General features: G+C 39.1%; 1 protein-coding gene and 1 pseudogene across 8 annotated transcripts; both read left to right on the top strand.

Annotated features, from left to right (window-relative positions):
* Positions 1-15813: 15813 nt before the first annotated feature.
* PLSCR1 (phospholipid scramblase 1) lies at positions 15814-49142 on the top strand. Of its 8 annotated transcripts, none has more exons than XM_033087907.1 (11): positions 15816-16210; positions 20361-20426; positions 21357-21382; positions 26336-26416; positions 28109-28162; positions 30575-30810; positions 32230-32272; positions 35169-35389; positions 36484-36645; positions 45791-45952; positions 48889-49142. In XM_033087907.1, exons 3-11 carry the CDS (start codon positions 21370-21372, stop codon positions 48943-48945), a joined length of 1029 nt encoding a protein of 342 aa, XP_032943798.1. In that variant the 5' UTR covers positions 15816-16210; positions 20361-20426; positions 21357-21369; the 3' UTR covers positions 48946-49142. The 8 variants fall into 8 exon arrangements, with proteins under 8 accessions (XP_032943807.1, XP_032943817.1, XP_032943798.1 ...); XM_033087936.1 differs by lacking the exon at positions 48889-49142 and adding an exon at positions 47124-47272 and having other exon boundaries at positions 15818-16210; XM_033087916.1 differs by lacking the exon at positions 20361-20426 and having other exon boundaries at positions 15814-16210.
* Positions 49143-62995: 13853 nt separating this feature from the next.
* On the top strand, positions 62996-64064 carry LOC117012042 (ras-related C3 botulinum toxin substrate 1-like; annotated as a pseudogene).
* Positions 64065-64654: the final 590 nt, after the last annotated feature.

The raw sequence follows: 64654 nt of genomic DNA, 5'->3' as shown, positions 1-64654 counted from the left end.
GAGGATCAGAAAGAATGTGGCATTAGTGGTCTTAGTTAGGCAGGGAGTATTTTAGCATGCTGCAGAAAAAATATGGGGAAAAAACTAAGCAAAGCCCATAGAATAATACAACAAAAAATATATATACTAAAAATAGGTTGACAAACCTGTTATTTGGATAAGAGTGGAGTAGTTCTTCCAGAATCGAAAGTATAAACATTTGATTAATCTGAGTTAGAAGATTGAGCCTCAGATATTATTTTATGGAGTTAAAGAAAAAGAGAAAAAAATGAAACATTAGATGTAGAATTATGGCTTCCAACTTCTTAATGAATTGCTCCATACTGTTTACATGTAAATCCAGACATCCTGGCTCTGTATTAGATTTTAAGAAAATATAATTTGTCAGTTAAAATATAATTTGTCAGTAGATCAAATTTGGTTGCTTAGAAACTAATTATACAAATAGTAATTCTGAAGAAACATGTAGCCTGGTGTTTTACATACTGGTTTATATCAAAATTATGCCTCTTGGTCATGCCAAAGGAAGCAATTATTTCTTCTTGTGTGTATACAACTACCGATGACAAAATAGTCACCAATTGCTACAAATTTTACCTTCTTTTTACTTCTTACTTCTCTTTCTTTAGCTCCATTTCTACTGTCACTATTCTATTTCTGAACCTGATCACTTATGTCCCTGGCACCGGCCTTTTCTTCCTACAATCTATTTTTCTATATAATCAGTAGATTGATTTTTTACAACAAGTGTCTCCAAATGTCTTGTCCAGTTAAAAACAACTCAATATAAGAACGTATCGCCCCTGTTTCCTAAGTCTCTAATAAAACTGTGCAAATGAAGATAATGATGAACAAAACAGAACCAGCAAAAGGCATCCCAGTGTATACATGAACAGTCTACAATAGAGAAACGCCCTGATCCCATGGAGGTTCCTGGCTCAAAGTCACCAGTGTCATGCAAGGTGGGAGTAAGAAGAATGTTTAAAAACAGTTAATTGGAAACTCTACACTGATTTCATTTCTAACCCCTTCCTTTTCTCCATGCACAGTGAGGATAGCAGCCCACCATTATAAAATAAAATAAAAGTAAGAATTCTTGAAAAATAACATTTTACTTTATTCCTGGGACCCCTGAGATTTAGTATCATAATTTGAAGAAAATCTGAGTTTTCTATTTGAACTAATAGTTTTAGCTCCCTTTCCAGGAAATACTTATTAGAAGTATTAGTAAGTAGCAGAATTAGCAATTTTTTTGTTTATTGAGGTGACAATTGTTAGAAAGTTACATATGTTTTAAGTGTACAATTCTGTAATACATCATCTACATACCACATTGTGTGTTCACCACCCAGAGTCAGTTCTCCTTCCATCACCATATATTTGATCCCGTTTACCTTCATCTACCACATCCCCTCCCCACTACCCTCTGGTAACCACTAAACTATTGTCTGTGTCTATGAGTTTTTGTTTATTTGTTTGTCTTGTTCCTTTGTTGCTTTCAGTTTTATACACCACATATCAGTGAAAGCATATGGTTCTCTACTTTTTCTGTCTGATTTATTTCAGTTCGTATAATAATCTCAAGATCCATCCATTTTGTCACAAATGACACTATTTCATCTTTTCTTATGGCTGAATAGTATTCCATTGTGTATATATACCACATCTTCTTTATCCAATCATCTACTGAAGGACATTTTGGTTGTTTCTATGTCTTGACTACTGTAAATAAAGCTGCAATGAACATCGGAGTACATATATCTTTACGGATAAATGTTTTCAGACATTTTGAGTAGATACCCAGGAGAGGGAGAATTAGCAAATTGTAAATGTTAAATATTTTCATTTTCAGATGAAGGTAAATAACAGCAATAAAGATATCATTTACCAAAAAGAGAAAAAGTAAGCAAAGGTATGTAGATTATACATAAACAAAGTACGAGTATATATCACTTACTGAATGTCTTATGTGTAGTTAATAAATGTACAACTCATGCACTTAGGCACAAGAATTAGGGGCCACATTTGCATATCAAAAAAGAAAAAGTTTAATTTTTACTGTATTATTTTAGAGCACTATAAAAAAAAAGAAGAAAAGTATAAACATATAATCCACATAAATAATTCACATAAATAATGGATGAATTGCTAGTTCTTAGATTTTAATGTTACTGTTTCTGAAATGCAAAATTCTAACAAATAAGAATATTATCGAAATGTTTCAGCCCCACAGGATATTAATATGTTCTCTTCTTTTTACCTGTAGTTTTTAATAATTATTATGAATGAAGTATGCAACTATTCCATGAATCAAATGTATAAAAACATTATTGTAGTTAACATATGTTTCACATAAATGAATAGCAGGAATAAAGTAAAATTAACAACAAGAAACACCTATTAAAAATTATAAAAACAGATATTGTGATTGACTCTCAAAGTATTATGACTCTTCCCATTGTGGAAAGTAAAACATATTTTTATCCTTGATATGTACATTATAGGTCTACCTGTGTTCCAATAAAATAGGGTCCACTATATGCATTTAAGAATGCAAAAAGCATTTTCATGGGTACATCACTCAATGACTTATGTCTGGTTGTAGCTCCAGAAAATGCCAAAAGATAAATCTCTTTGCAGGATATAATATATCAATTATTCAAACAGCAAATGTGACAGTGGTGAGGGCTGTAAATCACCACACTGGCAAATTTTGATTTCTGCCTTGTATGAATTTGTGGACAATTACAAAAACACAAAAACAAAACCAAACAAATCTGTACATCTATAAGCCTCACAAGGAAGGGAAGCAGTAAAATCTTACTGTTAAAAAGCTAAAACATCATTATGAAACTTTTCAAAATTAATTTTGAAGCAGAAAGAATGAAAATATCTAGATTTTACATAATCATAGGCCAATTTGCTTTATTCAAATTCAGCTATGTTCGAGGTATTTCTGTTTCCCTACATTTATTTGTACTTTTCTCTCACCCTAGCACATTCTCATATTTTTTCTGCCTGTCCAAATGCTCCTCATCTTTTAATGTCAAAGTTGTTTATGCCTCAAAATTCCTCTCTAATTTTCTTTTTTGTTGTTGATATGCTTTTTTTTCCATTAAAGTTTATTTGGGTGACAATGGTTAGCAAAGTTACATAGGCTTCAGGTGTATAATTCTGTAATACATCATCTATATATCACATTGTGTGTTCACCACTCGAGACAGTTCTTCCATCACTTTTACCCTCACCTACCACCACCCCCGCCCCCCTTAACGCCTGGTAACCACTAAACTATTGTCTGTATCTATGAGTTTTTGTTTCTTTATTTGTTTGTCTTGTTCCTTTGTTGTTTCCAGTTTTATATCCCACATATCAGTGAAATCATATGGTTCTCTACTTTTTCTGTCTAACTTATTTTGCTGAGCATAATAATCCCAAGATCCATCCATGTTGTCACAAATGAAACTTTCATTCAGATTGTGTTTATTTCTCCATTCTCTTAATGCCAAAATACAAATGATAATGTTATTATGGAAATTTGCACACTCTATTTACATTATAGCTATTTATCTTCAGTTTATGACTTGTCTTCTTTACTAGACTATGAGCTTCCTTTCGACAGGCTCTGCCTCTGAATCATGTTTATCTGTCCCCAATAATGCCAAGAACAATGTGCCTTGCATATAGGTAACTTCAATAAATATTTATTTTCTTGTGGTGGAATAAATGAAAATTTTAAACGGAGACATGTAACATCTCAGACTTGACTAAAAAATCATCTTCAGAATTTTAAAATGGAGGTCCTGTCAACACTTCATGTAGAAGAAAAACAAGAGTTTTATTTAACTACAAGCTTAAGTAACTATTAAAAAGTCAGAATTTTGTTAAGATAAATTGACAAAAGTATAATTTCTATAACAAAGGTGGTAGCTATGGCACTGCATATGTCAATGATCCTGTCTCTTGGGTATTATAAACACTCTAATAATAGATTCTAAACTTTAAAAACACTGGCGGGCTGGCCTGGTGGCTCACGCTGTTGGAGCTCCGTGCTCTTAACTCCGAAGGCTGCCAGTTCGATTCCCACATGGGCCAGTGGAATCTGAACCACAAGGTTGCCGGTTCAACTCCTCGAGTTGCCTCCTGCAACTAAGATTGAACACGGCGCCTTGAGCTGAGCGGCCTCCCGGATGGCTCAGTTGGTTGGAGCACATCCTCTCAACCACAAGGTTGCCGATTCAACTCCCGCAAGGGATGGTGGGCAGCGCCCCTTGCAACTAGCAACGGCAACTGGACCTGGAGCTGAGCTGCGCCCTCCACAACTAAGACTGAAAGGACAACAACTTGACTTGGAAAAAAGTCCTGGAAGTACACACTGTTCCCCAATAAAGTAAAAACAAAACAAACAAACAAAAAAAAACACTGGCAAATTGGTGGAAATCTGGAAAAGAATGACTAAGAAACTGAAGACTGAAGGGTTCTAGTTCAAGATAGCCATGTTGGAGACTCCTGAACTCACATCCCACAGAAAGGCTATCTACAGCTGTATATGGAACATTCACTCTGAAATAAATCTAGAAACTAGCTGAGTAACTCTTATACATCCATATCAAATCTCACATTCCATTAACCCAGACATTCTACTTACCATATTTATATTATCTATTGCAATTAGGCAAATGAGGGTGGGAAAACCCGTATCAAACTGGTAGAAGAGGATAAAACATAATCTCACAATAAACCTCACCACCAGCATGGCTACACGAGATGGAGAGAACTCACAATTCTCAGCATCTCCCTGAGTAATGAAGAGTATGATCCCACATCTGGTGCCCTAATTTTCACTACTCCCACCACATCTAACTTTGAAAAACAAAGGGGTTTGAGTCCACAAGACCCACAAGACTGTAGAAAACTCAGAGCCAGTTTTTAAAAGACTAGTGTGAACTCACATGGCTATAACCACAAGACCCAGAACAGAGGCAGCAGATTGAAACACTTTCCAGCAGATTCTTTCCATGAAAGAGGCCTATTTGCTTATCTTAATAGCTGCAAACTTAGGGGGAAGCATTTATTTTAACATACATCAAGAGCTGACTGCTATACTTTCCAGAAACCAGGAGGTCAGTGGATACCATCATCATACTCTCCCAGACCACTGGTATCAGCCAAATGAGCTCATGCACATGTCTGAAGCCCTGGTTTTTGTCTTTACAAACATCAGACAAAATAGACTTTGAGCCAAAGACTGTAATAAGAGAAAAAGGTCATTATATAATGATAAGGGGGTCAATCCAACAGGAAGATACAATTATAAATATGTACTCATCCAACATAGTAGCACTTAAATATATAAAGCAAATATTAACAGACCTAAAGAGAGAAATAAACAATATATAATAATAGTAGGTAACTTTAACACCCCACTTTAAGCAATAGATAGATCATTCAGACAGAAAATCAATAAGGAAACATTAGCCATAAATTACACGTTAAACAAGATGGACTTAAAAGATATTTACAGAATATTTTATGCAAAAGAAGCAAGATACACATTCTTCTCAAGTGCACATGGAGCATTCTGTACAATATATCATGTGTTAGGCCACAACCCAAGTTTTAATAAATTTTAAAAGATCGAAATCATATCATGCATATTTTCCCCACCACAACAGTATGAAATTAGAAACAAATTACAAAAAAAAAAAAAAAAAAAAAAAAGAACTGGAAAATTCACAAATATGTGGAGATTAAATAGCATGCTACTGAACAACCAATAGATCAAAGAAGAAATCGAAAGAGAAATCAGAAAATATTTTGAGACGGGGAGGATCCAAAATGGCAGAGTAGATAAATGCTCTGCTTACCTCCAATTCAAAATTACAACTAAATTATAGAAAAATCAACCTGGAGATCTATCTGAAATCTAGCTGAACAGAAGTCCTATAGCAGGAGATATAAAGAAGAAGCCACATTGAAACTGGTAGGAGGGGCAGAGATGCAGAAAGGCCTGCATTACACCTGCGTGTGGCAGCTGAGAATCAGGAGGGATATCTTGGCTGTGTAGGTTACCCCCAGCCCAGAGGAGCAAAGGACCCCAGCTTCACATTGGGCTTCCCAGAAGAAAGTACCAGGTGCTTGGAAGAGGAGCCTCCACAACATCTGGCTGTGGAAAGTAGTGGGGATTTGGCTGAAAAACAGTGAGGAGATCACCTGACTATCTGGGTGAGACAGAAGGCTGTGAGAAACCCAGACATTCTCTTAAAAAGGCTGTGCACAGAGTCACCCACTCACAGGCACTCACCCTGGGCTCCGGTGGAAGGACAGAGACTCAGGAGTAGTCAGAGACATACAGGGACAGACTGAGTTGTGTGGCTGCAGGACGAGTGCTAAAGGGGCAACCACCATTGTCCCTGTTTAGGATCCATCTCCTGTGCAGTCAGCAGGAGGGGTCATCTTTCCTGTGTTCACTCTCCCCAACATGGCCAAATCTAAACCTGCACTGGCCTGGTGAAGTCAGCTTGCTCCACCCTGGTGATTCCCTGATAGCCTACCCCCACCCAAATTGCACAATGCAGAGGCTCTTTTTCAACCAGAAGTCGGCGCTGCCTGTGTTGCACTCTTTCTTGTACAACTCTTGGGATTTGCAGGCCCCAGGTAGGTGGCAGTTGGCCTCAGTGTGCTCTGAGACTTTTGCTAAGTAGCTCCAGGCTCAGCACTGGCGCCAAACCAGAATCAACCTTAAACTTGTAAACACTACTCACCCCACCCTGGTAACTCCCTGAGATGCTGTCTCACCCAACTCACATACCACATGAGGCTCTATCAGGGGCTGAGCCTTATCAGAGCTGGCAAACGGCAAAGGCATCAGGGTAGGGTTTCCTGGGCTTTTTGCGGACCTATCCCAGGCATGGTATTGGTAGCAGCCAACCTCTGTTCACAATGTGGTCACTCACTCCTGCCTCCACATCCAGTACAGGAAGCAACCGACACCGATTGTTTTGTAGCTCCTACCAGGTAGTCCCCGACCAGACACAGGCAGTGGCTGACCTGAGCCTGTACCAGAGCCCCTCCCAAGAGGCCTCAAAACCAGCATATCTAGAAGTCGTCTTTGAACCACAGCAGAGCACTAGCCAATTAGGCTGACAAATGGCACATACAAAGTGCAGCTTCAGTGGCACCAAAACCCACTGGGGTGAATCCCACTCCGTGGGATACACCCCCTGCCAGCAACTCATAAGCTGTGGATGAGACCAAACTCCACACCCAGTCGGACTGAGTTTCAAAACAAACCACTGATGTGCCAATAGAAATCAAGTCTCAATTATACAGGAGGGCACACACAACCCACACAGGGGACATTTCTGGAGCACCCAGACCAGGTGACCAGGGAGACTGTGCCACTGGGCCCCAAAGGACACCTACTACATAATGCCACCCTGGGAGATATAGTAAATATACAATACATAGAAACAAACACAGAGAGAAAGCTAAAATGAGGTAACAAAGAAATATGTCCCAAATGAGAGACCAGAAAAAAAACTCCAGAAAAAGAACTAAACGAAATGGAGGCAAGCATCCTACCCAATACAGAGTTCAAAACAATGGTTATAAAAATGGTCAATGAACTTAGAGGAAAAATAGATGAACTCAGTGAGAATTTCGACAAAGAGATAGTAAACATAAGAAAGGACATAGAAACCATAAAAAAAAAAACAGTCAGAAAAGAATACAATAACTGTAATGAAGAATCCACTAGAAGGAATCACCATCAGATTAGATGAAGCAGAAAATTGAATAGAATCAGTGATTTGGAAAACACAATAGCAGAAAATACCCAATCAGAACAGCAAAAATAATCCAAACAAAATGAGGATAGTTTAAGGAACGTCTGGGACAACATCAAACATAACAACATTCTCATCATAGGGATACCAGAGAGTGCAAACAAGTTGAAAACCTGTTTGAAGAAATGATGACAGAAAACTTTCCTAACCTGGTGAATTAAATATACATACAAGTCCAAGAAGCACAGAAAGTCCCAAACAAGATAAATCCAGAAAGACTAACATCAACACATTACAATTAAAATAGCAAAGTTTAAAGACAAGAGAAAATCCTAAAAGCAGCAAGAGAAAGGCAAGTAGTTACTTACAAGGGAACTCTCAGAAGACTGTCAGCTGATTTCTCAACAGAAATTTTGCAGGCCAAAAGGGATTGGCAGGAAATATTTAGTTATGAAAAGCAAGGACCTACAACCAAGACTACACATCAAGACTACCATTTAAAATTGAAGAAGAGATAAAGAGCTTCCCTGAAAAGAAAAAGCTAAAGGAGTTCATCACAACCAAACTAATATTATAAGAAATGTTAAAGGGACTTCTTTAAGAAGAAGAAGGGAAAACAAAACCACATAAATATAAATATATTTATGTCTGTCTCCCACGATGCTATGAACTGAATGTGTCCTCCCACAAAATCCATGTGTTGGAATCCCAACCCCCACTCATGCACTGTTGGTGGGATTGCAAATTGGTGCAGCCACTATGGGAATCAGTATGAGGTTCCTCAAAAAGTTAAAAATAGAACTCCCTTATGAACCAGCAATTGCACTTCTGGGTATTTATCTGAAGAAACACAAAACATTAATTTGAAAAGATATATGCACCCCTATGTTCACTGCTGCAATATTCACAATAACCACGATATGGAAGCAACTTTAATGCCCATCAATGGATGACTGGATAAAGAAGTGGAACATATATACAATGGAATATTATCTGGCCATAATTAGGAATGAACTGTGACCATTTGTGACAACATGGATGGACCTAGAGGGTATTATGCTTAGTGAATAAGTCAGACTGAAAAAGACAAATACCATAAGATCTCACATATATGTGAAGAATCTAAATGATAAAATAAATAAACAAACAAAACAGAAACAGACTCATACATAGATACAAAGAACAAACTGATTGTTGCCAGAAGGGAGGGGAGTTTGGGTAGCTGGATGAAAAAGGTGAAGAGATTAAGAAATATAAATTGGTAGTTACATAACAGTCACAGAGATGTAAAGTGCAGCATAGAGAATATAGTCAACAATATTATAATAACTATGCATAGTGCCAGGTGAGTACTAGACTAATCGGGGGAATTACTGTATAAATTATATAAATTTCTAACCACTATGCTGTACACCTTAAATTAATATAAAATAATATTTAATGTCAAAAAAAATTTAAAAAGAAAATGTGATTAGTCACAAACCCCAGATATGAGTCTGACAGCAATCATTGATAAAGAAATAATTCTAGCTCACAAACATAATGACAAAACCAGCAGCTAACCAGTCTTCTCCCAGATCTTCTTAAACTTGAGCACAACTGCTAATTCTGTATAAATCTAAGCAGAACAAAGGCTTTTGGAAATATTAAAACGAAGACTATTTTCTGCCACTATATACCCCCAATCATCAGCTAGACTATGGATTAAGGAAGATGATAGAGACCTCCTAAGAAAGCTTCACAGATAAAATAAGTTTCTGAAGCTACAGGTCAATTATTTTAAGTGAAATTGAACTGTTTTAGATTTCAAGTCTGTTCGGTTAATAAGTCCAATGGAAATTAAACAATGTTTAGTGATTACCATGTTTTGGTTTAAAATAACCATAAAAACAAAAGGGAAAAGAGTGGAAGCATAGAAAATAGTTCTTACATAGTTTTTTAAAAATATAAGTGAAACTGTGTCAAGTGAGGGAATTATATTTAGATATTTATTATTTGTTTATTTTTTAAAAAATTATTGGGGAACAGTGTTTTTCCAGGACCCATCAGCTCCAAGTCAAGTCATTATTTTTAATCTAGTTGTGGGGGGTGCAGCTCAGCTCCAAGTCAAGTCATTGTTTTCAATCTAGTTCTGGAGGGTGTAGCTCATCGGCCCAGGTGGGAATCAAACCAGTGACCGTGGTGTTGTGCACACTGCGCTTTAACCACTGAGCCACCGGCCACCCCTAGATATTTATTTTAGTTAACTTTAATCCATATATTACTTCATTCCTTTCACTGAAATTCTGAACCCATATGCCTGTTCTGAGTGATTAGAATAGGCTCTTTTCAGGCATGGAGAAAAGGTTTATCCTTTATTGTATATGTTTCAGTCTGAGTTAATTGTCTTCACTTACCAGTCAATTTACTGTTAAGACCAAGGGTTGTGAGCTGAATTGTGTAAACCTGAATTGCGACTCGACCTAATGAGTCCAGTTATTCTTGGAGTGCTGCAAGTGTTTCCACTGTTTTAGTTAATGATTCAGCCATTTTCTGTGATAGGTGGTGGTGCATTATTAGTCTATAGGAGTTGTCCTTTTTCCTGTCCGTTAATACAGGAGTGTTACAAGGGGAACTAATGGGTTTAAGTAGCCCCTGAGAAAGAAACAGAAATTAAAGGCTGAAGCCCAGCTGTTGCCTCAGGCCTTAGATGGTCCTGCTTCTTGGGGAGGGTGAGGGGAGGGGAACCTGTGAGGGATCCTCAAGACTAATGAGGACTGGAGCAGCATTTTTAGCCCGGCCAGGAACTCGGTGTCCCAGACCACTGGGTCAATTTGACTCTCCCATGTAGGGATAAGAGTATTCAGATGGCCTTCCGTTTGCATAACTAACATTTGGAGGGGTGGTCTTAGGAAAGGATTTTCTCCTATAACTATTTTGGTACCTAACAATTGGAGAAGCTCCCTCCGGAGGAGAGGAGTTGAGCATTGAGGGACAACAAGTAGGGAATGAATGAAATAATATCCATCACAGAGACAGCCCAAAGGAGGAATGAAGTTCTTAGTGGTGGGCTTTCCTGCCACATCCAGGACAGTGCAAGTTTGGGAGGAAAGGGGTACAGAGAAGGCAATAAGGACAGAGTAGGTGGCCCCAGTATCCAATTAAAAGGTTATTGTCCTAGCCACCACACCCAGACGTACCCTTGGCTCCAGTTCAGCAATGGTGACCTCTCGAGGTGGGGCTGACTGGGGAGGCAGGTCAGTCCTGAGCTACCATCTGCAAGGCAGTCGCAGCCTCAGGTCAGAGGACCCTTTGGCCCGCGGGACAGAGGGCTGCCCAAAGTCCTGCATTCCTGCATTTGGAGCAGGGCATTTGAGGAGGTTTATTACAATTAGGGCACTCCTTTGCCCAATGCCCTGCCTCTTGACACACGTGGCACTTAGTGTCTTATGAAGGAAGTCATGCAGGGCCTGCAGGATGTAACTGTGAATGTCCCGCAAGTGCGGCTAAAACTTGGGCGTGCCTAACCATCTTCCATTCCTCCTGAGCCCTGGCCTCCATCTCCTGGTCGCAGTTGTAAAACACCACATGGGCTGTAGTCAGTGTTTCATCTAGGGAAACCCCAGGTCTCTAGAGAAGCTTTTGTAACTTTCGCCTAATGTCAGAAGCAGATTGGGTTAGAAATTTGTCCTTTGATATTCCTTGTCCCTCGTAAGACTCTAGATCTAGTTCAATATGTTTAATGAGCGCTTCCCTCAGCCTTTCCAAGAAGGTAATAGGGGTTTCATCTGGGCCCTGACTAATGGCAGACACCTTAGAATCACTAATGGCCTTTTGACAGCCCACCTTGAGTCCCACCTTAACACAGAGTAAGAAATGGTTTCTCTCCCACTTTGGGCAATTGCCATTGTAATCCCATTCAGGGTCCATGGGTGGGACCGCTGTTTCTCCTGGGGGGTATTTGTTGTCAGACAGATGTAAATTGTTAGAAAATTTTCTGGCCTCCTTAATTGCCTGTTCCTGTTCAATGTCTGACAAAGTTTGTCCCAGAACTATCATCACATCTTTCCAGGTAGGTTTATATGCTAAAGTAAGGTGTTGGAAGCATCTATACATTTGTCTGATGGTCCGAATGGCTCCCAAGGTCAGCTTTAATTTGCCTGAGCTCAATGAGGGAGAGGGGTCTGTTTATTAGTTGGGGGCCAATTTCTCCTGCTGTTTCTATCAGAGGCAAGAGCTTAGTTGTCCGAACAGCTTTAGGGGCAGGAGAAGCAGGGGCCAGCAGTTGTGTTGGGGACTCTGGGTACAAGGGTGGTGAAGAAGGTAGCCAGAGGGCCTTCTTTGGAGTCCCTGGGGCCGGAGTTGGGTCAGTGAGAATTTGGGGATCAGTAAGCACGGGCTTAGTAGGGCTAAGTTCCACTTTTTGCATAAATCTCTACCACCCCTCTAATAGAAAAATACTTGTATAGAAGGACTATCTGACCATTTTCCAAGACGTTTACAAAAGGGGATGAGTTGTAGAAATGTGTCATAGTTTAGGGTCCCATTAAGAAGCCAAACCTCCCTCTCCCCTAGTTGGTATTGGGGCCAAACTGTATTACAAAAAAAAAAAAGATTAGTTGGCTTTTAAATTTTGAGGATCAAATTGTGACCAATTAGAAAGGGTACATCTCAAGGGGGTACTGGCGGGAATGGACTCTTGATTCCCCATCTAGAAAAGGGAAAAATTGTCTGGGGCGAGGTAAGACTGCCCCTCGAGACAGTGGCAGACTATCCCACCTCTTTTCTGGATTTGTAGGGGTTGCGAAAGAGTCCTGGTAGTTCCCGTGTTCTTCTAGGAGTCGAAAAAGGCTCGGTCAGGAGGGGGAAATTATAGAGGGCTAATGGTCAAAGCCCAGGGTATGATTTTGATTATTCCATTCGGAAGGAAGTACTCAAGCCCTCATGCAAGTAGCTGTCCCTTTGTCCCTCCATCTCTCAGTCTGCTGGTATTAGCGTTACCCATTGTTGGGCAATAGTGTTCAAAAAGAACAAGATCTTAAGGGATTGGAGAGGCAAATTTCGGAGGTAGGAGAAAAAGTTCTGAAAATGTTGAGAATCTCCTCTGAAGGTGGGAAAGGCAAGAAAAGCTTGCCGACCCTTACTCACTGCCATCCAAACAACTGGAGACAAAGGATGCAATCCAAATCATGGCACCAAAATGTTACGGGAGTCTCAGTTCTTCTTGCTGACACAGTGAAGAATCAAAGTTCAGCAAGCTGATTAATATGCAAGCAGGGTTTATTAGTGATACATTCTCAGGGAAGAGGTTGGGGAGAGGGAGAAAGAGATTAGAGAAGCCTAGGTCCCGGATATTAGTGATATGTTCTCAGGGAAGAGAATGGGCCTAGCAGAGGTGAGAGAGAGAAAGGGGGAGGGGGGAGAGAGAAAGAGAGAGAGAGAAAGCGTGAGCAAGAGAGCTGACGTAAAAAAAAAAAAGGGTGAGAGAACTTGCGTCAGTAGGACTTATACAGGGAGTTATCTATTGATTTTAGGCCGGAGAGGTGGGTGGGGGAGGTGGTGCATGCTCTTTCATAGGAGGGCATGACTTCCTAAGATGGGTGGAGGTCTGTTGACTCAGATCCTTATCTTGCTCCACACCACCTCTTGTCATCTGTTGTTATAAGAACAGATATGTGGCTGGAGGCAGTTAATCAAAGCTACTTGTGAGCTTTTTCTGTAGGCACTAAGGACCACCTCCCACTCCTCCTCCTCCTACATTTTCTAGCTTCTACCTAACAGTAGGATGGGTAAAGAAGGTGAAGGGATTAAGAAGTACAAATTTCCAGTTATAAAAGTCATCATGGGGATATAAAGTACAGTATAGGGAATATAGTCAATAATATTATAATAACTATGTATATTGTCAGTTGAGAACTAGACTTACGGGATGGTCACTTTGTACATTATGTAAATGTCTAATCACTATATGGTATACCTGAAACTAATACAACATTGTATATCAAAAGTAATTCTTAAAAAGTTGTCCTGATGTTAAAAATAAATAAATAAACAAATGTCAAGGAAGAACTCATACTGGATGTCCTGAGGTACAGAAAACTTTCTAAAATAAGATGCAACGCCTAGAAGTCAAAAGTGAAAAACACAGTAAAAGATGATTAAAAATGAAAACTATGTATTGTTAAAGCAAGTTTAAATGTGACACAATCCGGAGACTCACTGAGCAAAAAAAAAAAAAAAAAAATTGTACTCTATTAAGCAGATGAGGAATTGAATTTACAATATATACAGAGCACAACAAATTCGCAAGGGGAAAAATGTCCTAATCCAACAGAAAACTATGTATTAAATATCAGATATTTCACAGAATAAAATGGTAAAATGTTTAGCAATAATATAAAAAATTACTCAACATTACTAACAACTCGAATTAACAAAAACAATAATAATAGCATAATACTTGCCAATCAGAATAACAAACATTTAGAAATGATTATCAGGAGGTGGCGATCCATGGTAAAACAAGCATTCTCATATTTTATTGGCAGAACAGAATAAGTTTCTAAAGTGTGTACAGAAAAATAAGTGCAAGGACGATGACTACAACATAATTTGTAATTATGAAATTAGAAGCAAAGTACACCTAAATGATTAGATCAACGATACAGTTCTGTATTAAAGGCAAGGGATTTCCAAGAAGTTTCATAAAGTGGAAACACAACAGAGAATAGTTTGCATAAAATAATCCTGTTAACGTGAAAAACAAAACTATGTACTGTTAGGCACGGCCAGAGGAATGAGTCATGGGAGACTAAAATTGGACTATTAGAATTTATTTGGCGTGTTTGAACTGTGGGAGGTCAGGCTAGAAAAGACCACAACCTTTTGGAGCAAAAAGGGGTATGGAGTTTTACCGGAGGGGGTCAATGAGGTTGTTCCCCCTTCAATGCTTCAGGGGGTTTTCCTTGCATTGTCTCTAGCAACCAAGGGTTTTGTTTGGGACGTGACCAAGCCCTGGGCTCCACACCCTGCCCCTCTAGCCTCCCTCGGTCCAGACCTCCTAGGCCCTCCCAGGCCTGCTGATCACGAGCCATTAGAACAGCATAAGATGGTTTCTACTTTCTAGGTGGCTTCTCCAAGCCTAAAGCAACATAAGCCGGCAGGTACAGGTACAAAGACAAGATGGCTTTTAAGATAAGAAGTTTCCTGTTCTGTCCTAAATGTGGCCTAACGTGTACATTTGTGTATATAGTATGTATTGAGCACTTACTGTGTGGCAGGCATCAGTCTAAACTTTTTGTATTTTAATTTCCTTAATCCTCATAAAAATCTTTGAGGTAGATATTATTACTACCTTCATTTTACAGATTAAAAAGGAGACACAGACTGTAATTTGCACCAAGTCACAGAGATGAGAAGGGATTCAAACCAAGTTGCTTGGTTTCCTCCCTCCTTTTTCAGTCATATTTTCTCAATTTCGCTATCCCTCCCAACTCCTTTCTTCTCTCCCGCAACCTTCCTTCTCTCTTAGTAAATTTTCAAATGTCTCTTAACAGTGTCATGGGGAGAAAAGTGGGGGATGCAGAAGGTATGTTTCACTTATTTTCTCCACATTCAGCTTTACTGTGTGGAAGATCATGTATCGCTTTTGTAAATGAAAATTTTAGAGAAAAAAAAAAGAATGAATCCTTCAGTTCAGTTCAACAAATACTTGTTTATTGGGCTTGGTTGCCACTCCTGGAGGGGCCTGAAAAACTAAACATTCTAAACGCATCAGGTCGGTTTGACTCTTAAACGAAGTTAACATCGTTTCGTGGAAAGAGAGAAACAGAGAAAGAGACAAAGAGCAAGAGAGCGAACGTGAAAAGACGTCATGAAGGAAAACAAGCTGGCCCCATCCGCGTTTGTCCTCAGCCCCGGTCACTGCTTCCAACCGGAATCGCCGGGGTGGAGGTCAAGCCGGGGTAAAGGAATTTCCCAGCACTTCAGTGCTTTCCGCCCCACCCCGAAGGCAAACCCTCCCGCGTTCAAGACTGTCCGCATTCTAGCCAGTGTTGACTTCCCCATGAAATGCAACACCAACAATTTTGGAGTCTCTGAGAGTAGGAAAGGGGGCAGGGGGACATCTCCGCGCCCGCCCCTCTGGGGAGCCGGCCTCGAGGCAGCTCTCCCGCCCTCCGGCAGCCACGCGGGACCCCGAACTCCCACGGGGACTGGCTAGACAGACCCTTTTGTGTACGTAAGATCCAGGAAACGAAACCTAGAGCCGGGTTTTCCGCCCCGCGTAGGTCCCTCGGAGGCCCCCTTCCTGGTGACTTCAGGGAAGGTTGTGTAACGCGCCGCGCTGAGCTGCCGAGGAGCCCAGGGGACACAGCGACCGCCAGGCGCCCGGGTTCCCGGCCCTCGTCTCGCCCAGCGCCGCCCCGGAGCAGCAGCAGCCACAGGTGGGTAGGTGCGCTCTCCGCCCTGCCGCGGGCACGGGGCGCGGGGCCTGTGCGGGTTCCGGGCCTCGCGGGGCCCGGGGGCGATTCGTGACCGAGGGGCACGAGGGCTGGCGGGTTGTGCTTGCGCTGAGGTTGGGGGGTAGAGGATGGGGGTTGGGGTCCCAGCGGTCTCGGGAAGCCACCTCGGAAGTGGAGCGGGGGCGCTCTGAGGGTCCCCGGGTGACCTACCTGGTAGAGACTCGACCAACTATGGTGTTTCCTTCCCTGAGAACATCTCTTCCCAGCGAGGAGGGCAGCCCTGAATCAGGGCAGGAACCTGGGCTCCGGGGTGTCTGCCGGCACAATGTGGGGTGTTAGAAGGGACGGTTAATAGAACCTGCCAGCGGCCACTTAACAGTAAATATGAATTAGGATACAGCTGGAACTATGCTAGGACCTGGAACACCAGAAGAATTGGGAAGCTAGAGGGGCTGTGTAGCATAGAGGAGAAGACCATTATCTCGCAGTCCACCTGCCTGACTCCAGTCCTGCCTCTACTGCTTATATCCGTGGACTCTGAGCCAGTTTCTTCTGCATATATGTTCCTTCCGTACCTCATCTCTGAAACTGTGTAACTAGTAAAAGAGTTCTGAGAGTTAGAGTATGACAGGTATTAGTGTAACTTCGTTAGACAGGGTCTGGCACTGCAGAAAGTACTCAGTGAAAGCTTTTGTTATTTTTAATATTTGACAAAGTCTCTGCTTCTCCCCGCTTTCTACCTGGTCCCCCTGTGGTTTTATTTATACATTTATTCCTGGAAGTGCTGGCATGCTCACTACCCAGTTCCAGGAAGAGGCAGAAAACTATTGTTTCTCCTGGATTAGTAGTATTAGGTACAGGGTTAGTACCGTACAGGTAGGTTTCACTTAGTGTGAAATGTCAGGTGATTTGGGGTCCCCTTTTTCTCCTTTGAACTTTTATACCAGCAGAAGTTTCTCCTAATACCACACTGGTGAGTATGACGATTGTAGCACTTTGAACACTGAAGAAACACAAGGGATGGTAGTGAAATGAGTGGATTTCTGCAGTTGGGTAGAAAAGTGGCATGTGAAATAACTAGGTCAAGATTAAGCAGCCTTCGCATCTGCAAGAGAGCTGTTTTGTCTGACTGAAAGGAATGAAATTAATAATTCTGTACACACATTGTTGAATCAAAAAGCACCAATTAAGCGCTTTGTCCTGGACAAGACAGGCCATGCACTGGCCTTTCAGAGCTTAGAGTGCAGCTGGGGAGACAGTTAAGGCGTAACAACCTGTGCACCTCTCCATCTTCCTGTCTCATGGTCTCTCCCTGTGGTCTCTCTCTCACACACAGACCTTTCATGCCCTTGAATGAAACAAGCTCTGTGCAGCCTCAGGACTTCTACATACTGAGTTTCCTGTCTATAATGCCTCACCCCACCCCACCCCCACACCTTCATGGCCTGGTTGATTTCAGACTTCTTCAGCTCTCAGATCTCGCTTTCTTTACAACCCCGTCAACCACCACCAGCATCTAAGCTAGTGGCCCCATAACTCTTTATTATAGCACCATTATATTTATTTATAGCATTTAGAGTATTTCTAATAATATAATCTGTCATTTTCTTCTAGTGATTGCTATAATGGCTTTCACTATGCCTTCAGTCAGTATTCTTTGAAAAAAGGCACAAGCTTTGTACCAACCGAATATTTATATACATACTTGTATATATGAACATGTGCATTATAATATGTGTGTATATATACACACACACTATTATACTTTCTTAAACAGTGCTAAGTTGAAAAAGCCAAAGTACTGTAGTTAATCAGTACTAGTAATTGTACTTTTCATTTTCCAAATTTTGAATTTAAAAAATACTTTCACCTTTCCTGGTAAAAAGAAAATAGCCTTGCGTAAGTTTGAAATTTGCAAGAAAGATACCATAAATACAGTCTTTTAATAAATTTTACTGAAATTTGACAATTTGAGAGAAATTTTTTTTTCAATGAATCAAAGACATGAATGCAAAGGACATGAATCATTTTAATTCAACTAGTTAGTGAGATGTATAACATTAAGTGACCATTCACTCTTTGAGTGTAGTTTCCTCGTTTATTAGGAGGCAAGGAAACAACTCAAATTTGTAGGGAGCTCTGAGTTGTCAGGAAAAGCTTTTCAGGAGAAATAACGCAATCAAACTAGGATAACTGACCTAAAGTTTAGTTTTTGTTTCTTTTGTCTTTTTGGTTTACTTGTTAGTGTGGTAGAACACTTAATTTAAGCACTACTCTCTCAGGTGGTCCCAGTTGATGTAATACCTACTTTTTTTCTTCACTGTTTACTATAAAATGCTCCCCCCAAATGGTTCTGAGCTTATTTGTTTTGTTTCCTTGAACTCTAAATACAAGATTGGGTTTTTACAGGAAGACTCCCTGGTATCAGGAACTTTGATTTGTAAATGGGTTTCAGTCACCCCACTTCCACCCTATACCTTGCACATAGGGTGGACTTGTGTACTCAAATGCTCAACAACATCTGGGCCACCTGGATGTATAAACTCATCTGTTTTTGCTCTGCTTATCTTTTACCAGAACCATAGTTCAACAGATGAAATATTTTTGTCTTTTGATGTTAGCTGAAGCTTTTTAGATGCACAAAATTTACCTACAAGCATAAGCTACAAAAACATGGAAATTATTTTATTTGTGACTTACCTCAGCAAGTGTTGGGTTCTCCACATATTCTTAGGAAGTTAGGGACATAGAATTCCGTGATTGTTTTTAAAGCAGTTAACATTTTGCTAAAATAATTAAGAGCATATATGCCCATCTTGGGACTCTGAGAAAAAAGTGTTAATTGGTTTGTTTTTAGGCAATTGGAAAGTAAGTTTGGATAAATAATCCAAATCTAGTTTTGCCTAGTTTGTAGGCAGAGTAGTATTAGGGTTTTTCAAAATGAGGGATATTTCCCCCTGGGGTTCCAGATTTTATATTAGTATTTATTGAAAGCAATGAGATGGAAATTTCAGGACCACAAGAGATGAAGGATTTCACTGTAATGTGAATTGCGGAACCATAACTGGATATCAGCTGCCCTATTTCTCCTCTCTGGTGATAAAAGTTTATAATTATGAAATTTCCCAGAGTACCAGTGGGCTTTATGGTGTCTGATAGAATCATTTTGACAGAGATATATGAAATACAGTATATGATGCCTTAATCTCCTCAGAAGCTCTCACATAACAGAGCAGGAAGATGTGTGTAGTAATCACATTATAATTTGAAGTTCTGTATTTGTCCTGAAGTAATTGAAATTGCAGTAGTACAATATTTAATATGACTGTTGAGTTAGTTAAAGGCCATAGAAAAATTTTTTTAACTAATGATATTAAAGAGTGGTGTCCTATGAGAAACGGGATAGATAAAAACTTCAGCGATGTCCAGTCCAGCCTGTTAATTAAGGGATCCTACCTATTTCTACTCCAGAACTTCAGTCTTTTAATTTTATAGATCTGTTAGCGTACTCTTAGCATATTTTAAGTACTAGGTATTACATTAATGCCTAATCTTTGATCATGGAAATGTGAAGTTGATAAAAGTAATCATAGCATTTCGTATGTATCAATTTAGTCTCCTTTTATTTTTTTCCTATGACAGAACCTAAAATGAATGTGGCTATGAAAACTTTTAGCCAACTTTGGTTACATGTGTTTGTTAGCTTATTAATCATCTTACAGGTTAACTGAAGAAAAGCATATATTTCCATCTTTTTGCCCTTCTAGCCTGAGGAGGTCCACAGCAGGTGGTTTCTGACTACCCTGTTTCCCCGAAAATAAGACCTAGCCGGACAATCAGCTCTAATGCGTCTTTTGGAGCAAAAATTAATGTAAGATCTGGTGTTATAATATTATATTATATTATATTATATTATATTTATTATATTATATTATATTAATCCAGTGTTATAGTAAAATAAGACTGGGTCTTATATTAATTTTTGCTCCAAAAGTTACATTACAGCTGATTGTCCGGCTAGGTCTTATTTTTGGGGAAACACGGTAGGTAATGAAAACTGGTGTTACTACTATTCTCAGAAAATCCAGGAAGTCAAATAAGTAACTCAAACAAATTTTTTGCTTTATTCCAGGGCCACGTAAACTCATTCTGAATTGTTCAACCGTTGCTGAACTTCTTGAGTACATATAATTAAGAGGTAACTATAATTAGAATGTACTTGAGAGTTTTACTAGATTATGAAATTTTATGCTTAAAGTAGGCAGTGATAAATAAAATAAAATTAAAAGGAAAAGAGGGACATGATTTCTTCTTGGAAACACCAGATTTTAATAAAAGAATATACCGTTGAGGGATCAGTTGAATTTTATGTACTGTTTAAGATACAGGAGGAGGAGATAATAAAGTGGAAGCCAAGGCTGGAGAGGGCCTGGGAAGGGCAGGACTGCTTCATATTATGTGTGGGTCCAAGATAAAACACGTGACAGAGTTTTTGCCTCACATGTTGATTGTAATTAACACGCATAAAGGAGGTTGGGAATTAAGGGGGAGAGATAGGGAAAGTAGTGACTGGATCGTGGTGGGAAAGACTAGGATGGGATCGAGGCACTGGAAGGCAGCAGTACACTGAGTACAATGGTTTTTATTATTATTTTTCTGTAGAAACAACCAAACACAATGTTTTGGTTGGATTGTCATGGTACTACAACTGACAACCCCTGAGAGTGGGTTCTCTGGCTAAAAGCATGTCTTAAAGCATAGAACAAAAGAGACCTTTTCAAATTTCCCATTCAAGTTGGGTAGACCGTATACGTAGAACTGAAATTTCCAGAGATATTTGCAGTAGTGTGACCTGATAGGTAACCTTTCTTCTTATTTTGGACCATTCCTGGAGCCCAGCCCTGATCTGTTCACCCCCTGGGCTGACCCATAACTTCAAAAGTCCTAATCAGAAACATAGCAATAGGATGGATCAAGACCAATGTGTTTAAATGACCAGATTCTGGTAAACTAGACGAACAGAGGAATATCTTATGTATATTTATAGTTTCCGAATAACTTGTTTTAACAGTCATATTTGACCTATAAAATTGTAGACGATGTATTAATATCAGGACTTCTTTTTCAGAACTCTTTAAATCATGGACAAACAAAGTAAGTAAATTAAGTGGTTTTTTTTTTCCCTATAATGTTAAATCTGTTGTTAATATGTTACTTGTCATATGTTTTATTCAGTTTCTGAAAGGACATAATTTACTTTGTTTTTTATGCTTCCAGAATCCAGTCTACTTCAGTGTTCTGATTATAGAGAAAATACACACAAATATTCACTACCACTAATTTTTCCTTTAAAAATAAAAAAACCTTAGATAAACCTAAGAAATTTTAGGCTTACTGGAAAATATGTTGTATAATTTATACTATATTGCATCCAGATCAGTTTTCCCTTTTCTATGTATATTTCAGATACATAAAGAGTACTCAAATTGTATTAACAGGTGATAAATTTAATGTCAGTTCATTGTAATAAAAATCCTCGGATACATCACAGACATCTGTTTCTTAACATATGCATGTGAATAGTTTTAAATAAATACCGATCATTTATTCTGGCTTTTTTTCTGTCAAGAAAATTCTAAATAAATTGAGTACTGACAAAACATGTAATAAAATAATATGCCTGTTTGAAAATCGAAGGTTTGGGAGAGAAAACCAATACATAAGGGAGAAAACATGAGAAATAAATCCCTGTTTTCTGAAAGGATTTTGTTAGGCACAGCCAGAGGAATGAGTTGCAGGAGACCAAAATTGGTCTATTATTAGAATTTATTTGGTGTGTTTGAGCAGCGGGAGGTCAGGTTAGAAAAGACCATAACCTCTCGAGTAAGAGGGGTATAGAGTTTTATAGGGGGAGGTAAGCAAGTCTGTTCCTCTTCAGTGCATCACAAGCAAGCAGGGAGCAGGACAAGAGGGCTTCTAAGATAAGATGGTTTCTATACAGCACATTCCAGGCGGTTTCTTCAGGCACATTCCAGGCGGTTTCTAAGATGGTTTCTGCTCCTGGCCTAACAGCTCCAAGTTTTATGTTTTCTAACTCAGATATAAATCTCTTCGGCCTATAGTGGAATTTTCTGAGTTCGCCTTTGTCCCTTGGGATTGGGGGAAGGTACAGTTAAGCCGGTTATCACAACCGTTGTATTTGTTATGTAGATTTAAGTTGGAGCTAGGAGTAGATCCCCTTCAGATGCAAAACCTCTCCCAAGTCACAGGGCCAGCACTGGGCCGAGTTAAAGAGAACTATTGAAACTGGTATGCATAGTAAATATATAGGAAGCAGAATCATTAAGAGGTAAAGAAAGACAAGAAAGCTTTCAAAAAGTTCCAAGCTAAATTACACTTGTTAAAATCAAATTATACCAGCCATCCAAATCTTAAAATAGAAGATTTCATGCCACTGTTACCAGAGAGCAGGCCATTCTTGGCATAGTGTCCAGGTTCTTGGCATATTGAGCAAAGAATTAAATGAGACACAGAAACAGTGGTGAAAGAGCAATTTATTCGAAGAGAAAGTACATCCCAAAGGGATAGGAGCGGGCCTGAGCAAAAGCATGGCTTAAAGGGCGCCCACTGGCAAGGACTTGGAGTTTTTATTTTCTTTCCTCTAAGATGGGCTGTTCCTCTCCAGACGGGGGGACCACTTGATTGACACCTGTGATTGACAAGGGGCTATTACCTCATCTTAGATTGTGCATGTGCCTTCCCAGAATTCAGTCTGTTATAATGATATTAATGAACGTCTGGGTATATGTATGATATTATAATGATTGTATAATGAGGTTGTAGCCTTTACTGCTCGGGTGTAAGTGACCGGTCTAATTAAGTTAGATAAAGGAAGAATTTGGGCTTAGGGGGCCGTCTCTGGGTGGTGCTCCCCATAGGCCATGTCAAACATTCAGGAATGTTTGGAGACCCCATTCCTAACTCTAACTGCCTACCTTATTTCCCCTGAGAGGCGTGGTCCCCATAAATCTGTGAGAAGTTGAGGTCTCTTCTTCTGCATCTGCTTCCTGCTGAATGTGGTCGTTGTCCCTGCCTACTGGGGATTCATGGAACTCTTGCCCTATCTGATCTTAAATGAGGGGAAGGGGTCTTGAGTTCCATCGTGATCAGGGTGCACTGGAAGCCTTACTGGGACATTATTCATATCTTGATGGCCCCTAGGCGAGGAGAGATAGATTCCAGTTAATAGATTAAGAGCGCTGGCCCCAGGAACAAGACCCAAAGTCCATTTAGCTTAAATTCAAGTGGCATTGTTGTGGCATTGTTTATCCCGGTGTTAGGTCTGGAGTGGCCTGGAGAGAATGCTGGGCCATAATGATTACAATCAGCAAGCTTAAGTCACAGGCTGCTAGATAGTTATTTGAAGCAAGGGGTTGAGAGACATTTTATGATTTAAGCTAGGAGCAATCTTTAGGATTAACAAACTGATTTAAAAAGGAATTGAGATCAGGGACTAGGGAGCTAAGAAACTAGGGAAAAGGAGACTTAAAATTTCAATAGTGGGGGAGCTTTCCTGTATCCACCATTACAATCCCGTCTTAACAGGATTTATATTCTGTATATTTTTGTGTAGGTAGCCGAAGATACTTATCTCTTAATACATTGTCAGCCTTACTACATATAGTATCATTTCTTAGGACCAGAAACCTCGGCTTTCCTTCAGGAAGTTTCATGATCTTCTCTTAATGTTTGCCTTGTTGATTTAATTTTTAACGAAACTCAAAGAGTTTTAAATGTATATAGTATTGAGCTGTTTTGTTTGCTATAAGCTCCAGGATGCTTCAAATCATTTAAGAAAGATTCTTTTGGCCACAGTCACCTTTAAATGCTTCAGTTTCATATATATAAATTATGCGTGTATATGTACACATAAATGGAAATGAAATTATATATGTATATAAATACAAACACCTTCACACAATGCAAGAGGCTTGTTGTAACCGAAGGCCAAACGAGTCCGGGGCTCGTACTGCCTGCGCTGCTCAGCCAATAGTCTGACACAGGAGCTGGGCTATCGAATAAGCGTTTATTATCAGAGCACCAGTGGTCTGAGAAGGCAGCAGGTTAACACCTCCAATAACTGCCTTAACATTCTCCGACCGGCTTGGGGTATTTAAGGGAAAATCAGGGCACTCTCCCAGAGGCTGCATGACGTCCTGCGGGTCTTTTCTCTTTTCATGATGCCCCCCTCTGTCATCTGATCTCTTGTGGTACTAGCGGTCCTGAAACCATGGAGAGAGTAACTTGGGAAAATACTAAGCTATAAAGTTTGTAATTAGCAAGCATCTACAAGGTGATCTTCTAAGATGAGGAGCTGGAACCCATCCTGGCAGCATTGAGCTCAGCCACAGGGGGTGTGAAGCCCACCTCGATGGGGACAGGGCATCCTGGAGGCATTCTGAGTACAGGAGGCCTTCACTATGATTTTATAGGTTATTTTAAGTTGCACTTCACAAATCCACCTGTAATTCATATGCTCTTTGGTCTTCTTGACCACTTACCCATTCACGTATTTTCTCTTTGTATGAATTCCCACTGAAAATCTTGAAATCAGGATCATTGCTGCAGTACTAAAATCCCAGAGATTACCAGACCCTAATTTCCTGAATCTGTCAGGTCATGGATATATGTGTATGTTTACAGTTGTTCAAACAATGGTACCTGCTCAAGTGCCAAAATGTAACATACCATTTAAGAGCAGGTCTATAAGTCAGACTTTAAAGTGTGCTGTCTTGAGATCTGCTGAGTCCGATCCCATTGTCTCCAACACAGGTTGGGAGCAGGGGCTGTGGGCAGAGCCCTGAGAGCTAGAGAACTAGCTGTGCTGCTCACCTGAAGCTGACAAACTGAAGGATGGTTGGGATGGGATGGTGGATGGTGGTATTTCAGAGATCTGTGATAATTCGGGGTATGTTGCAGTGTCTGTTCAGGGAAAGGCCCTGAGAGAAGTAGAGGATTCTCTGTTCCCTGAATTCACATTGTCTCCGTGGACTCCATTCTGCTGAAATTATTAGGAACCGATTGAATGGAGGAGAAAGGGGACCCACAATCCAGCCTTCCTGCTGAAACCACACTGTTGCATGACCTTTGAAGATTCATGAAGGAGAAGCATACAGGAAGTGTATCAGATGGAAAGTTTGACAAACCTTTTCTTCTACATTGATGCCATGTCCTCATGATTCAAAAAGAAACTTGAATTTACAGTTAGTAAGTCATAAGGAAAGAAAGGAGGACATGATAGAAGTGGAATGTCCACTAGATCGTAAGTTCCATGAAGGCAGAGCTAGTGTAGCCCCAGAGCCTAACTCGGGTGAAACAGGAGATGCTCAGTAAATATTTATTTTCTGGCTGGGGTGAGGGCTAAATGAATGACTGGAGAAACAAATATGAAGAATGAGGAGGTTCAACCACTTGTACATATATTAAGATTATTCAAGACACATTGATTAGCAGGTAATGATTAATATGTTTGTTGTAATTAAGTCATTTATTATTTTTCTAGGTCAAAATCAGTCAAATATTGGAAATTCCTATGGTTCAACCTTGTTAGGATAGTTCCGGAGTAAGCATAAAAAGGATATTTAAATATAAAAATACTTGCAATATTTTAACTATTTAAAAAATTTCTATAGCAATGATTATAGATATCTTTAAAATCATCCATAATCCTTCCATTACCATCCTCATATTCCACCTACTTTTATTTATCTTTCTTCAAAATCTATATGTGGTTTTAAAACAAATGTTTTTTTAATACCAACAAACTCAAAGTATGGAAGTGAACACTCATTAGGCATATTTGAAAACTAGAAATTCAACCCAAATAACTGAGCTGTCACATTTTATCCAAAAGGGCATTTGTTTGAGACAGGATTCTATGCGAAATAACTGATAAAAGGCACAGCTTTTGTTAAGTGAAGAATTCACTCCATTTCAATATAGTACAAGATCAGCTTAATGAAAACTATCTATCTACAGACATTGTATTTTTCTTTCTAATATATATTTATTAAAGCAGATATACGTTTGCCTTTCCTTGAATTACAGATGCACAAATGAATGCTCCTCACCCAGGAACAAATTTACCAGCTGGGTATCCCCCTCAGTACCCTCCAGCAGCATTCCAAGGTAAAACGTTTGTTTAAAGAATACAAGCCAAAATTAATCAATTATTGATATCCCTCAAAGGATGTGTATGTGTGTATTTATTATATTAGTGCATTTTGTTGAAAGTGCAATCGTGAAATTGGCAGCCTAGTTCTGCATTTGTTTTGTTTGACTATATATTTTCGTAAATATCATTAATTTTTGTTTATACAAGATAATAAAGGTGTAGTGTTAATAAAAATAATAGTGAGTTTACATTTGAAAAATGAAATATAGAGCTGCATATAAGTTAAATCCCAAAATACATATATTAAGTAAAAGATTGTATTGATTCTCCATAAGTTTGGAAAATTGTGATCATGTAATCACACTTAGAAGATTTATCCCTGAGTGTTTTTGAGTCATGTATAGGTTAAGTTAATTGTGTTCAGTGAGTCACAAAAAGATGAGTGCTTAAAATGAAGCTGCAAATAATACAGACCCAGTTACCTGAGGATAATTCTCATTTTCATTTTGTAACTTGTGAAAGCTTTCCTTTTGCATTTGTAAGAAAAGTAAGAGACTCATATTATTACATACTAGGGAGTACATTTTTTCCTTTGAACTACTTACTAAAAGATTTCAGCGATTTTCTTTTATACAAGTACAGTTATCAAAATATCAGAATGACCAAAACTTGACCAAATGGAAAGTTCATGGTGCACCCAGATTTGCAAGAAGGCAGGCTACCCGTATCTTGAGACCATCCTAGGAACTTAACATTAACAGGAACTGAGTTTGAACAAAAGGGTGTATACATTTTGTATCTCCTCTGAACAATCGGCTTGAAATCTGAATGGTCGGTTTAATTGTCTAATCAGGAACCTCCCAGTGGGTTCTGGATCTTATCAGATATTTGCAATTAAAAGAATGTGAGCTGGAAAAACTCCAAGGTCCTAAAGTGCCTGCACTTAAGTATTAAGGAAAAGCTCTTAAGAACACTAGTGCCAGGGCATTCTCCTAGGAAGGAAAACGAAAGCAGAAGCTCAGGTCGTGGGACCCAGGTAGTGGTAAGGTTTTAAATTCCCCAGGTTAATTATAATGTGCAGCCAGGCCTGAGAACCACTGCTCTGAATTCTTACATGGTTGGTATTTGGAGAATTATTAACAAGTCTATCATATTCATCCAAGGCACTTGGAGCATGATTTAATCCACCCATAGCTAATTAAAAGTGGGTGATACATAATTAAATTTGGTTACAATCAGACTTGAGAGTTTGTGAGAAAGCTCAATTTTATGAAGTCCAAGGCCACATACAGCGCAGGTCTTAATGACAGTCATGCTAACAATAGTGATAGCTTAAAATTGAGAGTCTCTGCATAACGTGGATTAACTCACTTAATTTCAGATACTCTTATGAGGTAAATACTATTAATTATCCCTATTATAAAAATGGGAAAACGTATTGAGAGGCCTGATCAGACTTCAAGTTCTGGCAATTGTACTTAATAGTTGTGTGGTGTTTTAAACAAGCCTCAGTTCTTATCTGTAAAATGTGAATATTTTCCAATTCAGTTGGTTTGGAGATTAAATCAATCATATGTAAAACACCTAGCACAAATAATAAGTGACAACGATTTGCTGACTATATAATATGTTAAATCATTTGGGTTTATATAAATGAAAATATCCAAATTTCAGGTGATTTTATATGACTAATCCATTGATTTCAGGGGAAATCAACCATCCTTACTCTCCAAGAGTTGGAGACTATTACGCTAAAGCTGGTAGGTACTATTATCAATTAAGTCTCATCTTCACATCCCCAGTGGTTTGCCTGTGTGGTCTAAGTCCTTGCACTGTAGTCAGTGATCTTTAAAAGAGAAATTTTAAACATAGAAATCTTTTCATATTACAGACAGAATTCAGCCTCTGTTGGCTTCCCGTTGCTTCTAAGCTAGAGGCCAAAATATTCAATTTGGCCACCAGGTCCAGGGTGGTCCCCTGCCTTCCCTTTAAGGGCCTCTTAAACCTGGCGCTCTACTGTTTGGGGAGATGGGCCTTCTCTGGCTCGAAAGGCTCTCTGTTTGTTACTATCCCGGGGCTTCTCTCTGACTTGTTCTTGCTGTGCAGCTGGCCTACTCAGTTCCTTTTATCCCTTGGTCCTAAAGGAAGCTGTCACAACTGCTTCCCTTTCTCTCTCCCCTTCCGAATACCTTCCTTTGGCAAATACAGTCATAAAACTTCTGGTCCCTTCCTTCAAAGGACTTCACTCCAATTTTAATGAATCAATTAATCCCACTAGTGTTACAGCTCCTTACAGTAAGGGGGATTATAAAGTTCTCTCTCCCAGTAAGCAATGAGGGCAGGGATTTTCATCTACATTTCTCATTTTAAATCCCAGTGCTCGGCACTCCTAAAATCGTTTTAAGATAGAAATCAGACCATGGAACTCACTCTTCTGCTTGAATTCTTCTACTGCCTGTCAATCACACTTGGACTGAAAGCCAAAGCCTTATTAAGGGGATCCCTAGACAAACCGCTTGTATTTCTTCACTGACAGCCTTTTCTCTTTCTCTCCCTTAATGATGTTGCTGTCTTTCTCAAACATGTCCGATTCATTCCTAAAGTCCAGGATTTTTGCATTTGGTTTCCCTTCTTCCAGGAACATTTCTCACCAGATCTCCACACAAAGCTTTCGCTTCTCATCTTTTCATTCTCAACTTAAATTTTATCTATTTAAAAGTAGCTAGTTGATACCTTTTCCTCTTCCCCCATGTATGTTCTCCATCAGTTCAAGCTGACATCTTTTCTAAAACTATTTCTTTTCTAACTCCCGGAAGTTGCCTATAAGCTCCATGAGAGCAGATTGCCTTGTTGATAGCTGTATCCTCTCATTCTGGAACAGAGCCAGTCCCATTTTTGGTCATGTGTAAATATTGGTTCATTGTAGAAGCAATGAATTATAAAAGCTATAGTATTTAACAGACATTAGTAGCAGATTTAGTCTCTCTTCTAAGTCTTACTTTTGAACACTGTATGTATTTTTCATCAGTGTTCCATTTAAAAGTATTTATAAATTGCATATTCTAAGTATTAAATTTTGCAGCCTTTACTGGTAAAATATTGTGAAACACCGTCCTTTGAAATTATATTCCTTTCCTATGGAATTGCTGTACATTGCATGATACATGGAAGCTTATGAAGCTTCATTGTAGTCACAAGTCATGTGAATATAGCGTATACCCTTGGTAAATTTCTCCCTCTACTGCTTATTAAATACTGAAGACACTTTTGCCCGTTAAAACTTTTTACCTCCGTTGCTTCTCAAATTATATATCCAGAGAGCTGAGGGTCCTAAAATGTGAAATTTAAATTTGTAACCTAAATATCATAGGGGACTTTTTTTTTTTTTTTTTTTGTCATGTAGGGGGTTTTAGGATTGGAATACACCATGGATTAAAACTCCAGGGAAATTGTTAACCCAGGAGATTACCTGGACAGAATTACTGGAAGGAATGACGTGGTTTGACCTCTATACCATGGTTTCTTAACAGCAACACTATAATATTTGGGGATAAATAGTTATTTTTCCTCAGAGTGCTGTTCTGGACAGTTGCAGTTACTTAGCTGCACTCCTGCCCTCTATCCACCAGATGTCAGAATCATCCTTCTCTCCAGCTGTAACAGCGAAAAACATCTCCAGTTCTTGCCAAATATGCTTTGAGGGGGCAAAACCATTGCCAATCTTATGCATGTAGGAGGTACCATTTGTTAGAATTCCAAAATTGCCATTTTTACAGAGTGCTTTGGTCCTAGAAATGCAAGCTCAAAGCCTCTATTTTGGACCTTCTATTCAATGTCATGAAGGCATTCCATAACCTTTATGTAGATGACTCTAGATCATTGTTGATTTTCTTTCCCTTTCTTAGGTTTCAAACATTTAAATCTAAATTTTGGATGGTAATGATAAGATTGTAGGCTGACTTGGTTCACAGCCCACCACCCTCAGAAAAGCGTGGATATGAAAGTACAGATATTTAATAGAAACATTGCAGAAAGATTACAAATCATAAGCTTTATAGAAACAGGATTCCTGAGCTGAAATTTCAGTTTGTAGACAACTGGGGCGGTCCTAAAAGAGTTGATGTTTCCATTTCTCAGTGCAGTTACAAATTATTTCACTTTTTTTATTTCAGGACATCCTGGCTACCTGGGCCCCCAAGCTGCCTATCCTGGGACCCAGGCAGGCTATTCTGGCCCCCAACCTGGCTACTCAATCCCACCACCTGGCTATTCAGGTGCTGGCCCAGTGGGCTTTGCTGTCCAACACCAGCCAGTGTATAATCAGCCAGGTGGACCTGCAGCGGTACCATGGATGCCGGCACCACCAGTTCCACCAAACTGCCCACCAGGCTTGGAATATTTAAGTCAGGTAATTTCAAATACATAAAACAGTCATAAAAATAAAACTGTTCCAGTCTTATTTTTCAAATGAGATTTACAAATGACTGAGTCACAAATATTGGAAATGGTAAAACAATATTGTTTGTTAACAAATAACTAATTCTTCCAGGTCAGGTTTACTTTTAAAGCAAAATCCAAGTGTCTTAGGGAATTGTGTTTTCTACAATCTTGAATATAATCTATGATAATAGCCAATAACAAACATTTATTAAGTATCAAGCTTTGTTCCTAAGTATAATACAAGTATTAACGTGTTTAATCCTTTCAGAAACTCTATAATATATAGGTGCTATAGTTATCACCATTTTACAGAGGAGGAAACAGTTCCAGAGAATTTACATAATTGGCTCAGCATCAAAACACTAAGGAAGTGGAAATGGCTTTTTGCTTCTGGAACCTTGGTTCTGTATCCTGTGCTCTTTAATCCCAACACTGAATAATATTCTAGGACTTGGAAAGAAACATCTAACTCAATTTACTCTTGAATTTCAATAAGTGTTACCAAAAAAGGAGTTAATATTCTGTATGTAACTCACTTTTTTGTTATAATTAACAACATTACATTTTCATGATGCTTTTGTTCTTTGGGAGAATCAATTTTATTAATGCTACCAATAAAGGAAAACAATCCTGAATTTTAATGTAGTACATAATAGTTTATCTCAGCAAGTTGAGGTTCCATTTTGTTTGCTGTTACAAATCCTATAGGTGAAGTAGGAATATGAGATTCTATGTGTCTAATATATAAACAAATATTCCTATTATATCCAACTAGTTTTCAGTAAATGAGCTGTCTCTCTTGTACTCTGCATTAATTTAATTTAATTTCCCACAGTTCACTTGGGTAGCATATGATGTAAGAAATTTTAGTACTTCATAAATTCTCCAAGAAATACCCTAAATAGACTTTTTTTTTTAAAAAAATTATGGTCTTACAAAACGTAGGGGAACTTATCACCTACTACTAATGATGATTTCAAATGTACTTGAAAATAACATGTTTTATTTGTAGAAAAACACTCTTTAAGTGGATAAAGGTCTTAAAAAATATTAAGAAGGAACTTAACATTTAAGGTCTTAAAAAATATTAACAAGGAATTTTCTAGAAGGAACATTTTTTTTTTTTTTTTTTTAGGGATTCCAGTGTAAGACAATTTTATATGACCTGAATTTGCCCACGTTAACAGTGAACACATTCAATAAATATTTTTAATTAAAATATATTAATTTTAGTTGTACTTAGAAATAATATAAACTCATTAAATATTGATAAATATTGATGATTGATTATATGCATTCTTTAAAATGTAAAAACATGAATGTTAATTTGATTGGCTTAATAAACACATGATATATAATTACAGCCTAATTTTTTTTTACTCTATAGATAGATCAGATACTGATTCATCAGCAAATTGAGATTCTGGAAGGTATGTATTCATTGTATTGATTATATATCTAGAAAGAGAAGACATTTATGCAGATAAAGGCATATCAGCAACCACAAATATAACAGTTTCACTGATGTGGGATGAATAAGCCTGGTTATTTACAAATGTCTCTCGTCATAATGATGAAATGATTGTCAGCAGCTAGTTTGAAATTAGGAGTCAAGTGGTAAAATACTATTACTCTGGGCGTCTGTCCTTGTGATACTGATTCTAACTTAGAAGGAAACCAATCAAAACTTACTTTTACTCCCCGCTCTGTCTAGACGTCACTTAAGCGATTTCTCACTTTACCTGCCTTCTATGATTTCAGCTGTTTTCTCCACAATTTGTGATGACCTTGAGATTGGCACAAGGCCACATGAGTAGTGCAGACACCTTAGTACATTTCCAAAATGAATACACTTTTTTAATTTGGATGGGTATGTTTTGGAAAATTGTATTCCTGCCCACGGTTTCTCTTGGGAGTTCAGATGAACCCTGTAAAACCTTTTTCCAGGAGCTGAGGATTGTCACCTTGAATGTTGGAGGATGCTAACCAGCAGGCCTAGAGGGCTGGCTTCCTAGACCAGCACTCCGGCTTGTGGGAATCAGGCCTGCCTCCAACAGATGTTTCCCTGGGTCCAGTGCTCCTCAGGTATAATGAACTTAGGAAGCCTCTAGATGTCTCAGAACTCCTGCCCAGGGAAAGGGAACCTGGGTAGATTTATGAGCCTTAGTGTCTTCCTTGTACATACAGAGTTCAATGAAAACTCTGCTGGTTTTTCAAATATATATATTCACCTCTCTGCAAAGCTTCTTTCCACTAATAGAGATTATACTATGAATTACACTAGTTGGTAATTTGATTAGAATATATAATCTATTATATTTCGATTACTTACAATGTACATTGTTAGACACCGTGTTTCCCCTAAAATAAGACCTAGGCGGACAATCAGCTTTAACGTGTCTTTTGGAGCAAAGATTAATATAAGACCCAGTCTTACTTTACTATCATATAAGACCAGGTCTTATAATATAATATAATATAATATAATATAATATAATATAATATAATTGATATAATATAATAAATACTGGGTCTTATATTAATTTTTGCTCTAAAAGATGCATTAGAGCTGATTATCTGGTTAGGTCTTATTTTCGGGGAAACACGGTATTTAAAATATTCTCATTTTTGTTAGTTTATTTAAACTGTGTTTTCTCTGGAAAGGAGCTCTTTGATGTTGGATAATTTGTATCCTGAATTTTTAAAAAATATTTTATTCTAGGGAATTTATTTTTTGAGATTATAAAATCCCCTAAAAGGACCCTGTGCGTTATACAGGGTTCCAGTCATAGTTTTTGGATATAAATTTTATATGTTTTTGAAACATACAGGTATTAGTCGTGAAATATAAAGTAAGTTCCAAATTTAGTAGTTATTAAATCTTCAGTTTTTTAAAAAGGGATGTCTTTCATTTTGTTTTTTTGTCTGTATTTTAACATTATGAGTAGTGTAAAGAGAAGAATATTACTCGGTTTATTTTTAGAATCTGAGACTAGGACGGGCACCTTTCCCAATTCAAAACTTAATAGACAGTAAAGACATAGCATAGAATTCATTTGTTTTCATTTTTTAAGTAGGAAGGAAACAGAGATGTATAACCCCATTGATCTCATTTTACAGATAGACAAACTGAAGATTTTTGAGATTTAGCCCTTAATGAAACACGTAGGTAAATAGAGCCCATCTCATAAATCAGTTTAATTTTTTTCTCATGAAACATTTGACTGACAGATGTTCAGGTTAAGGGTGGTTCTTACAAAGGGAACATCCAAGACCTGCGGGGGTTGGAATAAACATGCTTAGGGAGGTCACGGTGATAGAATTTGTGCAGTACGTCTCTGAATAAAAGCCCATCCACACAGATGTTAGAGAGCAGTTTTTGTCTCCGCATATTGCTTTTAATTGCTTGTTATTTGGGTGTCTTGTGACATCCTATGTCCCACGTTAATAAGGGCTATGGACAAGTGGGACCATGAATTGCTCCTTCCTGGCTCTAAGCAAGGGGCAGTTTCCAATGCGTGGCTTCATATGGGAAGCCCTTCGGTAAGATACAGGCAGGTGTCAGTATTTAGCATATCTCTGTTTCCCCAGTGAAGAGACCAATCCCCTTTAAGGAGCAGAGTTCCCTCAGGATGCCAGTAGTCTAGATATTCGGAGTTGCAGCCTTGTTGCCAAGCATCTTTCCCCCTTGTCTAATCCCCGTCTCCCACTTCTGAGCAGCTTCTGCTGCTCTAAACAAGGGTGCCCTGAGTCAGTGTGATGTTCTAATTCACCTTCCATTTTCATTCCCTTTTTACACATGTGCGTTGAGAGTGAACACTTTCATTACCTTCCCTCACACAGTGCAAAAAGATAAGTCATAAATATGGTATAAGACCAAATCTCTAGCTAATTTATTTAATATACTGTTTCATAAAGCACATACATAGCACTCATCCTCGATCTCTCCCCCTTAACCAAATAGCTAAAAACTGTACCAAATACCTGGACAGGTGCATGCAGGGGCATGACTGTGACCACCTGCAGCATTGCACCACCCCTCAGCCGCAGAGCTTCCCTTTCCGACACACACCTATGGAATTAGGAAGATAGGCGTTTTCTTTCCCATACCTCACAAAGGAGCTCTTCATTTCTCTATACCTTAGTACCCTCTCCTCCTACTCTTTCTTTGCCATTTTTCTTCTGTCTGAATCATCTCTGAACACCTTTTCCTTTCTTTTTCCCTACGTTATTTGAAGTATCATCTAAAAATGGTAGATATTACAGTATCTTAGAATAGAGTTAAGATTTTTTTTTAACATAATGGTTCCCTGTTATGTTTTTTAGCTTTAACAAGTTTTGAAACAAATAACAAATACGAAATTAAGAACAGCCTTGGGCAGAGGATTTACTTTGCAACAGAGGATACCGATTGCTGCACCCGAAATTGCCTTGGGGCTTCTAGGCCTTTTACCCTGAGGATTCTTGATAACATGGGCCGAGAGGTCATCACCCTGGAGAGACCACTGAGGTGTGTCAGCTGTTGTTGCCCCTGCTGCCTTCAGGAGGTCAGTGAGCAGTTACCTTGGGAATCTGTAAAGTAGTTCAACAAGAATTGCCCCCCTTTCACTGAACCTATGTAATCAAATGAGATTTAAGGAAAATTGGTCCACAAGCTATTGGTTTATGCTTGAGAGTAAATTAGACAGGAAGGATGAAAAACAGTGAGCAGAGAGCCCCATGTCCCTGAGTTATTTGTGTCATGGAGTTGAGCATCCACTCAGAGACCAGACTTCTTGATCTCCAGAGAGAGCTGAGAAGAGAAGGCCCTGTGGTCAAGTGCCTTCCTTTAAGTAACCGTGAGAATCTGGCCAGAGCCAGGGGAGGAGCACCACAGAGAATATGCTAGAACACAGTAATTCCAGGAGCAGGTGTCTAGAAGAATGCGGAAAAGGACAGACGTGTTCATCTCACAATTTCGGCCAACCTATTTTGGAACAAACTTAAAGAGGCTTCCTCTGAGAAATCTCAACACCAGTGTTTTTCAGTTCTCCATTTTTAAGAATGAATATATTTGAGTCCCCTGTAATAGGGATATACAGGCAAGAGTACCTTCTGCTCTTAAAGACCAGGTGTCAATTTCATAGTACTTGTCAGCCCACAGGTAGAGCACGTGAAACTCACTGGAGACACCAGGGCAGAGTTTACAGGAGAGGGCCTTTCCCTTATCCCCATTGGCCTGAGACCAGCCCTGCCTGGTCAGTCTTTCCATACAAGCAGCTGCCACACATGATACAGACAAAGACACAAGCTCACAGTCATTTGAAGTCTAATACTGCACTAATTTTTAAAAGGTAACTGAAGTTATTTATACTGAATTATCATAAGTGTGGCAATGTAGAGCAGTGCGTAAGTGTGGATGCAGCCTGCCTGTTTGTGTCTCAGCTTTTCCACTTTGTAGCTGGGAAATCTGATACAGGTTAATAATCTCTGTTCCTCAGTTACTTCATCTATAAGTAGGGATAATAATAGCAACCTCATAAGATGTGTTGTAAATCAAATCATGGTTAGAATAATGTCTGACACTTGGAAAGTATTCAATAAATGAGAGTTATCATTAGACATAATTATCACTACAATTTATGTTTTTTTGCTCTTACAGATAGAAATCCAAGCTCCTCCCGGTGTACCGGTAGGTTATGTGATTCAGAACTGGCATCCATGCCTACCGAAGTTTACAGTTCAAAATGAGAGGAGAGAGGATGTACTTAAAATTACAGGTCCATGTCTTGTGTGCAGCTGTTGTGCAGATGTTGATTTTGAGGTAAGAGATGTGATCATGTTCATAGGCTTTGCTTTCCTAATGTAAGAATAATATAAATTGGAGGATGTTGCGAACGTACCAAATAAATATGTGTATCCTGATATCTCAGGAGGGAGACAATGTGCTCAGATCTTTAGCTTTAATCAGAAAGGTGGTTTTTGCTCTCATTGAGCATCAGTGTTGATTATGCTAACTGGGGAAAACAAAGCAGAGCCTTGTCAAATCAATGTAGGCAAAACATCTAACATTTAAATGTGGTGGTTTCTGTATGGAGGCACTATATACAGAGAGTGCCAAAAAAATGTAAGAAAGGAAAAAACTGTTTTAAAATTGTAATACTCAATATATACCAATAACAAAAGATGAATACAAGTCACATTTGACCTCTGCAATTACAAGAGGTGCTCAAAGTGGTTACCATCAGTGTCCAGACACTTCGGATTAAGGTGAACTACTGCTTGAGCATAGATAACATCTCTTAAAATGTATACATTTTTTTGGCACCTCCAGTATTATCCATTTTAAGTAGGACGTTAACCTTGTCATCTGAGTCTGACTGCCAAAGCGTATGGATCCTTCAGTCTGAAACACAGGCTGCCAATGGGTCTCGGCCCCCTTCAGAAGGTCTGACACCTTTGAGTTCCTACAAAAGTCCAATTATGCAAAGAGAGTTTTCAGGAAGATAGTGTAAGTAAGACATACTACCCAATTAGGCTTCTCTATGGTCTCTATCTCTGTATTAATTTTGATCATTAGAAACCACAATATATCTGTGTACTTGCTATCTGGAAGAATTTCATTACAGCAAGTTTCCAACAGATAGTCTAGCCTTATAACTCACCTTATTTGACTGCAAATGTTAAAGGAGATTTTATAACTTAATCTTGCTTTTTCTTGTTCTATTGGAAAATCAGAAAATAGTAGTAAATTAGGCGCACATCTCTATAAAAGGGACAAAAACCTGTCAGTACCTGAGTACTGCTGCCCCCTTGTGATAATAAGTGAGAACTCAGCCAATCTCCCCTGACTTTCTAAGGTTTTCCACTCTCCACCCTCGTTCTTTTATATTATCTGTTTGGTCATCTAGTCACATGATATCCAATTCCTCTGTTTGATCCTGGTTATATAAAAATGAGTCCTTCCCCTCACTGACTTAAGAGTCTAATGAGGGAGGCAGACAATTCTAAGAAAACTCATATGATGTAATAGAGACTTTGTATAGATTCTTACAAAGGGATGTGGACTGTGGGGGAGGGATGTATACTGTGTATGTGTAAAGACTTAATAGGTTTATGTATAATAATAGTTCTTACGCAGGGATTATCATTCCTAGCAAAGATCCAGAGTAGTAAAAAGCTAATTGTTCTTTCAGGGAATATTAACAGAAGTTTGGCTAACATGTATTTGTGGAAAATAAGTGAAAATACTGGTGAAGCAAGGCAGACTGAATTGTGAAACTTTCATATTTAATGCTAAAAAATGTAGAAATCATCCAGCAACCCTTCTCAATGGAGGCCTTAGAACATCTATTATATGTACCAAATTAACTGCTCCTGTGTATCTCCAGTGGTGCTGCTAAGTACCATCTTTGAGGGGATTGAGAAAATTGTCCCTTGAAACATTTTCTGTAAGCTAGGTAATGGGAAGTTTGAAAGCAGAAATTATCAATATGAGGGACCATGATGGAACATGAGTTCCATTTGGGTGTCAGTGGGCATGACAACTTGCTTTAGAGACACAGCAGGAGTCTTTCTATAGGAAGAAACAATTCAAGAGACGTTTAATAAGTGTACTAACTGAAACTGATTCGTGGATTTTATGTCAGTTGAGGATGAAAGAAAATTTGGAGATTATTCTGATGTCTGAGGATTAAGAAGCTGAATGAATAACGATGCCATTGGCCAAGTTAAGAATCTTGGAAGAGAAACAGTGGATTTGTGGGAAGCTAATTTGTATTTGAGTTGTTTTGGATTTCAGGTATGTAGAGGGCTTTTCAACATACTGATGGTAGTTGAAGCCGTGAGAAGATTATTCCAAGGGTGAATAGAAGAAAGATAAGTTAGACTTCCTATCCCATGGAGATGATAAGGGAATCTGTCTCCAGGACTCTTGGTAGGGAAGAAATGTGCCTACCTGAAACTGATATCCCAGTCCAGCTCACTAGATGAGTTTGGAATCTGAATTTATACCACTGTTATGGTTCAAGAACCTCACAACATAGAAATTTGCTTTTCGCAACATTTTGCCACCAGAACCCGGTACAGTGAGAACCACCACTAAATCTAAGCCACGATGGGAAAGGAAAAGACTCAGAGCTACATCGTCGTCATTGGACACGTAGATTCCGACAAGTCTACCAATACTGGCCGTCGGTCTACAGACGTGGTGGGATCGACAAAAGAACCATCGAAAATTTGAGAGGAGCTGCTGAGATGGGAAAGGGCTCCTTCCAGTCTGCCTGGGTCTTGGACAAACTGAAGGCTGAACGTGAGCGTGGGATCACCACTGATAACTCCCTGTGGAAATTTGAGACCAGCAAGTATTATATGACCATCACGGATGCCCCGGGACACAGACTTTATCAAAAACACGCTTACGGGCACCTCTCAGGCCGACTGTGCTGTGCCGACTGTTGCTGCTGGCGTTGGTGAATGGGAAGCAGGTCTCTCCAAGAATGGCAGACCCGTGAGCGTGCCCTTCTGGCTTACACACTGGGTGTGCAACAGCTAAGTGTTGGTGTGAACAAGATGGATTCCACTGAGCCGCCTTACAGCCAGAAGAGATACGAGAAAATCATTAAGAAGTCAGCACCTACATTAAGAAAATGGGCTACAACCCGACACAGCAGCATTTGTGCCGATTTCTGGTTGGAATGGTGATAACATGCTGGAGCCAAGTGCTAACATGCCTTGGTTAAAGGGATGGAAAATCACCTGTAAAGATGGCAAAGCCAGCGGAACCACACTGCTTGAAGCTCTGCATTGCATCCTGCGACCAGCTCGTCCAGCTGACAAGCCGTTGCGTCTGCCCCTCCATCACGTCTACATAATTGGTGGTGTTGGTCCTGTCCCTGTGGACCGAGTGGAGACTGGTGTTCTCAGACCCGGCATGGTGGTCACCTTTGCTCCGGTCAGTGTTACAACTGGAGTAAAATCTGTTGAAATGCACCATGAGGCTCTGAGTGAAGCTCTTCCTGGGCTTCAATGTCAAGAATGTGTTTGTCAAAGATGTTTGTCATGGCAGTGTGGCTGGTGACAGCAAAAATGACCCACCAATGGAGGCAGCTGGCTTCATGGCTCAGGTGCTTATCCTGAACCATTCAGGCCAAATCAGTGCCAGATATGAACCTCTGCTCAGTTGTCACACAGCTCACATTGCTTGCAGATTTGCCGAGCTGAAGGAGAAGATGGACCATCATTCAGAGAAAAAGCTGGAAGATGGCCTGAAGTTTTTGAAATCTAGTGATGCTGCCATTGATACGGTGCCTGGCCCACATGTGTTGAGAGCTTCTCTGACTACTCTCCTCTGGGCCGTTTTGCTATTCATGACATGAGACAGTTTCTGTGGATGTCATCAAAGCAGTGGACAAGAAGGCAGCTGGAGCTGGCAAGGTCACCACGTCTGCCCAGAAAGCTCAGAAGGCTAAATGAGTATTATCCCCAATACCTGCCACCCCAGTCTTAGTCAGTGGTGGAAGAATGGTCTCAGAACTGTTTGTCTCAATTGGTCATTTAAGTTTAATAGTGAAAGACTAGTTAATGATGACAGTGCATCATAAAACCTTCAGAAAGAAAGGAGACTGTTTTGTGGACCATTTGGTTTTTTTGTGCATGAGGTAGTTTTTAAATTATTAGTTTTTAAAATTGGTACTTTTTAATGGAAACAACTTGGCCAAAAATCTGCCCCAGAATTTTGAGACCCATTAAAACAAAATTTAATGAAGAAAAACAACAGCAGCAACAACATACAAATGTATCCCAAGTGAGATATCCCCAGTGGGATATCTGCAGATGGCAGAATCAAATGCAAAAGCATGCAAGGAAATCAATCACGAAGGGCACCCTCTGTTCCTACAGAAATAGCCGATCTTCATTTGGGCAGATTAAAAAATGACATAAGGCTCTAGGAACTAACGCTCCAAGAACAAACTGCATATAATAGAATAATCTGCAATCGATCGTATAAGAAATACCTAAATAAACATTAAAGAGATAAAACAAAAAATATAACAGGAAGAATGAAACTCATAATAAAGGACAGGAGGATTTGTAAACAAGCCAAATAGAACCCCTAGAAATGAGGAATAGTCACTGATGAAACCCCATTGGAAAGTATGAGATGCAAATTAGATACAGATGAAGAGAAAATTACATAACTGGATGATCAATATGAGGAAAATAAAGGAGGAATATAAATTTGAAGGGACTCAAAAAAATTGAAATGACAGGGAAGCTAGAATAAACTACTTCTTGCATATGCCAAAGAGGAGCTACAGATAAGGATAAGACAGAGAATGTGCTGAGATACTATTCAAAGAGATAAATGACAGAATTTTGCTGACTTGATGCCATGAATCCTCAGATTCAGAAAGTGCAAGGAGTTCTGAATAAGAAAAAGAAATGACACCTAGATACAGCTTAGATAAATTGCAAACATGAAACAAAGGAAATCTCATATAAACAAGTTGGGGGGAGAGGAGGAGGTTATCTGTAATGTGTAATTCCCTTACCATTAGGGATTTTGAGCATTTTACTTTAGGTTTACTGACTACTTGTATTTATTGTTCTTTTTGAATTGTCTATCCATACCTATTGCCTGTTTTATCTGTTGGGTTGTTGAATCTTTTTGTATCATTTTATAAATGTAATTTGTGTGTTGAAGACATCTGTCCTCTGATTTGAAAATGTTTTACACAAATATTTTTTTCTGGACTTTGTTTATGATACATATGTGTGTGTCTATATATATATATATATAGACACACACATATGTATCATAAAAAATACACACACACACACACACACACACACACACACACTGGGGTGCCAAAAAACTGTATACAAGTGCACACTTTGGTCATCATTGCTCAAGCAGTAGTTCGCTGTAATCAGAAGTATCTGGACACTGATGAGAACCACTTTGAGCACCTCTTGTAATTGCAGAGGACAAACGTGACCCGTATTCATCTTTTGTTATCGGTATTAAGTATTACAATTTTAATACAGTTTTTCCTTTCTTAAAATGTGTATACATTTTTTGGCACCCTCTATATATCTCAACACAGAAATTTTAAATCTTACATAGTCAAATATATATTTTAATAGCTTCTGGTTCTCCTTTCTTGATTACGAAGTTCTCCCCAACCTTATCTTTATCTACTCTTTTTTTTTTTTTTTATCTTTTTAAGGTTTAAATCTCTAATTCACTTGGAATTTTATTTGTACAACATAAGATCAAACAAATTTTTTCTTTCAGATGACTAGGCAACTTGTCACAATTTATTAAACTATTTATTTAAGTAAACTATTAATTCCTTGCTAAATTGAAATACCATAAATTCCTATCAGTAATGGGATCTATTTCTCGATTCTCTCCTCTGTTGCATTGATCTAACTATCTGTTCCTACAGTAGTGGCTTATGATTCAACTATGGTGATTTAATGATATATCCTATATCTACTCACAGCAAAACAGTTACTTAGTCTTCTTCATCATATTTCCTTGCTGTTATCAAATGTTTCTTTTCCTGTGAACATTAAGGTCATTTCATTCAATTGTTCAGAAGTTAGAATTGGTATAACAATGGTATTATATTAAATCTGTTTATAATTTTTAATTAACATATTTATGATGCTAAACCTGTCTCATCTCACAAGTGTTGTATCTTTTTCTTTATTCATACTTAATTTTGTATTCTGCAGAAGACTTATATAGGCTTTTTGCATATATAACTTATTTTTAATTTATTCCTAAATAATTTATAAGCATTATTATTAAGAAGGAATATTTGTATTTTTAGGTACTTATTACTAGCATTGAGAAAAGCTATTTATTTTTATTACCTTTTATTCAGTGATGTGCCTGGATTCAAGTTTTAAATTTAGAAGTCATTTTTGCTATATTTACTTGGTTTTCCTAGGCATAAAATCACAGAGCAAATGAAGTCATTTTAGCTTTTCTAATATTTATTTACCAATTAGCCTTTTTTTTTTCCCAGCCTACTACAGCAAAATTAAATAATAATGCCAGTTGTGGAAATACCTACTGATGATTTTAATTTGATTTCATTTGATGAAATAACAAATGTTTCATAACCTAGATATTGGCTGTGTTTTTTCAATGTTTACAAATTTTTTCAGTGTTTTTTAATTCTCATTTTATCTAGAGCTCATATCAGCAAAACTAACTTTTTTTTTTTTTTGGTAAAAGACAAAATAGAAAACATTTTATATTTATGTTGCAACTACGCAACTCTGCCATTGTAGCATGAAAGAAAATTTATTATAGTATATTCTTATCTAGGTTCTATGTGCTAACGTTCTACTTGGATTTTTTGCATATTTTTTATAATGAGATGAGCCTATAGACTTCTTTTTAGAATACCTTTATCAATTATTTTTTAAAATAAGTAAAATTTAAATTTAATATTAATATAATATCAGATTATTTATTCCAGAAGCTGAAATCATTTCATTATATAGAAATTTATCCCAGAAAACATTGTTTTTAAAATATTATCTAGAAGTTAGTTAAAAATTATCTAGTCTGGTTGACTTTTCAGCTGTAGTTCATTTTGCACATTTCTGAATCTTTCTATAAAATTATATGTTCTGCTGCTTACATAAATTGTAGATGTCTTGCTGTAGGAATCAAAGAGGGGAAATGTTAATATCTGTTAAGTCTAGTGGTAGGATTATGGTGACTGATAAGTTATCTTTTATCTATTTCATTGTAAAATATCTCAAAAATTAAAAATAACTAAATTAACAAATAAAACATACGATTTTATTACTAGCTGCAAATGCTTAGATGACAGCTATTAGCAAGTAAAACAGTAGCATATCAAAAGAGAGAATTTGTATCAGTCTATTTTCCCACAGTAGTGCCACATAACAAATAACCCCCAAAGCTCAGTAGCTTAAAACAGCATGCATTTATATTCATGTTTATGGGTCTGCATGTCAGCTGTGTTTCAGCAGGTATACCAGAGCTAAATGGCTCTGATCTATGCTGTAAGTTGGCCACAGGCCTGCTCCAGGTATGTTCATTCTGGAGCTATAGCAAGAGTAACAACCTGGATCATGCTATTCTAGTAACTGATCACTGGATAGCAAGAGCGAGGCCAAACCACTTAGCCATGTTTAAGGTCTCTTGTTCATATCACATCAACATTCCATTGGTCGAAAAAGTTACATGGCCAAGGCTAAATATCAATGTTCTGGGAAGCATACTAGGCCTACAGTGGGAGGGAGAGTGAGTGAATATTGATGAACAGTAATCCATGCTATCACAGTTTTTATATTAAAAGTTTATTTCAGGTTTGTTAAGAACTTAACTACCCACACCCAAATAAAATGAGTAAATTGTTTTTAGTTTCCACACTGTTGCCACGCAGCAGCCTACTTGTCTGTCTTCTCTTACCTGCCCCTAAAGAAAGCAGAGTCTGTGAGACAGATCCTTTCAGGGACTTTGCTTCACCTTTGTGCTTAAACCTTATGTCTCCCTGTTTCGCCCCAGAAAGATGGCCGGCTAGTCAAAGACGGGTAGGACTCCCCACGGGGCAGGGGCAACCTAAGCCAGACACAGCCACGTGGGGACCATCTGGGGAACTCGCGGGGTCTATAGAAGTGGGCACAGCCCCCCACCTTCCCCTGGCTAAGGAGAGCCTCTGCCTCTGTGGCTGCATTCCTTCCCACAACCTGCAGGGGAAGTGACTCAATGATGTGCTCTCCATCTATTCATATGCATAAAGGGTTTGTCCCTTGGGGAAGTACTTATCCTGGGACTTACAGTTCAGCTGCCTGCAGGCAAGGGTGATTGGCTTAAATCAGTTTCCTATTGTAATGTATGGGACTCACAGATCTTGAGATTGACAAGCTTTACTTCTTTTACTTCCACACCTAACTAATAAAAGCCATGTGTTGGCCCGAATCGGGGCTCAGTCCTTAAGGCTGCAGTCCCTTGGCCCCGCTTGCACTCTGCTCTCATCTACTGTCTTTCTTAACCTTGTGCCGCCCTCCTCGCTTCTCACAACTCTTGTCCTACCGGACGTGACACCACACATTTAATTAGCAGCTCCCAACCTGAGCTAGGGCTTCAAAGGGTGTGCTACCTTGTATACCTTTGAAAAAGACACGTCTCTTCCTGGGTTGACACAGCTCTACCGTGTGCACCTCCTGGTGAGTGTGGCTCCATTCAGCCCCCACATGCCCACATGGGAGGTGCATTTGTCCAGCTACCATCTGTTCAACTCTTTCTGATGGCCCTGGGCTTTCCTCAGGCAGAATTGTAAAGTTAGAAAAATTTTACTTTTGAGCTCTTATTTTAATACACCCTTCCTTTTTCATTTTTCTTCCACCTTCCTGTTGTCCAGTTTTACCCTAACCCTTAACCTGCATTTGGAATCTGGTCAAGTTACTTAACTGGATACTTTCCTCCTCTTTCCCAGGCTCTTAGTACTTCATGTTTTCCTACTGATGGTGAGAAACACCATCACATTGAAACAGTCAGCCTGTGTCAACTCTCTGTGCTTCTCTTAAAGCAGATATGTCACATGGTGGGTTAGTTTACTACTTTCCTGATGGCTTCTAGAAATTTCATCAAAGAAACGTTTCATATTTGTATCTTTTTCTGCTTAAATTTTGTTTTAAATCAATTCAAAGAACTTAATGTATAATAGAAAATGTCGAATATTTCAGCAAAACTACTTTCACATAAGTTAGTTCTCTGTAGCAAAGAAACATTTTTTTTCATGTGTCTGTAAATAGATACAGGAATTTATATGCATCTAAAATAAAGAGTGATAGAATTTTCATAGTTAAGTATTGCACATTATTTTATTCCAACTTTTAAAGTTGTTTTATTATTAGTTTTCTAGAATTATTTAAGACTGTCTTTTTTTTTTTTTTTTTTTTCCCCAACTCAGATTAAATCTCTTGATGAAGAAAATGTGGTTGGCAAGATTTCCAAGCAGTGGACTGGTTTGGTGAGAGAGGCATTTACAGATGCTGATAACTTTGGGATCCAGTTCCCTTTAGACCTTGATGTGAAAATGAAAGCTGTGATGCTGGGCGCGTGTTTCCTCATTGTGAGTCCATTCTCGCTAATCTTGGGTATAGATGATTTCTTTAGTAGCGTTCTGAAATGATTCGGTAAATCGTGCATTTTTAAACGGCCTGCTTAAATTTATAGGTTTTCTTTAAAGGGGTCTCATTTCATCCCAGCTCTGAAATTCCATTTTCTCCTGATACTCTGGATTCACAAATGACTAGTTTCTCTGTAAATCTATTCAGTTTCATACGGCAATAGAAGGACCTTTTGGGTATTACAGAGAGGCCCTGGTCTTTGGGGATTTTATCTAAAAAAAAGAAACAGGTGCTTTGGAGAGGACTTCAAATATGGGCTTACAAGAAAGGAATAAGACTCAGTGAAACAGGAGATTTCCTCCTGATTCATTAAAATTAAATCATCTAACGTAGGAATGTAACTGGCATTAAGAGTAAACATCTAATCAAGCCATTGGATGGCACTGCCAGTTGAGAGGAATTACGTCGGACAGAATAGTGGTTCTGAACTCGTCTCCCACTAACTCACTTAGCCAGCTTTTAAAAATCCCAGGTATCATCTCAGTTCAACTAAATCACAGGCTCATATTCAGAAGTTTGTATCGCTCCCCAGGTGACTCAATATGCAGCCATAGTCAAGGATTCCTGGGACAAAGTAGTGGTTCTCAAGGAACCCCTGGGTAGCTTTTCAAAGTCCCTGTGTCGATATTGCACCTGGACAGAAATCTAAACCTCTGGATGTGGAATGAGCCTCCAGGTTGTTTAGATCACTCCCAGGGATTCCAATGTGCAGCAAGGTTTAGAACACTAAGATGACTATTTTAAACATGTACTTGAGGGTGCAAATAGAAAAAACGAAAAAGTGAGAGAATATACAGAAAAAGGATCCAGGTACTTCAACAAATAAATATCAGGAAAATAAAAACATGAAAATAAAATGAAAGACTTAAAAGACATCAATTTAATACAGTTGGTAGACTCAGAATCTAACCAATATAAAAAGACATTTACAGTTTTTTCACATAAGTTCATATACTTCTTTCTATAAGAGTGTGACTTGTAATAAAGGGTGTAATGAAAAAGACATTTATAGGTATTCACAGAAATTTGAACATTGGCTGGCTATTTGATGATTGACTTATTTTTTTAAAATATGATATTATTGGTGTGTGAAAATGAGTCCATATTTTTTAGGGTCACATACTGAAGGACGATATGTGATCAAAAACTACAGTGAATGCTGCTGCCGAGTGCCACCCAGCAGAAAGGCAGGGATTTTCAATACAGGAAGCAGCGCGTCAAACCTTAGTAATAGTGTGCAACAAGTTTCAGCTTGTTCAGTGCAGTCAGTCAGGTGTGAGCTACGGTTGAGAAGGTGTTTTTAAAGTGTGCCCGAAAATCATCCTCCATCATGACAATGCTCCACATCACACTGCTTCTGGTACAGCAACTTCTGTCAAATAAACACATTACATTGTGTCCTCATCTACCTTATTCACTGGATCTGGCACCATGCAACTTCTGGCTCTTCCCCAAAATCAAAATGATTCAGGACATCTAGGCAGCCACGACAGCGCAACTAAAGACACTCACAAAAGAGGACTTCCAGAACTGCTTGAGAAAGTGGCAAGAACAATGGGATAAGTGTGTTCGAAGCAAGGTGGGGGGGGGGGGGGTATTTTGAGTAGGATTAATGGCAATGTGTCTTCTACTGTAATAATTTTTTTAAATAAATTTAAACATTCACCGTATTTTTTGATCACACCTCATATTTCAATATAAAATGGTATGGTATCACATTTGCTTTTAAGTAACGGGGATGAGGGCAGGAGAATCTAGGGGATATATTGATCATATTAATAATTGAATCTGAGTGATTGGTTATTTGGACTTTATTGTTATTCTATCTAACTTGGGATAGGCTCAGTATTATTTTCTGTATAAAGTTTTAAATATAACCACAGTTCTATTTAAAAATTGCGTTTTCAAGAAGTGTTTATCTCACATGAAAAGTAAAATTTAACCTTTACCTTAGGAGTATAGCCAAAGTTATACAGAGCACAAGCAAAGATACAGTGAGTATAGGCAAGAGAAGGCAGTCTGAGGTGTATGGATAGATGAGACTTGGGATTTTTAGAAAATGACTATGGGATAGATTGGGCTTCTTCTAAAGGACTTTTAAGGATTGGGCAACTTCTTTTACACATTGGGAAGATATTGAAACTTGTTTAGTTAACTGGTTAGTTTTAAACTAAGTATAAGTAAAATAGTTACAAATCCAAATTTTGGAAAGCTAAATCCTGGTGACTGTATGAGAAATGGAGAAGAGAGGTAAAATTGCGGTAGTGTGATTGCAAGTGATTGAAAATAGGGATTAAATTATTTCTATTGAAGGGATAAAGGAAAATGATGGATGTGAGAGATAAAATCTATAGGATTTGACATAAGTCATGAAGAAGAGGGTCTAGTTAGACAATGATGGAGTGACACAAGCTGGGGAACATAGTGGACAAGTTTGGAAGAGAAATCATAAACCTGGGCCCAAAAAATTCTAAGAGGCATTCTAACTCTAAGATGGTTATCGTTCCCGTGGAAAAAATCTAAATGTTGTACATGGGATTCCAGTCATAAGAAAAGTTATATTACTAGAGAAGGAGTACAGAAAGTTGAGGAAGAAAAATTGAAAGAACATACTGAAGGACATGAGAAAAAGTGAAATTTAGAGAAATTACCAGAGGTTCATGCAGGCATTAATAAGTGAATAGAATTATAGGATTTGATTAGTATTAACATAGAAAGCTGAAGCTATCACCTTTTCCCAGGTCTACTTATTACAATCAGTTTTTCTTGCTTAGCAGATATGTTATTGTATTTCATCATATCCCTTAGCATTTGTATATCTGAGAATGAATAGCTGGCTTGTTGCCGAAAGTCATTTCTGTATTTTGTTTTTATTTAGGACTTCATGTTTTTTGAAAGCAGTGGAAACAGAGAACAGAGAGCAGGCGTGTGGTAGTGGATTAATAAAAATCTCTTCAGAAAATGTGGTCTGCATATTGATTGTTATTATGTAAAACTCAGTGGAATTTCTTTTTTTTTATTGAATTGACGTACAGCATGTGTGAATTACACTGTGATGCAGGTATATGATTTCACTTTTCAAATTATAGAGTTTATTTTCTGTATCACTTAATAAATATTTTTATATTTTTTCGTTGATTTTATACATTTTATTTTCCATTGTGCATTTCAGAGACAGAACATAAGAATTTTAACATTTAACTACTAAACTTCCTTTGATAAATTGCTTTGAACTATACTCTGGTATTTTCAATTTTCATAGCAAAATTAAAATAATTTTAACATAAAATTATACATTATTTTATTAACTAGTTATAATTTATTTTGTATGTAACAACTAATGTTATTTTGCAAAGTGTATATTCAAAAAAGTTAAAAATGAACAAAACTTCAGTTTCCTTTACAATTATGTTCAAGTAATACTCTTCATATTATCAAAGAAAAGTAAAATACATTGTTTTTTATTCAGCAAATTACACTATAACTTCTGTAAGCTGATCTGCTTCTATGAATAAGATTTTTATATTGACAACACTAATTTTTGATAAGTTTCAATGAAAAGACGATTCTGTCCCAAAGAAAGACACATGTAAAGAGTTAATGTAAAACTAGAGTATTGTTATAATTTTCGATGCAATTATGTACACATAGTATGCTTAGTGCCTGTATTCTATCATTCATAGAACATGGTAGTTACGAGATCATTCAGGTATTAATTAAACATATATATTCTATCAGTATAAACTGCAATAATGGACTAGTAAATTATTAACACCAACAATCAAATAACTGAAATAAAAAATTGTTGATATATTTCTTTGCATATTATTGGTTTAAAACTGTGAACAATTACTTCATATGGTGTTCTGAACCTTACACATTTACCACCCCCTTCCCTTTCAAAAGAGCGTCCATATCTGCTGGAAACTAGGATTTCTACCTGTCACAAACTTAAAGGAATTTTTAACTCTGTTTTGTAGGGAAATTTGGATTGAGTCAGAGGAGACGCCCAACCCATTAATTTCATGCAAACGAAAAATGTGCTTAGGACAGTACTTAGGGGAGAGACTCCCTTTCATCTTCAGCAAATTCCACCGACACACTAGCTCCTAATGTTGAGAACATGTGGATGGCAAGAGCTATAGGAAAAGCTAAGTCTAGACCACTTTTCATTAGTCAAATAATTCACCAGGTGCTAGATTCCAATGATGAGAAGTAACCATGGAACTCACGTTCAGTTTGTAGATGGTACAGACAGCATGCCAGGTGAAGTGAGATACTTGCATAGATGGATTTGGTGGCATTAGTTATGCCACTTAGAGAAGGGGAGGGCTTTCCAGGCCAGCTATCAGGTACCACAGCCCACTCAAAATGAGACTAGAGGTAATGACATTATCTCTGTCACAGCTACTTCCCCTACCCCTCTTTTTCTTACTCCCCTTACTCCTCTGCTTCTGCATAGAATTCATCTCTGATGAAGCGAAGTAAAACTACAACTGATTTGAATAGTTTCTTCTTTCTTTTTCTTTAACCGTGCAAGGAAGATTTGGGCAGAAACCCAGACACTATCTGCTGAGTCCATTTAAGTTCAAATACTAGAAAAACAATCTTTGTAAAGAGAAAAATCACACGTGAAAAACTAGGAGTTTAAATGAGAAAAATACCAGGAATTTCAACAAATGTCTTTATTTATAATGTCAGCGAGATTTGAAGGAGTGTTGCCTATTTATTTCTGGAACAGGCAGTAGAGGAAAAGGAAAATTCTGATGAGGCAAAAAGGTTAATAAAGTTGAAAATATGATGAACACATTTTAAAACTATGATGGAGAGACACTGGGTGATTGCATAAAATAGATAATACAATAAAGTAAAAGAGATTTTAGAAATTTTCCCAGAAGTCAGATAAATACAAAGTATAAAGAGAAAGGTGATTCCTGAGGATCAGATACATCAACTTCAATTTATGCACAGCAGGACTCCAGAAGCAGAAATCAGATGGAGCCAAAAGAATAATAACAAAAAGAGTAAGAAAACTTATCTGCAAAAAGGACAGACTAGATCTGAGCCCCCACCATAACCAAGGGATCTAAGTGACGATCCTGAGTAGTGAGACAAAGAGCACCTGAGTGCCACCTCATAGGAAGAAGCCGTAAGTCAGCATCAAGGCACAGTGAGGGGATTGTGTTTTAATGCTTGATCAGCTGGCCTTTCCTTTTGTTCAGTACCTGTATTTATCTAGTCGGGGGTTGGTTTCAGTTTGCAGTTTCTGGTTATAGTCACTCTCGGTGCTCCCCAGGCTTCAAATTCTTCTAGTGAAAACGTATATTGAAGATGAGGGCCAGTTTGTCAGAGGGTTTATTAAGATCCTCAGAGGGAATCCGTCTCAGCATTCCCAGCTAGAATTCCCTGTTTTACTCAGAGCCTGTTAGCCTAGGGTTGGGGAGAGGGAGACAGAGTGTTATCTGATGTTCAATCTAAATGTCAGTCTTAAGCAGCACTTTAAATCTGAGGCCACACCCCAATTCAGTATAATCCCACAGTCAGAGCCTGGGGTCTTGGCCAGTTTACCTCTAATCAGGTCATCGTCAGCAGGCATTCACAGAGAGCCCAGGACTGGCTGGACATTGCAGAGCTGTGCGGGGGGTGTCTGTGAGGGGAGGCGATGGGTGATAGGGTGTGGGGAAGAGGGTTGCCCCTTTCAGTTAAGAGACTCAACAAGTAGACAAACATAAGGATCCCAGTTAGAAACATGGCAGAGTGGGGAAAGTTCAGAAAAGTAAAATAAGGCCACCCCTTCTGGGGCCACTTGCCCTGTGTGGCTTGGCTCGGCAGAACTGCACAGAGTATAGAACCTACTCATATCCTAGGACAGTAAGTGCCTTCTGTATTCCTGCTGTGTCATTTTCCTACCTTTCCCACCCCACACCAAAAGCAAGATTTCTTGCCTGAGAGGAAATATGAAGGGTGAGAAGTTTCTCATCCTGCCTGGAAGTGCCTGAGGCCCAGGAGAGGGGAAGTTTAGGGACACACCTAGGGCCTAGGACCCAGGTAAGGCAGGTGGGTGGTGACAGTGTGGAGTCATTGGGCATCGCTTACTGAGGGGTAAGTGTGGGGATAAGATGCAGAGGCGGGGGATGGAGCTGTGTTTTCAATCTTGAGAAGAAAGTTCTGGGTGAGTTGTCTGGCTAAGGTGTCAGGTGCCTGGGCAGAGAGCCTTTAGGGGTGGCTGGGGGAGAGGGAATAGAACTGAAGTGGACAAGCTGCTGGGAGAGAGGAGAGGAGATGCTCCAGGCAGAGGCAGTTAAAATGGCCAGAAAATCATGTCTGGGCTCCTGGCATCCAGTCAGCTACCCTTTGCAAACCAGGTATTGAGATTGAATGGAATTGGGGCTCAAAAAGTGCTACTGTAATTGTAGGGTAATGAGAAGGAACTCAATAAGAAATTCCTGCCATCACTTAAGGAAAATAAAATTTTTAAGCTTCTAGGAGAAATGACTCCTCCTAGAGTGTCCTAGGAGGACACTCAGAGGTTGACCCAGACACCTGCCTGGCTTCTGTTGGTGTCCCTGCTCCACACACCATGCCCCGCTGCCTGACTCTGCACCTAACCCTGTCTCTTCTTAGGAAGTGTCCCTCCCTGTGCCTTCATCTCCTCAACTGTCCAGTGGGCGTGATAACAGTATCTACCTCATAAATTCTGGGTGAGGATGAAGTGATCTTATGTACATCAAGGCTCTTGAGCAGGTTCCTGAAGAAAACCAGAGCAGAAAATGAAAACACTGCATGTTAGCAATAACAAAAGTTTTTAAAACTGAGGGAAGTGGCTCAAGCTAATACAGAAATTTTTGGCCAAATTGAATTTCTGTGTTGTGGCTTTAAATTACATCTAAAATTCATTGTAAACCCACGGATGAAAACTGTCCCGTTGAAAGAGAGAGGACATTTTCACACAAGATGCCAAACTGGGGACCCATTCTTATCTCAGAGGAGAGTGGAGTGTTATCTGGGTACAGAGGCCTTGACTTCCCTTCTTAGTCTCACAGTCTCCAAATGTGGCAAGGCATGAGAGTCAGGGGCAAAAATCTGGAGCATGAGACCTGATGAAATATTATTAACTGGAAAATAAGGGTCTGAACTAGAAGCTCTGGATTTATAAGCAGAGATGGCCATAAGATGATACCCTACAGAGTCAATTGGCCATAGATTTCTGAACGTACCTTTCTTCACACAGAGCATTCAAGTTAAACTTCAATTTATTTGTAGTATTATGTGGTAGAAAATATACTAAGAGGGTGCCAAAAAATGTATACACATTTTAAGAAAGGAAAACTGTATTAAAATTGTAATACTCAATATATACCAACAACAAAAGATGAATACAAGTCACGTTTGACTTCTACAATCACAAGAGGTGCTCAAAGTGGTTACCATCAGCCTCCAGACACTTCTGATTACGGCGAACTACTGCTTGAGCAACGTTGACCAAAGTGTCCACTTGTATACATTTTTTTGGCACTGCCGTTATTATTTGTGCCAAAAGATGGCTTATAAATTTACCCAAGTTGGAAACCAACTAGATTTGGAAAACAGAAGCTTGAAGCCAGCTTGCCTACTAAAGGCAATTTATTTCTATCAGTGGATTCTGATTTTCCATCATTCACATATTGAGGTTATTCTGTCTGGCAATGACAAGAAAGAAACATTGGTTTATTTCTTTCTGCATTAGAAGTTGCTTTTGAGAATTAGTTGCTAGGAAACATTTCACCTTCAAACTGACATTGCCAACAGACAACAGCTATCGAGAAATATTCCAGAGAAAGTCTCTGTTAGATGAAATTTACAGTATAAGTTGGATCATAGTCTACTATGAACCTACTAAGCACACTTCTGTTAACTCTTACTGCCAGAATTCTCTTCCCATTATTGTTATTCACAAGTTGAAGAGGATTTACTTGCACATTCATTTTGTTTACAAATCTTTTGTTTTTGTTTTGTAAATAGTAACAGATTCACTCAAATAATTCAGATTAATGTATTTGTAGCAATTGTTTTCTGGAGAAATTGAATAGTCAAAGAAAAAAATAAACCTCCAGGTTTTGGGGATACTGGAAAGAAAAAAATGCAGCGTTCTACCCATTCACCATACAGTGAGGCAAACCCGCCAGTGAGGCCTGTCACTGAAATGTGCTATTTTACTGCCTGGGCTTCACTCTGTCCTGGGAGAACCCTGGCATGAAGGAGCTGAGTTTATTTACAACTTCTCCATCAGACACTTAGGAAGCTTTCAGGCAAGAGAGACACAAACAAAAAGAAAAGCTAATTATGGAAAAAAACAAAGACATTACTGGTAGCAGGAAAAAACTAGAAGAAAAAAATATAATACCTCGGACACAAAAAAAAATCTGGATTTTCAGTCAAGATGATGGAGTAGATAAACTCTGTGCTTGCCTCGTCTTCTCATGAACACAACAAAATTACAACTAAACTATAGGACAATTGTCATTGAGAATAGCCTGATATCTAGCTGAACAGAAGTCCTACAACAAAGGATATACAAAAAAAGCCTTATTGAGACTGATAGGAGGGGTGGAGACACAGAATGAGATGAGCTGGTACCACATCTGTGTGTAGCAATTAAAAATTGGGAGAGGTGTCTTGGCTAAGGAGGACCCCCCCCTAAGGAGCAAAGGGCCCTAGCCCCACACTAAGACTCACCAGCACAGGGTTCCAGTGCCAGGAAGTAAAGTCCCCACAACTTCTGGCTACGAAAACCAGTGGGGATTTTGGTTGAATGAGACAGGGTTCCTGGAGTCCCAGATGCTCCTCTTAAAGGGCCTACACACAGATTTATTTGCTGACTGACTCATTCGCTCTGATCTAATGGGACAGCAACCTGAAAGACACCAGGGACATACAGGCAAGAACTGAATTGTCTGGCTGCAGGGAGAAGGCTGGAGGGTCAGCTTCCTTTCAGACAGAAGTGCTGGCAGAAGGCATTGTTCCATTTTTGAGCTCTCCCCCCACCTCTCAGCATGCAGACTTAGGCAGGAACCATATCTGAGTATTCATCAACCTGGCTAACACATTTGGCTGCCCTGCTGACTCCCTGAGTCCCTGCCCCACCCAACATGTGGGCCCACCCACGCCATTTCCAATGGCTTTTCCATACAAACATCCTGACTTGGCTCATGCTGACTTTCCTAAAATCTCTCAAAGGTTCACAAAGCCAAACAAGTAGCATCTGGCCTCGGCATGCCTCAGACCTCTTGCTAGAAGCCCCAAGGCCAGCACTAGCAGCAGCTGGCCTCAGTTTACAGCTTAGCCTTTTCCAGGCACCTCCAAGTCTAATGTGGGTGGTGGACATCTGCAGATTACTTTCTTGCTCATTCCAGGTGGCCCTGGACAAGGCCCAGGATGCAGCTGCACTTGGCCGGGTGGGGTCTTTCCCAGGAGCTGCGGGGCTGGCATGCCAATGGCTGGCTTCAGACCAAGCTGGAGCACAACCTGGCTGCATCTGCAGTTGACACACCCAGAGGGCACAATGGGCAGGCACCAGAGTCCTGCTTAAGTAAATCATGCTTCATAGGAACAGCCCCTGCACCAAAGTTGCCCCACTGTAGTCACAGCCAGTCCTCACAACAAATCAGCCAGAGAGTCAATTTCTCCCACTGATATGCAAACAGCAACCAAGGCTCAACATCAATAGAAGGGCACACACAATTCACAAAAGGGACATACATGAAGCATTTGGCTCAGCTGGCCCTGGGGACTGTGCCAATGGGCCCCACAGCACACCTACTACATAAGGCCACTCTACTAAGACTGGGAGACATAGCAGCTCTACCTAATACATAAAAACAAACACAAGGATGCAGACAAAGTGGGGAGACAAGGAAACATATTCCAAATGAAAGAAGAGAACAAAGTTCCAGAAAAAGAACTAAACAAAATGGAGACAAAGCAATCTACCAGATGCAGAGTTTAAAACACTGGTTATAAGGATGCTCAATAATCTCAGTGAGAACTTCAACAGAGAAATAGGAAACATAAAAAATGGAGATAGAAAACATAAAAAAGAACCAGTCGGAAATAGAGAATACAATATTCTTTATTCTTTGAAATAAAGAATATATTGGAATCAACAATTGATTAGATGAAGCAGAGAATTGAATCAGCACTTTGAAAGATAAGGTAGGAGAAAACGCCCAATCAAAACAGCAAAAAGAAAAAAGAATCCAAGAAAATAAAGACAGTTTAAGTGGCCTCTGGGACAACATCAAGCATATCAACATTTGCATCAAAGGAATAGCAGAAGGAGAAGAGAGAGCAAGGAATTGAAATCCTATTTGAACAAATAATGATGGAAAACTTCCCTAACCTGATGAAGGAAATGAATATTCAAGCCCAGGAACTGCAGACTCCCAAACAAGATGAACCCAAAGAGGCCCACACCAGACACAATCATAATTAAAATGCCAAAGGTTAAAGACAAAGAGAGAATCGTAAAAGCAGCAAGAGGAAAGCAGTTAGTTACCCACAAGGGAGCTTCCATAAAACTGTCAGCTGATTTCTCAAGGGAAATTTTGCAGGCCAGAAGAGATTGGCAGGAAATATTCAAAGTGATGAAAAGCAAGGTCCCAATTGATATTACTCTACCCAATTTAGAATTGAAGGACAGATAAAGAACTCTCCAGACAAGGAAAAGTTGAAGGAGTTCATCACCACCAAACCAGTATTACAACAAATATTAGAGGGACTTCTTTAAGAAGAAGAAAGGGGGAAAAAGATTAAAAATATGAATAATAAAATGGCAATAACTACATATCTATCAACAATTACTTTCACTATAAATGGATTAAATGCCCCAATCAAAAGACATAGGGTGGCTGAATGGATAAGAAAACAAGACCCTTACATATGCTGCCTGTAAGAGACTCACGTCAGATGGAAAGACACGCACAGACTGAAAGTAAAGGGATGGAAAAAGTGTTTCATGACAATGGAAAAAAAAAAAAAAAGGCTGGAATAGCAGTACTTATACCAGACAAAATAAACTTTAAAACAAAGGCTGTAACAATAGTCAAAGAAGGAACCGGCAGTCCCGGTTCTGGGTAAGAAATTGAAAATGCTACTTTGAAGGAACATGTACATCCATATGCTCATTGCAGCATTATTTACAATAGCCAAGATATGGAGGCAGCCAGGGTGTGAATCAATGGATAAATGGATAAAGAGGTGGTACATATATACAATGGAGTATTACTCAGCCATATAAAATAATCTTGCCATCTGCAACAACATGGATGGACCTAGAGGGTACTGTGCTGAATGGAGTAAGTCAGACAGAGAAAGACTGATGCCATATGATTTCACTTATGTGTGGAATCTAAAGAACAAGATAAATGAACACACAAATCAGAAACAAACTCATAGATAATGAGAAGTTGCCAGGTGGTAGGGGGCTGAGGGGATGAATGAAAAGGGGGAAGGGATTAAGAAGTACAAATTTGTAGTTACAAAATAATCATGGGGATGTATAGTATAACATAAGGAATATAGTTAATAATGTAATAACTATGTATGATATCAGATTGATACTAGATTAATCAGGGTGATCACTTCTGAAGTTACGTCTAAAATCTATGTTGTACACCTGAAGCTAATATAATATTGTATATCAACTGTAACTGGAAAAAAATATTTGAAAAATAAACTATCGACAAAACCGGAGTAGGAAACTATAATAAGGACATTTGGAGAGTGTAGAAGTTGAAAATAATATAGTAAAATTTTGAATTAAGATATGAAACATACAATGAGATATTCTTTTAGGACTTTAAACAAACAATTCTGAGAAGGAAAATAGAGATAAAAGGGTATGAGACGGGAGGGGTGCATGGAGACATTGGAAATGAAAGAGAAGGGTGAACTTGAACACCCTGTTAGGAGAGGAACACAGGTTTACCTTGGCCATTGAAAAGAACTACATTTGTTACCAGCATTGGACTCACTGAAACTCCAGGCCACTCTGGTCCCAGGAAAGTAACCAGGGTGGTGTTTTTTCAATTTTTCAAGAAGAAGATGAGGCTAGAGGGGAGGGGATAACTGAAGCATTTCTCCCGATTCTGTATATTCTGTCTCATAGTTCATAAGTACTGTTTTTAAATAAAATGGTCCGTCTTCTCTTTTATGAAGACATAGACAACTTGTGAAAGAGTCCTTGAAATATTATTTTGCAAAGAATGGATTAACTCTAATTATATTAGGAGATAATGCTCTTATTTCGAGGTCTCTGTATTCCAAATCACTGAGCCAATTCTATGGTTATTCAAAGCCTGAACTCTTCTGCAAAAAATGGATTCCAAATTTTCACAAACTCTAGCTCAAATAGATCTTTCCATAACTCACCATACTGAGAGCTTTTAGTGTCATTTGGAACTACAGTATCTATTACATGATGCCAAGGTTAAGCCCTGAAAAAAAAAAAAAGAAGCATTTTTCCAAATCTCAAAGCGGAAATGTTTTTATAGGCACAACAGATGGTAAAGTTTAACTTGAATGATCCCTGAGAGGCGGGCCCCCCAGGGAGGGAGTTAGCCTTGCAGAACTCCAGTAGAGTGCTAGGAGGGAATCAGGACTAGTCCATGTGATAAAACAGCTGTATATGCAAGGCTTGGACCCCAAAACCCAGTCATGCCATGGAAGTAACTGGTGCTTCCTCAATCAGGAATAAAGAGTAAAGGAATAGGGCTGACAGCCGAGGTCCGGACACATCTCACTCCTATCAGCATACAACTATATTCAGAATGATAATCAAAAATATAACTGGTATGGCATGGCAACCAAGCAATCAGAACAGATGCTGGGGTAGATAGAATTCTACAGAGTGAAATTCTCCTTTCTTTCCACCCTTACAACATCTACTTAGTAAGCTTCGAATTGTGTATAAAATTGTGTGATATGTCTAGTGACCTCCCTTCCCTGCTGGAACTGGGGTGGTGGAGGGCACAATAAATTAGTCATTCTGTCTAAACAGAGGTATGAGTGAGCACTTTTTTTCCTTGTCATTGGGTGCAAACAAAAACACATGATCCTGTGACCTGAGCAGTTAGTAGTAACAGCCACGACGGCTTTTACTTCCTGCAGCTTGTAACCCATTTGATGACTTTTCATAAAAGTTATCTCCCATCTTAGTTTCAAATTCATCACACTTCTGTTTTATATATCCCTTTTGGTCTTCTCTTTAAGTCTTCTTTAGCCAATGATGAAGAACCTATGTTCCTTTCCTGCCAGTTGCCCCCACTTTGATATCCCACAAGCATGCAAATTAATCAATTTAACTGGACTTTCCCTAAAATCTCATTCTGTGATCCTTCTCTATATATGTGCACTGCCATATATCCAACTGTTCAGCAGGAAAACTTCTTAAAACAACCCACTTCCCTTCTACTTTCCAAAATCTATTCACTTACTAAACACCATCTATTCTTTTTTTTTTTTTTTTTTGTAATTCCTGAAACCCCTCCCCTTCTTTCTAATTTTACTAAACAACATCTCCTTTTTCAAGATTACATTCTTTTGTATCTGGAATTGTCACTAAATGATTTCCCAGCTGCTATCCTACAAATCATTCTTCACACTGTCATTAATTTAGTCTTTCTAAAGCAAGAGTCTAATAATAGTGTCTTTCTTACACTGAAAATTATATGATTCTTCAATCTATCCTCCAAGGTATAATCCAATCTCTTTAGTATAACCTTTTATGAATGGCTCCTGCCCAATTTATCCAGGACAGTTACTTTGGATAATGGTAGCTAATGTAAGACAATGTCAAAGGCTTTTCCGATAGAATTTTACTTCTCTGTTATTTAAATAACTATCAAGGTGAGGTTCTGGTGTGTAGGCAGCTTTTATCCATATGGCTCCAGGCCTACAAGATCCTTCTGTTCCGTAGCTTTGCTGGACCTGAAGTCTCATCATCTTCCGTATCAAGGGAGGGAAACAGCATGTTGAAGGCTAACCTACTTCTTACAATCCCTGGCTCGGGGTAACATGTTTCTTTTATCTCACATCTATTGACTGAAATTCAGTCACATGGCCTCATCCAGATGCAATTAATTATAGTCCTAAGCTAGACATCCAATTCTCAGCAACAATTGTATACCAAGGATGAAGACACACAAATGATGGTGAAGAGCTAATCATGTCTGCCTCCGTATTAGGAGCCTCTCAACTCCCCACCTTGCTTCCCCTGCACTGCAGACGTATGTAACTACTGGCAGTCTTGAAATACACCCATGGCGCCTTTAGCATATATTGCTTCCTCTTGCTCGTGGCTATCTTCTACTCCTACTTAAAAACTTAGATGAGTCATCTTTTTCCTGTAGACAGCCCTCACAAACTTCTTTCTGAATTAATTACGCCCCTCACCCTGCCCGCATGTGATCTAAAATTTTTCTGTTGTAACAGGTGCTTGGAAAATCTTACTAGGTTTGGTTCTGTGCGTTATTACTTTACAATGCTCATTTTTTTTCTTTCTCCGTTGAACCTGAAAAACATGGGCATGGAAAATGATATTTGGCTCATTTATAGTGACTCTTATTACAAATTTCTGAAGACGCTTTTGTTAAATTACCAAAACAGGATACTATAAATTGTTGTTATCATACATCTTGCAATATATAGTTGTTAAAGAGGGGCTCTTAGGTATTCTTTTAATCTTTAGTGAAAATCCCTAGAAATTGTATAAAACTTAATTGCTTAATTAATAACAGACTCATTTCCTATTCTTTCTGGACAGACACAAGACAGCATCACTCAGCTTCCCTTGTGGTTAAGTGTTACCATACAACTTAGTTCTGACCAACAGAATGTGAACTGACGTGTCAATTCCAGGCTCAACTGTCACGCGGGAAGTCAGGCAGGGTCTCTGGTCCCGCTCCCCACACAAGAACGCAGGACATGGTGAGGCCAAAAAGGAACACCCACGGAGCCATAGATAGGGGAGTCATACCACTATAGTCTCGCTGGCGCTGGGTTGGAGACACAAGAAGCAGGAGCCACGATCTGCAAACTGCCATCCACTTCTCTGCCAACCAACCAACCCCTTGCTAACTGCAATCTGCAATGCTAAATGCAATCTGTGCTTGCCAGCCACCATCTTCTTCCTAGCCCCCATTTTGCTGCTAGCGTAGCCACGGCAGTTATATTATGGCCAATGGCTCACTGGTTACAGCTGACAGCCAACAGCTGATGGCCATCCAATCACAGTTGATGGCCATTTACTACCTGAGCCAGCACCTTTCTACGTGAGGCTGAGAGCCTGGAAACTGCACTCCTGGCTCTACCCCCACACTCCACCCCTACAAGGTCTCACCTCACAATCTACACGACAAGCGTTTTTGGCCTGGAAGAGGAGGGTCGTTGCCACTGGCACGTTTCCCGGTTTGTGGTACCACATCTTTATGGCAGTGCTTGGGGTCCCTTGGGTAGTTTCAACATGTAACAGAACAGGGGACCCCATAATAGGCCATAGTGAGAGCACATAGGTTCCCCACAAAATCATCCCAGTGTCAGGACCTCTATATACTATAGTCACTTGCGGTGGCCACTCAGCCACCACCCCTGGCATCATTTGCATATCATGAGTCAAACCAGCCCCCCATGGGGCTATCAGGCCCAACTACTGACAGTGGGGGTTTTTGACCTGCCAGGGCCAAGGCCATTGCTGCTGTTCCCCTGCTCTCAAGCATGTGGGTGCTGGCAGGAAAATGTTTCCATTTCTGCCATAGCCTGGCTTTAACAGAGTCTCACTTGTGGTAACCTGTAAATGAATGGGAGCGGCCGTTCAATGTAGCAGAGCTTTTTCTGGTGCAGGCCCTCCCTTCCGTGGTCTCTCATTCAGGATTCTCAAGACGTCCCATAGACGCGAGGCCCAGTCACGCATCGTGGGAGGGTGTTTTGACACCAAGAGACCTTGCTTCAAAAGGCCATTGTAACATTCAATCATACCAGCTTGTGTGTTATACAGGCTATGAAACAACCATTGTACATCCATCCTGGCATCTCAGCACTGCAGTTCTTGCCCCATAAAATGGGTACCCCTGTCACTTTCAATGATTTGGGGGTGCCCACAAAGGGAGCACAGCTGTGTAAGAGCGACCAGTGTATGCCGCTAATCAGTAGCCGGACATGGCGAAGCAAACATCAATCCCGTAGCAGTGTCCACATAGCAAAAGATGATTCAAAATGAAAATTTATGTATCACGAAAGCAACTTTAAATAAACTACAATCCAGAGGCTCACTGGGCAAAAGAAATGTACCTTATTTAACCTTATTTAACAGGTAAGGGATTCAACTCTACAATGTGATAAAGTGCACCAACAAATCAGCAAGGGGGAAAAACAATGCAAATCCCACAGTAAATGGATATTAAAAATCAGTTAAATGATAGAATTAAATGGTAAATGATCAGTAATCATATTTTAAAAGTACTCAACCTTATTAACAATTATTAATTACAAACAAAAACAAGAATAAGAGTATCCTTGCCAATCAGAGTAGCAAACATTTATAATTAATATTATGGAATTGGTGACAAGTGGAAAACAAGCATTCTCATACTTTATTGGCAGAAGAATAGGATAATATGTTTTTCTGTAGTTTGCACAGAAAGATATATGCAGGGATGTTCACTACAGCATGATTTTAATAGCGAAAACGTGAAAATAGAGTACACCTAAGTTATTAGATCAATGATACAATCCTGTATTAAAGGTCTGTAGAGCTCCAAGATTGCATTATCAAACAGCAGTTTGTAAGCAATAATCCTATTTATGTAAAAACAAAACAAAACAAAACAAAACACCACTATGTAGATGTGTATAGACATACTCGTATTATAGAAATTAAAAACAAATGGAGCCCAGCCTTGAAATTTCTGAGCAGAGAGGCCTGGGAGCGGGGCCCTGGCCCGGGGGAGAGGCGGCGGGATGTGAGTGGAGCCGACATTTCCGGTATCTTTGCAGTTTTCCTCAGCTTTGGGTGGTGGCCGCTGCTGGGCTTTGGTTTCCCTTTGGTGGAGGTGCAGGCGGCGTGGACTGCGGCCCTGGCGCCCGCCTGCAGCGCCAGGAGCCCGCCATTTCTGGCAGCAATGGCCCAGAGAGCAACCCAGATGCAAGGCATCCGATGTGTGGTGGTGGGAGACGGGGCGGTCAACTTGCCTACTGATCAGTTACACAGCCAATGCATGTCCTGGAGAACACATCCCCATGTCTTTGACAACTATTCTGCCAATGTTATGGTAGGTGGAAAACCGATGAATCTGGATTTGTGGGAAACTGCTGGACAAGATTATGACAGATTATGTCCCCATCCTATGCGCCGACAGATGGGTTCTTCCTTCGCTTTTCTCTTGTGAGTCCTGCATCACTTGAAAATGTCCTTGCAAAGTGGCATCCTGAAGTGCGACACCATTGTCCCAACACTCCCATCGTCTTGGTGGGGACCAAGCTTGATTTTAGGGATGATAAAGACATAATTGAGAAATTGAAGGAGAAGCTGATGCCCATCACCTACGCCAGGGGTTAGCCATGGCTAAGGAGGTGGGTGCTGTAAAGTACGCGGAGTGCTGGGCCCTCCACAGCCAGGCCTCAAGACTGTTTGAGGAAGCCTTCCCAGCCGTTCTCTGCCCACCTCCGTCACGAAGACAACAGAAAATGCCTGCTGTTGTAAACGTCTGGACTCCTCTCCCCTGCTGCCCTGTGTCCTTGGAATCTTTGTACAAAAGCTTTGCTGAAAAATGATGGAGCCTTCGCACCCAATGCCAAGTTTTTGTTACAGATTAGTTTTTCCATAAAACCATTTTGAACGAATCCATACTTTTTAGGGTTTGTTTGTGTAAAGTGTAAGAGTTCAAACTTTCACATTCTATTAAAATTTAGCCCTAAAATGACAAGCTTTCTTAAGGCCTTATTTTTCAAAAGCCTCTATTCTTGCTTAGATTAAGAGTTGCCAAAATACCTTGTGAACCAAATTGCATTGTTGTGCTAAGAACACTAAGCACTAAACTGTTTAAAGACCTGAGTCTTTAAGAAGATGGTAGCTTGTGAAGTTAGGAAAGGCTGACACTTTCTTATTTCACACACAGGCCATACAGCCTCTTTCATGAAATGTTGCCATTTAATGCATTGATAATTTATCAACCCATGTTCACCTAACATTGTACTGTATGTCCTAATGGTGTGAGTGTAAGAACTCAACTCTTTGGATCGATCTTAATTTTGTAGTGAGTTTTTTGTTTTGTTTTGTTTTTTCTCAGTGTTTTAATTTTCCCTGAGATTTCTAACAGAACTCTTACATGTCCCTCTGATGATGTAATATATTCTGCTCTAGCTGGTGGGTGCACTGGGCTGAAATGTTTGCGACACTTGATGTGATCAAAGGACAAAGACAGTATTTTGACAAAATATGAAGTGGAGATTAATTTACACTACATTGTACACGTAACAATTAAACTGAATAAAAGTGTCATGGGTAAAATTTTTAAAATGTTATTTTCTGTCAAACGCAGTAGATGGAGTCGATAATAACCAGTAAGTATTTTTTTAATCTTTTTCTTAAACCTGCAGTCCCTCCCAAAATT

This window comes from Rhinolophus ferrumequinum, chromosome 2 (genome assembly GCF_004115265.2).
Source record: "Rhinolophus ferrumequinum isolate MPI-CBG mRhiFer1 chromosome 2, mRhiFer1_v1.p, whole genome shotgun sequence".
Taxonomy (NCBI): domain Eukaryota; kingdom Metazoa; phylum Chordata; class Mammalia; order Chiroptera; family Rhinolophidae; genus Rhinolophus; species Rhinolophus ferrumequinum.
Note: the sequence above shows the minus strand (reverse complement) of the source record. Positions and strands in the feature narration are given on the sequence as shown.

Excerpts from the sequence above, each read along its gene's own strand:
- PLSCR1 (XM_033087916.1), top strand. Across the intron at positions 26,417-28,108 it reads CCCTCCAGCAGCATTCCAAG|GGGAAATCAACCATCCTTAC; the intron begins GTAAAACGTTTG and ends CATTGATTTCAG. Across the intron at positions 35,390-36,483 it reads GCCCCTGCTGCCTTCAGGAG|ATAGAAATCCAAGCTCCTCC; the intron begins GTCAGTGAGCAG and ends TTGCTCTTACAG.